Source organism: Rhinopithecus roxellana, chromosome 4, assembly GCF_007565055.1.
Source record: "Rhinopithecus roxellana isolate Shanxi Qingling chromosome 4, ASM756505v1, whole genome shotgun sequence".
NCBI classification, from domain to species: Eukaryota; Metazoa; Chordata; class Mammalia; order Primates; family Cercopithecidae; genus Rhinopithecus; species Rhinopithecus roxellana.
The window spans coordinates 151,146,808-151,217,601 of NC_044552.1; the positions used below are offsets into that span (position 1 = coordinate 151,146,808).

General features: G+C 48.3%; 1 protein-coding gene across 1 annotated transcript; it reads left to right on the plus strand.

Annotated features, from left to right (window-relative positions):
• Positions 1 to 18,293: 18,293 nt before the first annotated feature.
• Positions 18,294 to 46,915, plus strand: RNASET2 (ribonuclease T2). Its single transcript, XM_010356580.2, has 9 exons — positions 18,294 to 18,804; positions 22,400 to 22,460; positions 27,251 to 27,306; positions 29,454 to 29,511; positions 33,045 to 33,115; positions 37,473 to 37,586; positions 42,950 to 42,995; positions 45,703 to 45,777; positions 46,628 to 46,915. The coding sequence occupies exons 1-9, from the start codon at positions 18,719 to 18,721 to the stop codon at positions 46,829 to 46,831; spliced, it is 771 nt and encodes a 256-aa protein (XP_010354882.1). The 5' UTR covers positions 18,294 to 18,718; the 3' UTR covers positions 46,832 to 46,915.
• The last annotated feature ends 23,879 nt before the right edge of the window (positions 46,916 to 70,794 follow it).

The following is a 70,794-nucleotide window of genomic DNA, read 5'->3' on the forward strand; positions in this document are numbered from 1 at the left end:
TCATCGAGTTTGTCCTGCAAAACAGTGCCTGGGAGGTATACACGAATGGGCGTGCACATGCATATATATACCTACTCCACACCTGCATAAACATATACACATATATGTGTATGCTGACTTAAAAGAAAATATTTCTCAACATCATAGCACTGCAGTCATTTCACCAATCTATTCACTCAACAAATTCGTTTCCTACTCTAAGCCAGGCATTCATTTCAGGGAAATAAAGAAGAAAAGGAATTGCCAGACATCAAAGCATTAAAAGAAAGGCGGGCTGGGTGTGGAGGCTCACACCTGTAAACCCAGCACTTTGGGAGGTGGGTGGATCACAAGGTCAGGAGTGTGAGACCAACCTGGCCAATATCGTGAAACCCTGTCTTTACTAAAAATACAAAAATTAGCTGGACTTGGAATTAGCTGGGCATGGTGTCAGGCGCCTGTAATTCCAGCTACTCAGGGGGCTGAGGCAGGAGAATCGCATGAAAGCAGAAGGCAGAGATTGCAGTGAGCTGAGATCGCATCACTGCACTCCAACCTGAGTGAAAGAGTGAACCTCTGTCTCAAAAAAAAGAAAGAAAGAAAAAGAAACAAAGGAGATGCCCCCAGCTACAGAGCAGAATGAGGTGATGTCCTGTGACTCGAGGAGGCTGGAAAGCAGCTGGAGTGCTGATTCCCTGGAGGCCCATCTTGGGAAGATTTTTCTCAGAATCCAGCGGCTACTTCAGAAGGATCCCAGAGACACGATGCTGCGGGGACTCTGGTGGAGGGGAGGACATGTAGGGGGACTCTTGTGGTGGGGGGCCATGTGGGGGGACTCTATGGAGGAAGAAGGCACATGGGGTAGAGCTCTGTTTGACCATCTCAGCTGGGCCTTTCTTCTCGCCATTGCAGCCCAGTGCCCCATGTGGGCGGAAGGGCCCTCTCCAGGTATGTGCACTCTCCAGCCCCAGCTGTCCCAGGGCCCAGTCATTTGAATAAATTGAAACTACGTTGAGTCTTCCCAGCAGAGGCTCCAAACACCATGGAGCAATGGCAGCCATCCCAAGTGGGTCTTTTTAGAATTCCAGACCCTCACAGTGTGTGGGCATAACAACATCATCATTGGTTTATGCTACAAGGTATGGGGTGTCTCTCAAGCACCTAAAGTAACAGAAACCCAAGACATTGGTCTTGCAGCTGAAGAGGAGAGTGCAGAATCAAGGGCATTTCTTAGTTGGAATTGACAGTGTTTTGGGGACTGATTCAACGTGGGTATGAGTGAGGGGGTTGTCTGGCTGATTCGTCCATTTGGGCTTAAGGAAAACAGTGGCGCCTATTTCTGAGATGGTCTTTTACTAACACTGTGCATTGCCTGTGTCTTCCCGTGCATGATTTTGTCTGCTCCTATCTGCAGGTTGATGAGCCCCACAGGGCAGGCTGTACTATGCACTGTCATAGCCCAGGACAGCCACTTCAGATCAGGTGGCTTACTCCAGAGCCCAAGGCTAGTGAGGGGCAAAGCTGGGTCTAGAACTTCAACTTTCTCTTTTTCTACTCCATGATATGACTCACATTTAGGTTTGCACACAGCAGCATTACATCTATGGGTTCTTATATAATAATGATAAATAATGTCTTTTTTTATTTTTTTTTTGAGACAGAGTCTCGCTCTGTCACCCAGGCTGGAGTGCAGTGGCGTGATCTCGGCTCACTGCAAGCTCCGCCTCCCGGGTTCCCGCCATTCTCCTGCCTCAGCCTCCCAAGTAGCTGTGACTACAGGCGCCTGCCACCACGCCCAGCAATTTTTTGTATTTTTAGTAGATATGGGGTTTCACCGTGTTAGCCAAGATGGTCGCGATCTCCTGACCTCATAATCTGCCCATCTCCACCTCCCAAAGTGCTGGGATTACAGGCGTGAGCCACCCCGCTTGGCTGATAAATAATTTCTTATTATTTTGTTGACCTAAAAGAAGGAACTGAGGCACAAAATACACTTTTATTTTATTTTATTTATTTTGAGATGGAGTTTTTGCTCTGTTGCCCAGGCTGGAGTACAATGGCACAATCTTGGCTCACTGCAACCTTCACCTCCTGGGTTCAAGCAATTCTCCTGCCTCAGCCTCCCAAGCAGCTGGGATTACAGGCTCCCACCATCACGCCCAGCTAATTTTTGTACTTTTCAGTGGAGATGAGGTTTCACCATGTTGGTCTTGAACTGTTGATCCCAGGTGATCTACCCACCTCGGCCTCCCAAAGTGCTAGGATTACAGGTGTGAGCCACCATACCCAACCACAAAATATAATTTTAAGGAGTTTATGTAGCCATAAAGAAGAACAAGATCATGTCTTTTGCTGGAACATGGATGGAGCTAGAGGTGATTATCCTTAGCAAACTGACACAGGAAGAGAAAACCAAATACCACAGGTTCTCACTTGTAAGTGTGAGCTAAATGATAAGAAATCATGAACAACATAGGTTGGAAACAAGACATGGGGTCTACTTGAGCGGGGAGGGTGGGAGGAGGGAGAAGAGCAGAAAAGATAACTATTGGATACTGGGCTTAGTACCTGCGTGATGACAAAATCTGTACAACAAACCCCCGTGATGCAAGTTTACCTTCACATGTACCCACAAACCTAAAATAACAGTTAAAAAGAAAGAGTTTACTTGAGCAAAGTTGAGAGCACAGCTGCCTGGAAGACTCAGACCCAGGTCACGTTGGATATGAGCTCTATTAGGCCTTTGAGAGAAGAGGTTTTCCAAAGCAATAGGAGGGACAGGGAGCGGGCTGATACAGCTGTTTGTCAGGAATTCCCATTGGTTAGACAAATAAGATTGATTAGCGATTGACTATACATTGGTGAAGTGTGGGATATGCGGTATGGTGTCCAGTGAGTGGCCTTGCTTGGTTAGTTGATAGCTGCTTCTGGCTGCAGCTGGTCTAGAGTCCACATAGCAAGCAGCTTCAAGAGCTGATTACTTAGCTCAAGGAGGGGAAGTGGGATGTGACTGCTGCCTCACCCTCCCGCCTCTGTGGGTCTGATGATTTATAGCCGGCTCGCATTCCTCAGATAAACTTTCTTTTCTTTCTCAATGGCTATACAGGGATCCCTCAAGTTGCAAGAAATATGAATAGGTACTCAGGCCTTTTGATTCCCAGCACACAAGTTTCTATACTCTCGCCAAGAGTTAGTTGCCTGATCTTTTCTAAAAGGGCTCAATGAGTGCAAACGTCAAACTTGTCTTTGCAGCTAGATCAAAACGATCACCCTGCATTAGTCTGTTCTCACACTGCTCTAAAGAAATACCTGAGACTGGCTAATTTAAAAAGAAAAGAATTTCTTTTTTTATGCTGACTGCAAACTCCGCCTCCCGGGTCAAGTGATTCTCCTGCTTCAGCCTCTCCAGTAGCTGGAACTACAGGCGCCCATACCACACCCGGCTAATTTTTGTATTTTCAGTAGAGACGGGGTTTCACCATGTTGGCCAGACTGGTTTCAAACCTCTCACCTCGTGATCCACCCACCTTGGCCTTCCAAAGTGCTGGGATTACAGGCATGAGCCACCACGCCTGGCAAGAAAAGAGGTTTAATTGGCTCACTATTCTGTAGGCTGTACAGGAAGCCTAGCAGCTTCTGCTTCTCCAGAGGTTTCAGGAAACTTTCGATCATGGTGGAAGGCAAAGGGGAAACACAGGCATCTTACTTGGCGGGAGCAGGAGGAAGAGAGAAAGGGAAGGTGCTCCACACTTTCAAACAGGGGATCTCATGAGAACTCACTCACTTTACAGTACCAAGGCGGGATGCTGCTAAGGTGTTCATGAGAACTCTGCGCCATGATCCAGTCACCTCCCACCAGGCCCCATCTCCAATACTGGGGATTCCAATTCCCCATGAGATTTGGTTGGGGGACACAGATCCAAACTGAGTCCGGAAAAAAGGGTCTGGAGGCAGGGAGCCTAAGGCCAATTCACACTTAAGCTATTACAGGAAATATCTTCTCCGTAGGGGGCACACTGAGTAAATGACCTTGTAACTTTACTCCATCCTCTTCATTTACATAGGGCGTACCCAGAGTAACCAATGGAATACAACCTCTAGAGGGCATCTAAACTCCCAGAAATTCTGTAACGGGGCCCTAGAGCCCCTGTGTTCAGCCCCCACTCACACTGTGGATTGTACTGTCATTTTCTTTTTTCTTTTTTTTTTTTGAGATGGAGTCTTGCCCTGTTACCCAGGCAGACTCACCACAACCTCCACCTCCCAGGTTCAAGCAATTCTCTGCCTCAGCCTCCCGAGTAGCTGGGATTACAGGTGCCTGCCACCACACCCAGCTAATTTTCGTATTTTCAGTAGAGACGTGGTCTCACCATCTTGGCCAGGCTGGTCTTGAATTCCTGACCTTGTGATCCACCTGCCTCACCCTCCCGAAGTGCTGGGATTACAGGCATGAGCCACTGCGCCCAGCTGTGTACTTTTCATTTTCAATAAATCCCTTCATTCCTTCCTTCCTTTGTTTGTGCCTTTTGTCCAATTCTTTGTTCAAGACACTGAGAACCTGGACACTCTCCACCGGTAACATTTTGGGGAGCCAGCCATGAGAATTGGGGATTTATTTTTCTCCTTTCCCCTTTTACATACAGGGACATCTTTCTCTGTCTGTCTTTTCCTTTCCAACTCAGGACCCTTGGTGGGAAGCGTAGAAACACAGAAGTAACTGCAGGTTTCTGGCTGTGGCTAGTGAAACTAAGGGGTTTCCATATGGAGGCGCCTAGCCACCACCACCCTATTCGTTTAAGGGACCTGAGTGTTTTTCTTTCCCGCCCCCCCGCCCCGCCACTTTGTTTTTCAGTCTTTCAGTGACTATTTCCTAGTAACTTCTTGGAAATTGAGGGCAATTCGCTGGGGTCACTCCCTGATATTGCCTGAAGGCCAAAGAGTGAATGGGAATAATTGCCCTACCCAGAAGGGGGAATGACTCTTTTTTAAAATCTTCTCCGGGTGTGGTCCCTGATCCCTATGGTGGTGCGGCTCAGAGAAAACTCACAGTTGTTTCAGGTGACTTAAACCTTTTCTTATGCTAAGTTCTTTCCTTGTCTTATTCAACTGTCTAAGGATAAAAAAGCCCACCCAGCCTCCAGTTCCTATTTATCATTACAATTGAGAGCTATGCTTATAAAGCTCATAGTAGGCTCTGGAGGGAAAACATGCAAGTGGCCCCAGTGCCCACCTAAGGTCAGAGATGTCTGACATTCTAAGATTGGACCCCACAGGGGGACGCCCTGGGGATCCTCCGAATCTCAACCTCTCCAAAGGGGATGCTCTCGGCAGAGGTTCTGAGGTCTAGTACTAAGCCCCCCTTAGAACTTTCTCTTGGATTTGCAATACTGTTTAGCCCCCGTATAGTCTGGAATCTGGAGTTTCCTGTTGAATGGGAAAGTGGGATGGCGTTGCATGTATCCAGCCTTTGGTTCTGCTGTTCTCAGCAGGGGGCCTGGTGAACATGTGACGTGCTCCTTGGGTGCTGTTTGGCCCCAGTGTTCTTTGGAATCTGGAGAGGTTTGGTCTTTAAAAATCAAGCTCCATGGAGACTGTTTTACCTGAAATTTTGGTTCACAGCCTTCGTTGGATTATCTACTGGGACAAAGTAAATAGCAACAAGCTTGTATTGCTCTCATAGCTGAGGTTCCAAGCTGTTGGTTCTTCGTTTACATGTGGGTATACATGTCTAGATGTGTTTATTTGTGTGTACACCTATTGCTATACATTGTGTCTACCAATTGGCTTATAAGTAAAAGAGCGCTCATAAATTAAGTAAATAAGTTTAAGCAATTTCAAGTTCACCTGACTTAAGTATAACTTTGCTAAACAAGTTGACTGTAAAGTTATTGGTAGAATAAAAATAGAAATGTAGGAAGGGCACAGTGGCTCATGCCTGTAATCCCAGCACTTTGGGAGGCTGATCTGGGTGCATTACCTGGGGTCAGGATTTCAAGATTTAAAATGCTACTACTGCACACAATGTGTTTTTAAAAATGTTAAGCCAGTAAGTACTCAAGCACTAGAAAAACCCTCCTAAACATGCCCTGACATAACCCTTCACAGAGAAAGGTCCTGTAAAACCAACCCACACGCTACCCTTGGGGAGCAGCTTGTTCCTTTTTCCTTCTTGGTGCTGACTTCCTTGTGCACAAGCTAAAATAAACTCTCTTTGCTACCATGTCTGGTGATCTCTCTTGATTTCTATCCTGGGAGATTACAAGTGCCAGGCACCTGTAACACCAGGGTGCAATGCCAGCCACAGTTGGCTTCCTAAACTGGGTGTGTGGCAGGTGTCTGGGAGCGTTTGAAACCAGGGATCTAGATCAGTGGTTCCTGATTGGAAGCTCTTGGTCCTCAGGGGACATTGCAATGTCTAGAGGCATTCTGTGTTGTCACAACTTGGGTAGGGAGTGCTCCTATCTTCTGTTGGGTAGAAGCCAGCAATGCTGCTAAACATCCTACAGTGCACAGGGCGGTACGCCCCCCCCCCCCCCACCAAAGAATTACACAGCCCAAAGTGTCAGTAATGCTGAGATTGAATCTTGATCTTGAGGGTCAACTTTATTCAGTATGAAGTTATTTAAAACATAACCTCCAAAGCTTTGTATATTCATGAATTCTTCTGGTCAAGAATTCTTAGGAGACAGAGTGGGCTGGTCCCTGTTCCATGATGTTTGTGGCCTCAGCTGGAAAGAATTGAGTGTCTGAGGTGACTGGTACAGCCATAGTAGGCCCTAGGCTTCCTCACTCACTTGCCTGCCCTGGGGTCACCCAAGGGCAAGATGAGCTATGATTGTCCCTGGTACACGGGACAAGAGGTGCATGCAGCCTCTCTGTGTGGCTGGGCTTCTTTATACCTGACGACCTCAGAGCAGTCATCTCAGGGCTCTGAGGGTGAGTGTTCCTGTGCTCAGGGTGGGATTTTATGATGGGACCTTTATAGGAACCACCTAGGGTCCCTTCTGACATACACCGTTGGCTATAGCAGTCACAGCACTACCAGATTCAGAAAGATGGAACACAGACCCCATCTTTCTATGAAAAGAGGGTTCAGTAATTTGTGAACTTGTGTCAAAATTGCCACAGATATGGCCCTCCCTTTTCACGGCTCAGTTCAGCCATGGTGTGACCCAGTGCTTGGGCTCCGTGTGTCCTAGAGCATCGTCCCTCCCACCCCTGCAAACCTGGGGCAGAAATGCTCCTGGTGTTTATCCTACCCGAAGCCTCCATATCAAGGATGTATAGGTTTTTCTTTTAAATCTCAACCAGAAATGTCTCTGTCCCTAGATAGCGGGGCTACTTCCAGTAACCCAGGTGAGTTCTCTTGCTAAGGGAAGTTTCCTCTGTACTCCTCCCTCTGCCCCAGTGTGCGACCCTTACTCTTGACATGTGCTTTCTGCTTCTCCTGAGGGCTGGAGGGGTGCACACAAAGCTACCTGCTGCCATGATTTCCAGATGTCATGGTTACTTTATTTCTCAAAGTATAATTTTCAATAATTTGTAAAACACAATCCTCATACCAATGTATGAGTACGCAATGTAAGTGCATGTCAAAGACTTAATACTAATATGGAAAAAATCAGGTGATAAAGCTAGTTCAAAGACAAACTGTTTATTTTCTGAAGAAAGATGAGGAATGAGATTGCTAGATACAAAACTGATAAATGCACCTTCAGAGAACTAAAACTTAACTTCAGAAATTATCTTTTCTATGAGACAAAAATAATTTGCATTTGTACCCTAGCAAGATTCTAAAAGTTGTTGGAAACAGTGAGTTCTCTTCAAAGTTTCCTCTTGTCCTTTATTTTCAAAGCCTAACTATCTTTCCTCCTTGCCCTTAGTTATAGTAAACAACCTTCCAGCCATTCCCAATCTGTAACCCACATCCATTCCCGATCTGTAACAACCCACCTCTATTCCTTATTTGGCACCCTTAACTCTCAAATGGCTCTTCCTGCTGCTGCAGTCCCCACCCCTGCTCCATTTTGAAGTAGCTGATGGGCATCAGTTTAGATTGTGCTATCTGACTCCAGCCAATGCGGACCAGACACAGTAGCAGGAACTGACTGTGTTAAGGATAAAAACCCGTTCCCTTCTTTGTTCGGTGTGCTCTCACAGTGACAAGAAGGAGAAGCAGCACGCTTCTGTGGAAGGGTGACTCTATTACCCTACAGCTCTACAGTTCTGGAGTCTCATACAAACCTTGGTGGGCTGTGTTCCTTCTGGGGGCTCTAGAGAGAGTCTCTTTCCTCGTCTCTTCCAACTTCTAGAGGCCACAAGCATTCCCTGGCTCATGGGCCTCTTCCTCCACCTTCGGAGTCAGTGGCGGGGGCTGAGTCCTTTCCACACTACGTCTCTCCGACTCTCTTCTGCAGTTACAACTCCCTCTCAATGTCTTTAACAATCAGATCTGTAAAAGTTTTCTTTTGCCATGTAAGGAACATATTCATAGGTTCTGGGGAGTAGGACATGGGTGTCTTTGGGGGCCATTATTTTGACTATCACACATGGGCAAAAGAGCCATTCAAAATTCCTGATAGAGCGATGGATTCTAAAGGAAGAGTGAGAAAAGAGTCAGAGATTCCACGTGGCAGCTTACCTTTTAGAAGCTTTAGAGTTTGTGTCTAGTATCTAAAAAGGTGTTAAAATACCCTTCCCCTCCCCAACTACATATCTGTGTAGAGCTGAATTTTCTCTGTGAACTTTAACCAAACCCCATATTGTAACAGACTGCATGCAAAAACAAATATAAGAATCCAACTTTCTTTTATTGAACCAGACATTAAAAAGATTTGCAAAAATATAAAGCAATGCTATTTTTCTTTGGAAAATATTTTTAAAACAAATTTTTAATAAAAATATATTAACATAATGGGTCATTATAGTTACTTTTAATTAATAAATATTTTTAAACATTCTCAATTTTAATTTCTAATAAGGTAAATATCATTAGACATAATGTATAGACACTGGAGTTCTTTTGGGTCCTCCACAAGTTTTGAGAATACAGCAATCCTGGCTGGGTGAAATGGTTCGCACCTATAATCCTAGCACTTTGGTAGGCCGAGGCGGGTGGATCACCCTGATGTCAGGAGTTCGAGATAAGCCTGGCCAACATGGCAAACCCTGTCTTATTATAAATACAAAACATTCGCTTGGTGTGGTGGAGGGCACCTGTAATCCCAGCCACGTGGGAGCTGAGGCAAGAAAATTGCTTGAACATGGGAGGCAGAGGTTGCAGTGAGCCGAGATCCACACCACTACACACCAGCCTGGGTGACAGAGCAAGACTCCGTCTCATAAATAAATAATAAATAAATAAAAAGAAATAAAAAGAGTATAGCAATCCTGAGACCAAAAAGTTTAAGAACCACTGTTTTAGAGTATACACGAATCCTTGATGGGCCTGTTACACAATGTGCCTGGATGACAATGGAAGGACATGTTATCATCTCTTGGTGTTGTTTCCAAATTGTAAATAACATTTCTTTTTTCTTTTTTTTGAGATGGAGTCTTGCGCTGTCACCCAGGCAGGGGTGCAGTGGTGCGATCTCGGCTCACTGCAACCTCTGCCTCTCAGGTTCAAGTGATTCTCCTACCTTAGCCTTCTGAATTGCTGGGACTACAGGCGCACACCACCATGCCCAGCTAATTTTTGCATTTTTAGTCGAGACCAGGTTTCACCATGTTGGCCAGGCCAGTCTTGAGCTCGACCTCAAGTGATCTGCCTACCTCAGCCTCTCAAGGTGCTGGGATTATAGGCATGAGCCACCGCGCCTGGCCTATAGATAACATTTCTTAACAAATATTTTCTAGAATGTCTGTGTCATGGAAGAAATGTTGATAAAGACTTGGCATTGGACTGTGTCACTGTTTATGCATTAACTGACTGTGTCTCCCTCAGCACACGCTGAACTTCACAAAGCCTCAATCTTCTCCTTTGTGAAATGGGCATAAATACCTGTTTCATCCAGCCACAGGGTTGTCAGAAAACAAAACAAGATAACTAAAGTAAAATGTATTCTAATAAAAAAAAATTGCTACTTAAATGTAAGTTGATTTTTAAAGTATCTATAAGAGGGTATCCAGGGACAAACTGCTTTTGGCTGAGTGGATAAAGGGATACAAAAATAATGAATTAACAAATTATACTAAAACAATGAATGCCTACCCTAGTCACAGCACAGGGGTGTGTCAGAATTACAAGACACAGCTGTGTCCTGAGGAGTTTATAATTTGTTGAAGAGGTTGATAAATCAGTATACGAGAGTGTATTTTCAACGGCTTTAGCCTTCAACGAAAATAAAAGTTCAGATAAATAACTGAAGACCTTAGATGAAAGGGGCCAAGTTTCAAGAAAAAGATGAAATATGAGTTGCATTTTGACAAATGAAGAGGATGTGAAGGGCAGAAGGAGCAGAAACTAGCAGCAGAGATGCTAAGATGGAAGGTTAGCATACCAGTAGAGACAGACTGGGGAAAAGCCTAATTTCTAGTGTTCTGAGCCATGCGCCATGGCTGGCTTTGGTTCTGGTGCATTTTCTATTCCTGTTGCTTGTCTGGTGCAGAGCAACCTTCAGTCTCTTCCCCTGTACCTCCCTTTAATGTTCTTTCTCCCGATGCTTCTGTTTGATGTTGATATTAACAGACATGTACAGAAAGTTAACACTATGATGAGCCAATTAGCCATCCCACACACAGACTTATTAGGACAGTAATGAAAGCCAAAAGATGATGACATCTGGTTTACTTCAAGCTAGTGAAGACAAGTCATAAGCCATCATCTTAATCTGGTCCGGGTAAACAATTTTGTGGTTTAATTAGCTTTCCAAGCCAAAATCAGCTCCAAGGGTACAAGTAAATTACTTTAATGACTAACTATATTTTGAAGAAGGAACAAGATAGTATTTAGACTAAATAGACTCTACTTTTTAATCTGTGGCCAAATGCTTGAAAGAGATTAAAGGAAAATGCAAAGATAAATCAATACAAGGAAACAAAATAAAATAAGACACAAAATAAGAAAGTCCTTTCATTCCTAAATTCGATTTTTAAACATTAATATGGACTCGTGATGTATTTTCTTTAAAACAAACATAAATCAAGGCTGGGCACGGTGGCTCACGCCTATAATCCCAGCACTTTGGGAGGCCAAGGCAGGTGGATCCCCTGGGGTCAGGAGTTTGAGACCAGTGGAGACAGGGTTTCACCCTGTCTCCTGGGAGGCGGAAGTTGCAGTGAGCTGAGATCGTGCCACTGCACTCCAGACTGGGCAACAGAATGAGACTCCATCTCAAAAAAAAAAAAAAAGGCCAGGCGCGGTGGCTCAAGCCTGTAATCCCAGCACTTTGGGAGGCCGAGATGGGCGGATTACGAGGTCAGGAGATCGAGACCATCCTGGCGAACACAGTGAAACCCCGTCTCTAATAAAAAAAAAAACAAAAAAACCAGCCAGGCGAGGTGGCGGACACCTGTAGTCCCAGCTACTCGGGAGGCTGAGGCAGGAGAATGGCGTAAACCCGGGAGGCGGAGCTTGCAGTGAGCTGAGATCCGGCCACTGCACTCCAGCCTGGGCGGCAGAGCGAGACTCCCTCTCAAAAAAAAAACAAAAAACAAAAAGAGCTTCTGCACAGCAAAAGAAACTATCAACAGAGTGGACAATCTACAGAATGGGAGAAAATATTTGCAAACTATGCCTCTGACAAAGGTCTAATATCTAGAATCTACCATAAAATTAAATAATTTAACAAGCAAAAAACAAATAATCGCATTAAAAAGTGGGCAAAAGACATGAATAGACACTTCTCAAAAGAAGAGATACAAACAGCCAACAAACATGAAAAAATGCTCAATATCTGTGATTGTTAGGGAAATGCAAATCAAAACCACAACACCAACCACAATGGCTATGATTGAAAGTCAAAGACCCTAGCTATGGCAACATGGTGAGGCCTCCATATCTACAAAAAAAAAAAATTTTTTTTTTTTTTTGAGATGGAGTTTTGCTCTTGTTGCCCAGGCTGGAGTGCAATGGCAAAATTTTTTTTTTTGAGATGGAGTTTTGCTCTTGTTGCCCAGGCTGGAGTGCAATGGCGCAATCTCGGCTCACCACAACCTCCGCCTCCCGGGTTCAGGCGATTCTCCTGACTCAGCCTCCCAATCCAGCTCCCAATAATCCAGCTGGATTATTCTAAGCAAATTAATGCAAGAACAGAAAACCAAATACCATACCAAAAAGTGGGAGCTAGGCTGGGCATGGTGGCTCACGCCTGTAATCCCAGCACTTTGGGAGGCCAAGGCAGGTGGATCACCTGAGGTCAGGAGTTTGAGACCAGCCTGACCAATATGGTGAAACCCCATCTCTACTAAAAATACAAAAATTAGCTAGGCGTGGTGGTCCACGCCTGTAATCTCAGTTTACGCAGGAGGATAAGACAGGAGAACTGCTTGAATCGGGGAGGTGGAGGTTGCAGTGAGCTGAGTTTGGGCCACTGTACTCCAGCCTGGATGACAGAGCAAGACTCTATGTCAAAAAAAATAAATAAGTAAGCGGGAGCTAAACCCTGGGCACCTTGTTGACAAGGTGGCAACAGCAGACACTGGAGACTATTATAGAAGGGAGGCAGGGAGCAGAGCAAGAGTTGAAAAACTAACTATAGGGTACTACGCTCACTACCCAGGTGACAGGATGAACATACCCCAAACCTCAGCATCATGCAGTATACCCATGTAACAAACCTGCACAGGTGCCCCCAAATTTAAAATAAAAGTTGAAATTTTTAAAAAAATACTTATTAAATATCTATTAAATTAACTGTTTTGTTCCATTTTTGAGAGGGAGTCTTGCTCTGTCGCCCAGGCTGGAGTACAGTGACAATATCTCTGCTTACTGCAACCTCCACCTTCTGGGTTTAAGCGATTCTCCTGCCTCAGCCTCTCGAGTAGCTGGGATTACAGGCACCAAGCACCATGCCTGGCTAATTTTTTTTTATTTTTAGTAGAGATTGGGTTTAAGCATGTTGGTAAGGCTGGTCTTGACCTCCTGACCTCAGGTGATCTGCCTGCCTCGGCCTCCCAAAGTGCTGGGATTACAGGCGTGAGCCACGGAGCCCAGCCAAAATTAAATGTTAATGTAATTTTAAACTATTATGTGTAATGCAGAAGGGCTTATCTAAAGTAAAACATTTCAGTTACGTAGTGAAATCTCAGAAGTCTAAAATGCCTTATCTTTTTAAAATAAATAATTATAAAACAGCTCAAGTTAAGGAAGGAGACCACTACTACTCCTGCTGCCCTACTGCCCCCACCTTGCCTAGTTCACAAGACAAAAAAGAGAAAGCAGAAAGTTAGAAAGAAACAAAAGTAAGATAACTAGCCAGACAACCTAGGCACCACCACCCGGCCCTAGGAGTTAAACAAAGTAATAATAATAACATCAACACCTGACCTAAACTACTTGTGTTATCTGTAAATCCCAGACACTGTATGAAAAAAGCGTTGTAAAACTTTTTGTTCTGTTAGCTGATGCATGTAGTCCCCCATGTTTCCCACGCTTGCTCGATTTATCACAACCCTTTCATGTGGACCTCTTAAAGTTGTAAGCCTTTAAAAAGGTCAAGAATTTCTTTTTCGGAGAGCTCGGCTCTTTAGATGCCAGTCTGCCGATGCTCCTGGCCGAATAAAAAACCTCTTCCTTCTTTAATCCTGTATCTGAGGAGTTTTATCTGCGGCTCGTCCTGCTACAAAGCAAGCAGCCTAATAGCCACATGTGTATGAATATGTGTATGTGTGTGTAGGTGTGTGTGTGTGTAGGTGTGTGTATGTGTGTGTATGTGTGTGTGTATGTGAGTGTATGTGTGTGTATGTGTGTGTGTATGTGAGTGTGTGTGTATGTGCGTGTAGGTGTGTGTGTATGTGCGTGTATGTGTGGGTGTATGTGCGTATGTGTGTAGGTGTGGGTGTATGTGTGTATGTATGTGTGTATGTGTGTGTATGTGTGTATGTGTGTGTATGTGTGTATGTGTGTGTGTAGGTGTGTGTATGTGTGTGTAGGTGTGTCTGTAGGTGTGTGTAGGTGTGTGTAGGTGTGTGTATGTGCATGTATGTGTGGGTGTATGTGCGTATGTGTGTAGGTGTGGGTGTATGTGTGTATGTATGTGTGTATGTGTGTATGTATGTGTGTGTATGTATGTGTGTGTGTGTATGTGTGTGTGTGTATGTGTGTGTGTATGTGCGTGTAGGTGTGTGTGTATGTGCGTGTAGGTGTGGGTGTATGTGCGTATGTGTGTAGGTGTGGGTGTATGTATGTATGTGTGTATGTGTGTGTATGTGTGTATGTATGTGTGTGTGTATGTGTGTGTATGTGTGTATGTGTGTGTGTATGTGTGTGTATGTGTGTGTAGGTGTGTCTGTAGGTGTGTGTAGGTGTGTGTAGGTGTGTGTGTATGTGTGTGTATGTGTGTGTAGGTGTGTGTAGGTGTGTGTATGTGTGTGTGTAAGCTCATGGGTCTTTTTCTTTTCCTTTTTCAGAGTAAATATGCTTTGAAAATTTGACATCCATGATTAAATGTAATATGTTGCTTTGCTTCACATTTCATAATAGCATGCTATTTGATCTGATTTATTCTTATTGTCCGGTTCCAAAAAGTTTTTTCCCTGTGATTCCAATTAGTTAAGTCACACTTGAAGAACAAATTATATTGTGAGAAACACGTGATTGGTCTTTTCTGTTTCTTTCCTGTCCTCCTTTTGTCATAGCCACAGCTCAGAATAAAAGAGTTCCACAAAATGTGTACCACAGTGGCCAGGCTGGCATGGCAAAGCCAGATGTGCTGGGACACCCTGACCAACATGGTCAAACTCCGTCTCTACTAAAAATACAAAAATTAGCCGGGCGTGGTGGCACACGCCTGTATTCCCAACTACTCCGAAGGCTGGCGCAGGAGAACTGTTTGAGCCTGGGAGACGGAGGTTGCAGTGAGCTGTGATTGTGCCACTGACTGTGCTCCAGCCTGGCTGACAGAATGAGACTCTGTCTCAAAAAAAAAAAAAAGAAGAAGAAGAAGAGGAAGAGAAAAGGCAGGGAAACACCCAGCAGCTGGCCTCACTTTCTCAAGTAAATAAGTAATTTAGAATGCAAAGGAGTTTTTAAGGTGAGATTCAAGTGTGACAAAGCTCTTTAGAACTTGAGAATCCTAAAACTGTGCAGTTGTGCCATTGCTCTGCCATTGGAATGGCCCGCACCAGATATGGGCTGTTCCTACAGCCTCGGTTTCAGAGTGAAAAAGACCGGGGACCACAGTGACATCTGACCCACAGCCAGCATGGAATGTGAGCAAATGAATGATAAATGACCAACTTCCGTTGAAGTGAGACACTGAGATTTGGGGGTGGTGTATTATTGTAGCATAACCCAGCAAAAGCTGGCATGGAAACAGGAAACCTGGAGCTAAAGCCAAGAAGAGGTTGTGTGGTGAACGTGTCTTGGTCTCTTCAGAATTAACAAAGATTTAAGGATATCTGTTCATAGACATGGATGTTGCCATCCTGTCCCCCTCCCCTCTCCTGAGGACATGTTTCTACATAAGCCAGCAGCATCTTTTAAGTCTCATAGTTTTACCCATTTACACTACGTTGTGGGAGCCAATGTAATTCCCATTCTGGCCACTGCCCACTTGCTTGATGCTGGAGCCCTCTTTTGTTTCTGTAAAGCTGGGAGGCTTCCAGAGCCAAATCCAGCCCTTACAGCCGCTGCCTCTCCCCTATGTAGGGTTCTGTTTAGGATCCTGGTAGGTGGACAAGTAGTCAAGACAGATGACAGATACTCCAGGTTCACATCCAAGTTTTGGGGGGTTGAGAGCGTTTCCATTTGGATGTCCTTCTTCAAGAACAAGAAGGTAAAATTGTGGATACGGAATGAGATCTGGGGTCTTGGTGGGGCCCAGGCCAGCAAGGGGCTGAAGTTCCTCATTAGCTTCCGATGCAGGGGTGGGGGAGTAGGAGCGGGCAGTACAGGAGGAGGTGACAGGAACTCTCAGGGGTAGGGAGAGCTGTGTCGAAAATAAACAAGGAAGTGCAACAGGAAATGACTGGGTGGCTCCTTCAGGCTGGGTAGGACGCTGCTGAATTTATCTGAGCCCTGTGATCCGATTAAAAATTCCCTGAGAGTTCTGGAAAATGGCTTCCTGCAAGAGACCCCCTTCTTCCCCACATGACATAGATAAGAGTGATAAGAGTGACAGATGCGGACAAAGGCAGACACAGATCATCAATGATGAGCCGATCAATAGGAATAACACACTTGCTAAGCAAACTTGGTGAGGCTCCTCTCTTCCGCCCGAGGCTGAGCCTCATCTTAGCGTGAGTCAGTCCCCCCTTGAGAGAACAGGCTGGTCACGGGGTCAACCTTCTCTGATCTAATGTCCTATGAAGGCAGGTTCTCATCCCACTTCTCCATTCCCAGTTCGTTCTTTCTCTTTGTTTTCTTTCTTTCATTCTTTTTTTTTTTTTTTTTTTTTTTTGACGGAGTCTCACTCTGTCACCCAGGCTCGAGTACAGCCCAGGCTGGTGCGATCTCGGCTCACTGCAACCTCTGCCTCCCGGGTTCAAGTGATTCTCCTGCCTCAGCCTCGGCAGTAGCTGGGATTACAGTCACATGCCACCACGCCCAGCTAATTTTTGTATTTTTAGTAGAGACTAAAGGCCCCCAGGCCCCTGCAATAATGCTCCTCATAACGCTGCCTCTCCCCGAATACAGATTTGCTTTATATTTGGCAGTGGTCACAACAGCCCCGTTTGACAAGGGGATGTTTAAACAGACTAGACTGTGATTTAAGGGAAAATGAGGATTCTGGGAAGTACTTTTGTTTTAAGAAAATTATTTTTTAGTTTAAAAGAAAAGAGAAAAAGAACTGTGGCTTGCGCCTATATCCTTGAGAGGAAGGAATGAAAGGAGCCAGAAAGAAGTCGTTAAGGAGAAGGAGAACGAGAATAACACCATGACCTGTAGGAGGTCCCGGAGGAGCTAAGGAGGTGTCGGCCCGTCCCCCCATCTGTTCCACAGGTGGCATTTTGTTGAGGACCGACTGTCCCCCATCCACTGTGCTCAGTGGCAGGGACTCAAGGTGGGCAAAATAGACACGGGTCTCGCCTTGCAGCCTAGAGGGAAGGACAGATATGAACTGAATAATTATTTCAATATTTTGTTTCAAATAATGGTGATGTATGCAGGCAAAGTCCAGGCCTGTGGGAGAGCTGGCTACAGGCCCACCTGCTATTTAGACAGTTACCAGTGGCAGAGGACTCCGAGGAAGCTGCAGTTTACTTGACATGTAAATAGGAATGGCCTTAACTAGCCGTGGGTGTGCGGGCGGGGAAGGCAAAGAGGAGAAACACCTGCAGAGACACTTTCGGGTGCACAGTCCGTGGACGGGGCGGGGGTGCGGGGGAACCCGCGCCTTTGAAGGGCTGGGAAGGCCAGGGTGCCGGGGGAGGAGTCCGGGCCTCTGGGACTGGGCCTGGCTGCGCCAAGGTGGGGCTGCCATGAAGTCCCCTTCATCCGTGGGGGGTGGCCCGCCCCTCTAGGAGGGGATCCCTCACAAGAGGACTTCCCAGGTCGCGCCCCGAGGCGGCTCTTTGCGGACCCCACACAGATGCCTTCCGGGCTCCTGGGGCCCGCGGGGAGGGACAGGTGACGCACAGGGTTGGGTGAGGGCCAGGCCCTTCTAGGAATGTTGGTGCTCCCAGCACCTAGCACGGGGAGACCGGAGAGGTTTCCAGGGCAGTGGCCCGAGTAGGTCCCCTCCTAATTCTGGAGCCGTCCCTCGGGCTGCTCAGTGGTGCGCCGAGGAGGCCGGAGGCTGCGGGGAGCCGGGGCGGCCAAGCACCGTCTGCAGTCAGGAGGTCCCGGGCAGCTTGCAGGGCGCAGTTTTTGAGAGCGGATGCGGCGTGCGGGCTGCAGATGATGGCTGTCCCTGGAGCGCCGGGTGACCCTGGGGCCCGCACACCCACTTGCTGGCGGGGGTGGCGCAGACACGGGCTGTCCCCCCGAGGGCGGTCCTCCCTGGTGGTCCAGGCTAGCTCCGACCTGGGAGTGGGGGAGTGGCGCAGAGCTGCGTGGGAAGGCGCGGGGTGCCTGCGTGGCGAAGGAACACAGCTGCCTGACACGCCCGCAAGGCCCGCGGACCTGCTCTGACCTCTGCCTCTCCCGGCCAACCGCGGGGCGGGGCGGAGCGGGGCGGGGCGGGGCGTGAACGCCGGGCGGGGAAGTGGCGTTCTGGGGGGCGTGTCCGCCGGCGGGGGCGAGCCGTACTGGGGGCGTGGCTCTCTGCTCCCGTGCAGGCCAGGCTGGACGCGACTGACCGTGGTCGTGGGCGGACGGTGGCTGCGGCGCGGAGGAGCTGGGGTCGCGGTGGGCCCGGGACGTGCGCGCTTGGTGCGCGAACCTGAAGGGGAGCTCCAAGGGGCCTGGGTCGCCAGGGTTGCTGCTGCAATTTTCAGAGCCCGGCGAGGGGCCCGCGAGTCACTGGCTCAGGCCGTCCAGGGCCCCGGGCGCACCCGGTGGCCGCTGCTCAGCGGAGGGAGCGCGGCGGCGCGGGGTCTCGGAGACAGCTTTTCTCCCGGAAGCCTTCCTCGGGCCGCAGGTGGAAAGTGGGGGCCGGAGCGGCAGCAGGCCGCGTCCTCTCCGCAGGTCGGCACCATGCGACCTGCAGCACTACGCGGGGCCCTGCTGGGCTGCCTCTACCTGGCGTTGCTTTGCCTGGGCGGTGCGGACAAGCGCCTGCGGTGAGTTATCTTGCGAGGTAAAGTGGGGAGCGTGGGAGCCGGGCCCTAGAGCTTTCCACGCGGTGCAGGCTGCTACTCTCGGGGTCGGCGCTCGCTGAGCCCCAAGCAGCGACTGGGGAGGGCAGGGAGAGCCGAGCACGCTCCGGGGTGACCCCTGGCAAGGAGTGGGTTGGGGGGAGCCCTGGGCACGCTCCGGGGTAACTCCTGGGAAGAAGTGGGTTGCGGGGGGGAGCCCTGAGCACTCCCCGGGGTGACCCCTGGGAAGGAGTAGGGGGTAGGGTGAGGTTCTGGGTACACTCTGGCCTGGAGCAGGACTGGAAACTGGTCCCACAGACAACTCCCAGCCTAGAACGCGACAGAGCAGGTGGCAGGCTTGGTGGAGCACGGTTCCTGCACTCGAAGTTCTCCCAGAGGTCGAAGTCGTGGAGGGGACGCTTAATTTTAGCTTCCACTGCAGCGGGTGGTGAAACGACTGTTCTTCCTCTTTTTGAGTGTCCTGTTCTGAATCTCTTACCCTGGCTCACCCTCCCTGTTTGTGTGTGTGTGTGTGTGTGTGTGTGTGTGTGTGTGTGTGTGCGCGCGCGCGCGCGGGGGTTGCGGGGGGCAGCCGCCCAGATTAATTAGGGGTAAACGGGCGTTGCTGCAAAGAATTCCAACTTGAATTCTGTGGAAGATACCACAGAATTTTGTTTTTTTTTGTTTGTTTGTTTCGTTTTTTTTGAGACGGAGTCTTGCTCTGCCGCCCAGGCTGGAGTGCAGTGGCCGGCTCTCAGCTCACTGCAAGCTCCGCCTCCCGAGTTCACGCCATTCTCCTGTCTCAGCCTCCCGAGTAGCTGGGACTACAGGCGCCCGCCTCGTCGCCCGGCTAGTTTTTTGTATTTTTTAGTAGAGACGGGGTTTCACTGTATTAGCCAGGATGGTCTCGATCTCCTGACCTCATGATCCGCCCGTCTCGGCCTCCCAAAGTGCTGGGATTACAGGCTTGAGCCACCGCGCCCGGCCGAAGATACCAATATTTGAATACCATGTTTTTTTCTTCTATTTGGGTAACGATCGGGTTAATAAAAGGATTTCTTACATAGAAGGTGTTGAAAAGGTGGGTTTTACTTGTTATTTATGTATTATTATTATTATTATTTTTGAGAGAGAGTCTTGCTCTGTCACTCAGGCTGGAGTACAGTGGCCTGATCTCAGCTCACTGCAACCTCAACCTCCCGGGTTCAAGCGATTCTCCTGCCTCAGCCTCAAAGTAGGTGGGATTACAGGCGCACACCACCACGCCTGGCTAAGTTTTGTATTTTGTATTTAAGAACTTCTGACCTCAGGTGATCCGCCCGCCTCGGCCTCCCAAAGTGCTGGGATTACAGGCGTGAGTCCCTGCACCTGGCCAGGGTTTTACTTTTTAAATACCTTAGATTTTTTCTTTTTTAATCGTATACATTAAAAGGTAGCATTATATTTCAATGTTCCAGAAAATGAATTTTCTGAAAAAGAGCTACATTTATGTCCTTATTTATTGGCCATGAGGGTCAGAGCCTCTCATTGGGGAAGTCTGTGGCGTGCTGACCGGTGCTGGCTGAGTGGGAACTGCTAGTTCACACCCAGGTGTGGGACGTTTCAGCTCTTTGCACTGCAGTTTCCTCTTTTGTAAAGTAGAAATAGTAACAGTCTGCCTCACAGAGTTGGCTTCAGGAGAAATCAGTTAAGGTACAGAATGTACTTGCAATGATGTCTGACTGGAAGTAAACGTTAGCACAAAACAGGCTGTCATATGTGGATCCCCCATCCCACCCCATAATTCATGCAGCTGATATAATGGGACCACCTTAAGCAGGCAAGATTTGCGAGAATGTGGTTGATTCAGACCACCAGGGCTTCACAGATCAGCGGGTATTTTCCCAAGTTCTAACTGGGTTTGAGATCTTGGTGATTTTTCTTTCTTCTTAGACTTTCTTTAGCTTCTCCATTACTTTCTCCGTGAATAGGGGAGGGGGGCATGTGTGTGGGAGGGGTCTCCTGCACTCACACCACTCTTTGCCTGGTTGTAGATGGAGAGTTTGTTACGGATGTCTGAGTCTTGGTAGTTTTGTTGTAAGCATATTGATAGTCTCATCTTCCTGGGCATTGCTAAGCTTTCCAGCCTCAGTTTCCATCTGTGTAAAATAAGGTTTTTGCACCCAAGGGTAAAAGCTTTTCCCAAAAGCTTTTCCCAGCTTTGATTCTCACCCTGCAGCTCATCCTTTTTTTTTTTTTTTTTTTTTTGAGACAAGGTCTGGCTCTGTCGCCCAGGTTGGAGTGCAGTGATGTAATCTGGGTTCACTGCAACTTCCACCTCCTGGGCTCAAGCTATATCCTCTTGCCTTAGCGCCTTCCAAGTAGCTGGGACTACATGTTCATGCCACCACACCTGGCTAATTTTTGTAGACAGGGTTTCACCATGTTGCCCAGGCTGATCTTGAACTCCTGAGCTCAAGCAATCTGCCCGCCTCCGCCTCCCAAAGTGCTGGGATTATAGGTGTGAGCCACCGGGTTTGAACCCGTTTTTCCTTTTGTACTGAGAGCTTGCATAATTAGTTCCAATGTACAACTAAGTTTTCATACCATCTTAATTGTAAATTCTCTACAAATTCAACAGGACTCAATTATTTACAAAAGCTAATGTGTAACAACTTGATCTTTTTACTTGGAATCTTCTCTTCTAAAATTTGATTTATCCTGAAGTGTCTGCTTGACTTATATTCCTGTGTTGCTGCTGGCTTTTTCCATGTGCATTTTTTGCAAGCTGCACATTTTACTTCAGTCTCGTTGTTAAGTCTTGCAGATCTGGCTAGAGGCCTCCTGCCATGAATAAGCTGAAGCTCCACAGTGGCTTCTGTGAGGTCTTAGAGTCAGACGAGTTTCACAGTGTTCAGGTTTGTGATCTAGTGTGGCCCTGTGTTCTGGGTAACACATGTGATGCAGTGCTGCGTGCATACCATGTCTTGGATAACATTCAGGATGCAGTGCACATACCGTGCTCCAGTTAACAGTCCTGGTGGCATCTGAAGTAGCACCCTAAACTCAAAGGACACATCCTGCAGAGAAGCAAGTGAAGTCTAAAAACTGAGTCGGGGTAGTGACGATAAATAGCGTTATGCTAATTCAGGTTATGTTTTGTTGCCGAGTGAATTACAAAAAACTGCCAGGTTTCAAGCTTTTATGGGTTTCACGAATGCAAGGGAGGTATCGTGGGTCTGCATTTCTCTTGAGCATCCTTAGGAGAAAGGTGCTTCGTGGCTCAGTGGCTTCCCTTCAGTGAGGACCTCCCTGGCTGCCCTCCTAACTTGCCCTGCCTCTGCTTCCCTTCCTCTCCCCTCCTCCCCTTCTCCTATTCATGTTCACTGCCACTCAGCACTGGATACCACCACGTGTGCCTTCTTAGTGTAGGGGTTTACCACCTTCCTCACAGGAGTGTGCGCAGCAGCAGGGCAGGCAGTGTTCCCTGTCCCACAGGCACTCAATGCTGAATGAATGAATGAAGGGATGGATGGGGGGATGAATTTTTTCTGTAACTTTAAAAAAGTTCTTGAAAACTAAGTTTCTTGTGTTTTGACAGTGACAACCATGAGTGGAAAAAGCTAATTATGGTTCAGCACTGGCCTGAGACGGTATGTGAGGTGAGTGTTTCTGCCTTGACGGGCCCTGGGACCTGGGGAGCCCTGTGAAGAGGGGTTTGCGTGCACCTGCCCGTCCAGGGCACCCACGCTGCTGGTGCAGGAGGTGGGCACTGCTCTGGTGGGTGGGCGGTGTCTCCTGCAGAGACTGCCCCCAGGAGGGCTGTGTGTGAGCTTCCCAGGGCTGCTGTAACAAAGTGCCACAAGCTGGGTAGCGAAGAGCCTCAGGAATTTATTCTCACAGTTCTGAAAGGGGAAGTCTCAACCTAGGGTCAGAAGGGTTGGTTCCTCCTGGAGGGCTCTGAGAGAGTTTGTTCTGTTTCTCTGCTAGCTTCTAGTAAGGACCCGTGGTCCTCTGCATTCCTGGGTGGCCCATCACCCCAATCTCTACCTCTCCTTCACAGTGTGTTCTCTGCTTTGTGTCTCTCTGTCTCTTCTGATGAAGACACCAGTAATTGGATTTAGGGCCCATCCTAATCTGCTATCACCTCATCTTAACTTGATGACATCCGCAAAGACCCTGTGTCCATGTAGGGTCATGTTCACAGATGGGAGGAGGGGTTAGGACGGGGATATATCTTTTGGGAGGACACGTTTCAACCCACAGCAAGCCTCAGTTTGTCTCCTCCCTCTGTAGGTGGCAAGCCACCCAGGTGCCAAGGCAAGAGACCGAGGGCACAAGCTGTTCCAGTATAATAAAGAAAATATGTAAAACAAGAATAGCTATACTAGAAATAGATTATAGATATGATGATATATGAATATTATTAATCATCAGTTTGTAGCATTACTCTTTATTTCAATATTATAATAGTCCTTGCTCTACAATTATAACGTAGGAAAAACCAGGCCATACAGAGATAGGAGCTGAAGGGGCACGGTGAGAAGTGACCAGAAGACGTGTGTGAGCCCTCTGTCATGCCTGTACACGGCCACTAGATGGCTCCTTGGTCTAGCGATAATGCCAGTGCCTGGGAAGGCAACCGTTACTTAGCAGACCTTGGTCTAGCGGTAGTGTCAGTGCCTAGGGAAGGCACCCATTACTTAGCCGACTGGGAAAGGGAGTCTCCCTTTCCCCGGGGGAGTTAGAGAAGACTTTGCTTCACCACCTCTTGTGGAAGGCCAGACATCAGTCAGGCCCGTCCACAGCCATCCGGAGGCCTAACCATCTCCCCATGATGCTGTGCTGCAGTGGTCACGCTCCTGTTTCACTTTCATGTTCCACCCTGTACCCCTGGCTCTGCCTTCTAAATAGCAGTAGCAGAATTAGTGAAAGTACTAAAAGTCTTTGAAATGCATAGACGAAATAATGGTGTAAGGTCTCCTCTCTCTCTCTCAAACAGGGAAGGGCCCCCTGTCTGGTGGACGCGTGACTCACGTGACCTTATCAATCATTGGAGATGACTCACTCCTTACCCTGCCCCTTTTGCCTTGTATCCAATAAATAACAGCTTAGCCAGGCATTCGGGACCACTGCTGGTCTCCGGGTCTTGGTGATAGTGGTTCCCCGGGCCCAGCTGTCTTTTATCTCTTTGTCTTGTGTCTTTATTTCTACGGTCTCTCGTCTCTGCACACGAGGAGAAAAACCCACAGACCCTGTAGGGCTGGTCCCTACATCCCTCCGCGTATTGGACATTATTGAACATCTTATTAACATGTCCTGTGAGTGAAGAGGACTCAAGAGCATCCCTGCCTCCTTTGCTGTGCTTGGCACCCATGGTACCCGCGGCCCTCCAGGCTGGCCCCTCTTCATCTGGCTCTGTTTTGCTCCGTGCCCCACATCCCTTCAATGTCCTGTCAGTGTCCAGGCCCTTCTCATTGGAGCACCCAGAGCCAGGACGCTGCCTGGATCTGCCCCTCAGGGCCTGCCCTGCTCAGTGTATCGAGCCGACCCTGGTGTGCCTCGCACACTTCTACAGTGTTTCATCGTATTGCTGAGCTAGCTCCACATTCTGTCAGGAGCACGCAGGCTTTATGTTTTGCCTCTAGCACTGAGTGTTAATGATTTTCTCTTCTACTTCCTCACTGATTTTTCTGATGACAAATGAAAATGAAATTTTGCTTATCTGGCTCAAATTATGCTCTTGCTCATTTCTATACACGAGACTGCCCCGTTTTCAGTTTTGCAGACTTAACGTTGCGCCCCTGGTGCTGTTTCCTTGCCTTGGGGTAGGGGCAGTGGACAGGAGGAGCCGGAAGCTGCTTGGCACCAACTTTCAGTTGTTGGGAGTGTGGCTGGCGTTCTGAGATATGGTGAGGGATTGCTGGAGTCCTTGGTTCCTAAGGAAGGAAGGACCAGCAAGGTCCGTGGAGGAGGAGCTTGAACTTAAGCATTGTCTTTGACCCACACTGAAGGATCTGCCTCCAGGGCCTGAGAGTTGGCTGCTCTGCATTCAGGGAGGCATTTACATGACAAAATGTGGGTGTGTGCCTGCACACTAATGTAAATCTGCGTGGAGGCACATCTTTGCCTTGAGGCTTTAGAAAAAGATTTTTAAAAAATCTGTAGCAAAAGATCCTTGTTAGGGAGTATATTTCCTACCAGGCATCCATGGTGAAGGGTTCTGTTTCAGCCCAGGTGTCCTCCTAGGCAGTGAGGGCCGTCCCTGGTGCCCTCTCCAATGAGATGCTTGTGTCAAAAGTGCTTGATCTGTCTGGGGTTCCCAGTGTCCTGGGCTCTCCCACAGCTCCACGCAGGCAGGCCTGGGAACTGAGTGCTGTGCAGAGCCCTCAGAGCCCTGTGTGGTGCAGGCGTTGCTCTCTGCAGTGTCCCCAGGAAAGGAGCCAAGCTTCTGGCTTTGAACCGGGTTCCCTGAGGGATGGAGTTGGGTGGCAGAGGTGAAGTTACAGGTTTTGGCCTCTGACCTTCTTCCTCTAGCACTTAGCTGTAAGGACTTTCTGTTCTACTTCCTCAACTGATTTTTCTGTTGACAAGTGAAAATGCAATTTCGCTTATCCGGCTCAAATTATGCCCTTGATCATTTCTTTTTTTTTTTTTTTGAGAAGGAGTCTCGCTCTATTGCCCAGGCTGGAGTGCAGTGGTGTGATCTCGGCTCACTGCAACCGCCGCCTCCTGGGGTCAAGCCATTCTCCTGCCTCAGCCTCCTAAGTAGCTGGAACTATAGGAGCCCACCACCATGCCCAACTAATTTTTGTATTTTTAGTAGAGACAGTGTTTCATTATGTCAGCCAGGCTGGTCTTGAACTCCTGACCTCAAGTGATCCACCAGCCTTGGCCTTTTAAAGTGCTAGGATTATAGGCCTGCGCCATTGCGCCCAGCCCAGTCTTGCTCATTTCTAATACTAGAGATTGCTGTGTTTCCAGCCTTTTTGCCGCTCAGGCTTTCAGTCGCTGACACCTCTCAGCTGAACCAGACTCCCCCTCCTTTCCAGATCGACTGTGAGCTGAAGCTGCCTCCCAGGAAAGGCAAATTTGGGGAAAGCGCTGGGCGGGATGGACCCTGGTGCCCTGGCGGGTCCTCTGGGCTCAGACTTGTGCTTTCCTTTGCTGCCCCCACTGTGTTGGGCCAGGCATGCCCTGTGCTTCATCCGCTCCCATAGCCCACATATATTTCTGGATGACTGTTGTGGAAAAACTTCATTTTAGCTAAACAATTTGAAAATACTTAAAAAATGCTAAGCTGAGTTTTTTTTCTCTATTATTTTATCTTTATGATGGTGATTAAGGATGTACTCCTATTCTTAGCTTTTTATTTTTCTGGCTTCAAATTTTTTGATACTTATTATTTCACTCATCTATTTGGACTTGGTACCTGAACAAGCATTAGTTTAGCAGGGTACTCTCAGCCTTTTGTCCTTAAACATGTATTTTCGGGTATATGTTAAGTAAATTATCTCTGGGCAAATGAGAGTGTTCCCATCAGATTGGCTTAACAAAAACAGCTTTTTTTTTTTTTGAGATGGAGTCTTGCTCTGTCACCAGGCTGGACTGCAGTGGCATGATCTTGGCTCACTGCAAGCTCCGCCTTCCGGGTTCAAGTGATTCTCCTGCCTCAGCCTCCTGAGTAGCTGGGATTACAGGCGCGTGCCACCACGCCCAGCTAATTTTTGTATTTTTAGTAGAGACAGGGTTTCACAGGTCGGCCAGGATGGTCTTGATCTCCTGACCTCGTGATCTGCCCACCTCCACCTCCCAAAGTGCTGAGTTTAGAGGCATGAGCCACCGTGCCCAGCCTTTTTTTTTTTTTTTTTTTTTTTTTTGAGACACAGTTTTGTTCTTGTCACCTAGGCTGGAGTGCAATGGTGTGATCTCGGTTCACTGAGTTCAAGCAGTTCTCCTGCCTCAGCTTCCAGAGTAACAGGGACGACAAGCACCTGCCACCACACCCGGCCAATTTTGTGTTTTCAGTAGAGACGAGGTTTCACCATGTTGGCCAGGCTGGTCTAGAACTCCTGACCTCAGTTGAACCACCCGCCTTGGCCTCCCAAACAAAGTTTTGGGATTACAGGCGTGAGCCACTGTGCTCGGCTCATAAAAGCACCGGTTTCTGTTAAGTCAAATATTTGAGGAATGGCTTAACAAAAATGGCTGTTTCTATTAAGTCAGTTGTTTGAGGATTGGCTTAGAACATCCAGCCCGAGTGTAGCTTCCTCATGGATTTGTTGTTGTAAGCAATTTATTATGAACTAACACTGATTTTAGCTTGTGTTATTAGCACAGTACCTGTATCTCGTTGGCATATGTTGCAACTAGTTGCTAAATGTATTTTAATAGGGTTCTAAGTATATTTTAATAAAGAGTCAACCATTTTCTTGTTATATTTTCTCCCTAGGAAATTCAAAACGACTGTAGAGACCCTCCGGATTACTGGACAATACATGGACTATGGCAAGTATCTCACACAATTAAATCTTAGGCAGAAGAGGCTCGCTGACTGGGAACCCTAGCTTGAATGTATTTATTCTTGTTTATTTTTAGGAGTTTATCCAATAGACCAGATTCTTATAAAAATATCTTTAGTCTTTCTAGCAGAACACTGATTCTCTTGTTCTTTAATTCTGTCTTCATATAACAATAACACTTTTTTTTTTTTTTTTTTTTTTGAGATGGAGTCTTACTCTGTTGCCCAGGCTGGAGTGCAGTGGCACGATCTCGGCTCACTGCAACCTCCGCCTCCCAGGTTCAAGTGATTCTCTTGCTCCAGCCTCCCAAGTAGCTGGAATTACAGGTGTGCCCCACCACACCCAGCTGATTTTTGTATTTTTTAGTAGAGCCAGGATTTCACCATGTTTGTCAGGCTGGTCTCGAACTCCTGACCTCAGGTGATCCACCTGCCTTGGCCTCCCAAAGTGCTGGGATTACAGGTGTGAGCCACTGCGCCCGGCCAGTAACACTTTTTAAAATAGTGTTTACAGATTCTCGGTACATGTTAGGGTCACTACATTTTAATTTTCTCATTTTGTTCTTCTCTTGGGATTTATTATAAATAACTACATGAAAATACATAAATGTGTGTATCTCTCTTGTACACATTTCGGAGACACTCAAATTTATTTTTCTGGTTTTGTCTGCCTTTAGTTAATTCTTTTCTTTTTTTTTTTTTTTTTTTTTTTTTTTTTTTGAGACGGAGTCTCGCTCTGTCGCCCAGGCTGGAGTGCAATGGCCGGATCTCAGCTTACTGCAAGCTCCGCCTCCCGGGTTCACGCCATTCTCCTGCCTCAGCCTCCCTAGTAGCTGGGACTACAGGCGCCCGCCAGGTCGCCCGGCTAGTTTTTTGTATTTTTTTTAGTAGAGACGGGGTTTCAGCATGTTAGCCAGGATGGTCTTGATCTCCTGACCTCGTGATCCGCCCGTCTCGGCCTCCCAAAGTGCTGGGATTACAGGCTTGAGCCACCGCGCCCGGCCCAGTTAATTCTTTTCTATTTAACATGGACATACTTGTGACGTTGAACTGGGCGCACGAATCGCCCCATCTGAAAGACCAGTTTTGTCCTGCTGCCTCGATGCCGGGATTGAAAAAGGCCCTTTTAGCTTTATTGGTGCCTCTTGGTTCCTTAGGAAGAGGGATTGGTGGGAAACAAGTTAAGTTGGAATGTAGCTACTCGGGTTTCACTTTCTTCTCAGGCTGCTCAGATGACCTTGACCTCCTGTCTCTGGGGCTCCTGGCTTTCCTAGACTTTGCGTGGTGTCCTCTCCCTTGCTGTTGCCAAATGCTCTAATTGTGCCTCTGCTCATCGTGGCCGTTTCATTTCTGAGGCTGGAATGAAGCTTTGCAATGCCATCCAGTCCGGTGCATGCAATCAGGCGGGTTTCACATGCTGGTCCAGCTGTTGACCCTGAAGACACTCTCCTCCCTGGCCTCTTTGGGGCTCTGAGAGGTCGGGGTCTTAGGAAGTTGGTGACCTTGTAGAGTAAGCAGCACTCAAGAGTCAGAGTTGATATGTCCAGAATTAGATGTGTGAGGATGGAGTTCAAGTTCTAGACAGTGTAAGTGCGTTTGCTACTAAAAATGAAATGAAAATCCTGCTAGCTGATCTTCTGTCATACGCTAGGTACTTTCTGACATGTTACATTTGTCATCTCCTGGAGTCCTCCTCACCATTGAAAGGAACAGGCTCTCGCTGTTCTCATGCTGGATCTGTGGCATGGAGATTGGCCAGGGGTCAGCTTACTTAGGTCCTGGTGCTAGGGAGCAGCAGAGGTTGCTGTCAACCCAGTCAGGGCGACCCCAGAGCCCCCGCTCCTAGGTGCTACTAGGCCATCCATTGCGCTTCCTTTACTAAGCAGCGGCCTGTTTGCATTACTCCTGGATGCTCTTAACACAATTTCTTTTCTCTTCTAAAGAAATTCGAACTCTGACTACTCTTACCCGTGTCTTCTTTCTTAAGCGTCCTGCATGGGATAAGGAATTCCCAATTAGAATTTCTCTTTTTATGCTTTGCAGACATTAATGAAAGTGTTTTCTAAGGTCGTGTAGAAGCCACCCCAACCAAGACTCATATTTCTTACTTTCTCTTTTAAATTTGAATTTCCAGGCCTGATAAAAGTGAAGGATGTAATAGATCGTGGCCCTTCAATTTAGAAGAGATTAAGGTATTGATTTTTAATTATATTTCTACTGCAGAGTGTTGACCTAGATTCACTCTTTTCTTCACAAGTGTATCTTCAAAGTCATCTTTAAAATTATGGGGTTATGAATGTATTCACCAGGATTGAGCCCTTGGTGCTGTTTTAGTAAGTATTGCTATCTCAACCCCACAAATTACACCAACTGACCTTTCCCCTCCCCTTCCCTCCCCTCCCCTGCCTTGTGCCCAAGCCACTGCATGAGGGGCCTGAGCGAGGGACTCCAACCAGAGCAAGCCCTCACACTCCCCTGTGCCAACCTTGTGCAGATCCTGACACTCGCCCACCAGCCCCGCCTCGTCCCAGGTCCCAGGACTCCTGGGTCAGATGGCTCACGTGGGAATCCGGTTGGTGTGCTCTATTGCCAGGCATCTCCAGACAGCTGAGGCTCAGAGAGCACAGGCCTGGGGCTGTCCTATCTGGTGGACGGGTTTCTGAGCAGGGTGGACATGCTGGGCCTTTCCAGTACAAGAGCTTGATTAAAGAAAACTCACAGGGTGGGAATTTATTAGAGATAGTAGCAGAGGCGTTCCTTTGAGATACCTATACCTCATATGGCATAACAGAGTCTTCACTTGTACGCACGCCCTCACCTTTCCTTAGGGTGCCAACAGTTCCTGTGTGTAACTAGTGTATGTCAGGGTAGCTGGTCCTGGACCCAGGGAGGTGGTGGTAACTGGGGCCTTCTTTGAAATATGCAGTAGAATGGAAGAATTTGTGGAAGTTGTGGGTCCTTCCTAGGAATGGTACATTCCCCAAGGTCATTAGTTGCAAATCCATCACAAGTTCTTGTTTTTTGTTTTCTTTTTTGAGGCAGAGTTTCGCTCTGGTTGCCCAGGCTGGAGTGCAATGGTGCAGTCTTGGCTTACCACAACCTCCGCCTCCCAGATTCAAGTGATTCTCCTGCCTCAGCCTCCCGAGTAGCTGGGATTACAGACATGTGCCACCACACCCAGCTAATTTTGTATTTTTAGTAGAGACAGGGTTTCCCCATGTTGGTCAGGCTGGCCTCGAACTCCCAACCTCAGGTGATCTACCCACCTTGGTCTCCCAAAGTGCTGGGATTACAGGTGTGAGCCACCGTACCCAGCCCACAAGTTCTAATCTGTATGGAATTGTTTTCTTTTTCCTCCCCATGAAGACCCTCAGTGGGATAAGCCAAGAGGCTGGGCACTGCCATGAGACTTAGAAGGGACACCCCCGAGCCTGGTGCTGTCTCTAGCTCCTCACACAGACTCTCCTCCTCTCCTCCAGGACTCACTGCAGGGAATGGGCTCTGGGGAGGCATGATGAAGAGGCCACTTCAGGATATGTTGAGTTTGAAATGCTCTTGAGACCTCCAGGTGGTGACATAGAGGATCTTCAGGGTCAGAGGAAAGGTGGCTTTAGGCATAATTAGCATGAGGATGGTGAATCTAAATGACAGGTGTAGGGATGTACATGGATCTGTGGACATGGGTGGATGAGGGGCCAGGGCTGACAGGTGTGGGTGTGGGTGAGTGAGGGGGCAGCGCTGACAGGTGTGGACATGGGTGGTTGAGGGGGCAGGGCTGACAGGTGTGGGTGTGGGTGGGTGAGGGGGCAGGGCTGACAGGTGTGGGTGTGGGTGGGTGAGGGGGCAGGGCTGATAAGTGTGGACCTGGGTAGGTGAGGGGGCAGGGCTGACAGATGTGGGTGGGCTAAGGGGGCAGCGCTGACAGGTGTGGGCCTGATGGGCAGAGGGGGCAGTGCTGGTGGAGCCCCGTGATAACAACCAGGTGAAAAGGGGCATGTGTGCCTACAGCCGGGAAAGGCGGAAACCCAGGAGAGGAGAGGTTGGTGCAGAGGCACCATGGGACTGCATATCCCCGAGGCATCCAGGACAGGAAGGCTGAATTGCCTTTTGGGTGGGGGGCGGCGGGTCATGGGTCTGTGGTGGCCTGAGCCGCCACTCCTCAGAGTAGTCCTGGCTTCCTCGTTGTGTAGCGGTAGATCCAACTTTGCATTGTCCCAAATGGAAGTAGCCCAGTTTGCACAGTCAATCATATCATGGCCTAGGTCATCCCGAGGGCTGGTGGGGCTGAAGCCAGCATGGTGGGGCAGGAGAGGCTGGTTGGGGGGCTGCAGGGGGTCAGAGCTGCGCCCACATGGGCGGGGGCTGTGGGGTGGGGCCACATTACAAATGGGCTGAGGAAAGAACCCTCATATAGGGTGCTGGAAAACAGGAGAAAGGGAAGAAAAATGAAGTTATCTGAAGTTTGTTCAGCATCTTTTTACTGACTATTTTGGGTTTTTTTGGTGTAGAGGGTGTGTAGAAATTGAAAAGTAAACTCCAGTTCCGTTGAATTTAGCGTGACCGGTGCAGTGTGGAGCCCAGGCTGCCCAGCTCACACAAGCTCTTCTCTGGGAAAAGAAGAGCTTGTCCTTTGTTTGTTTGTTTTAATTGATGGTTTATTGTTTGTTTGTTTTTTAAGACGGAGTCTCACTCTGTCGCCAGGCTGGAGTGCGGTGGCTCGATCTCGGCTCACTGCAACCTCTGCCTCTCTGGTTCAGGTGATTCTCCTGCCTCAGCCTCCCGAGTAGCTGGGATTACAGACATGTGTCACCATGCCCGGCTAATTTTTGTGTTTTTGGTAGAGACGGGGTTTCACCAGGTTGGCCAGGAGGGTCTTGATCTCCTGACTTCCTGATCTGCCTGCATCAGCCTCCCAAAGTGCTGGGATTACAGTCGTGAGCCACCACGTCCGGCTGATTTTTTTTTAGAACAGTTTTAGGTTTACAGAAAAATTGGATGGAGATTACAGACAGTTCACTCCCTTCCCCTCAAATCTCCCAATCATTAACATCTTCTATAGTGTGTCACATTTGTTACAATTAATGAACTGATACTGATACTTCATTATTAAATAAAGTTTAGCGTTAACATTAGGGTTTACTCCTGTGTTGTGCAGTTGTGTGGCTTTGGATAAATGCAGGAGAGCAAGTCCCACCCAGTGCGGTGCAGAGCAGCCCCTGGCCTCAGACCGCCTGAGCCATACCTCCCCTTCTTTCCTCCCCTTGAACCCCTAGCAACCGCAAATCTCCTTTCTGTCTCTTAAGACTCCCTTTTCCAAATGGTCACATCATCGGAATCGTATAGTATGGAGCCTCTGCAGGTTGGCCTCTTTCACTAGCAATATATGTTTACAGTTCCTCCAGTGGCTTTTCATGGCTTGATAGTTCATTGGTTTTTGTTGCTGCAAATATTCCATTGTTTGGATGTACACTGTATCCCTTCACCTCTAAGAGCTTGTATTTTCGTGTGCAGTTTTATGATTACTCAAATTGCACTTGTAGATATATCTTAACAAACACTTTGTACAAAATAAGTGTAGGGTTATTTTACTCACCCAAGTATTGTTAATTAGCAGAGCTCAATTCTTTGAATGTGTCAGTTTATCAAATTTATCTTCCGAGTTTGGAGTTTATTATTAAGATCCTGCATAGACTTCTTTTATTTATTTTTTTATTTTAATGCATAGGATCTTTTGCCAGAAATGAAGGCATACTGGCCTGATGTCATTCACTCGTTTCCCAATCGCAGCCGCTTCTGGTAAGTCCCAGCCTCTGATTGCTGTCTTGATTGCTGTCTGAGCGTGTGTGGGGAGCGTAATGAATCGCTCTAAGTGGAAACTGTGTGGGAAGCAAGATAACAGAATCTGTCTTATGGGGCTGAGCAGTTTGAACAACCTTTTATGAGATATGATTCTGTTATGGCATTTTTGGTGCCTTTCTCCAATATATAAAAAAATGAAAGCAAGTGGAATTTACCTTATAAGCCTGTTTTCTAACCTATGTGATATTTATTACTTTGCTTGAAAACTTTTCTCAGCCAGTCACAATGGCTCATGCCTGTAATCCTGGCACTTTGGGAGGCTGAGATGGGTGGATTGCTTGAGTCCAGGAGTTCGAGACCAGCCTGGTAACATGACAAAATGCCGTCTCTACCAAAAATTTAAAAAGTCAGCCAGATGTGGTATTGTGTGTTTGTGGTCCCAGGAGCTCAAGGTTGCAATGAGCTGTAATCAGCTGGGGTGATAACCAGCCTGGGTGACGGCGGGGTGAGACCCTGTCTCAAAAAAAAAAAAAAAAAAAAAAAAAAGAAAGAAAGATACAAATTTTCTCTTCTGAGGCTCAACAAAGTCAAATGCTTGCATATCTAAGAATTGGTCTATATCAGACAGGAGAGAATATTGCTTAAGGAAATTGTGCTCCTGTCTTGAAATACATTAAGTAAAAAGAGAACAGCCACAGTGGTTCACACCTGTAATCCCAGCACTCTGGAAGGCCAAGGCAGGTGGATCACTTGAGGTCAGGAGTTCAAGACCAGCCTGGCCAACATGGCAAAACTCCATCTCTACTAAAAATACAAAATTTAGCTGGGCACAGTGGCGTACACTTGTAATCCCAGCTACTTGGGAGTCTGAGGCAAGAGAATCCATTGAACTCAGTAGGTGGAGGTTGCAGTGAGCCGAGATCACGCCACTGTACTCCAGCCCAGGTGACAGGGCAAGATTCCATCTCAAAAAAAAAAAGATGTCTTCTAAGATGATGATCTCATGCCTATGACTTAGGGAGGAGAGAAAGTGAGACTTAGCATGTGAGGCTGAGACCCCAGTCAGGGTGAGGTGCCTTTAAGTTCAGCCGAAGCTGAGCCTAGGACCTAAATGTCATGTTCAATTCGAGGTAGCTTTTAAAATCATGGCTTTTTTAATAACATGAAGTGAATTCCTTTTATTAACGTTATGTTAACTGAAGGTAATTATTTTCTCTATCCCACTTCAATGTTGCAATTTATAATTCAGATTACAACCCATCAAATTTTAGGTAGAAAGGTTAACTTAGTAATATTTTTGTGTGTAATTTTCAGGAAAGTTATAAGTTAAGTTTAGAAGAAAGCTTTTTAAAACAAAATGAAATGGAAGTGATGTCCATCTTCCTGGTTCATCGGTGTGGCAGTGAAGTGGCCTTAGGATTCACGGACCCTCACTCTGTGCATTGAATCACCCTTGAGTACAGAGAACCACTCTTTTTTTTTTTTTTTTTTTTTTTTTGAGGCAGAGGCTCACTCTGTCGCCGGGGCTGGAGTGCAGTGGCCGGATCTCAGCTCACTGCAAGCTCCGCCTCCCGGGTTTACGCCATTCTCCTGCCTCAGCCTCCCGAGTAGCTGGGACTACAGGCGCCCGCCACTTCGCCCGGCTAGTTTTTTTGTATTTTTAGTAGAGACGGGGTTTCACCGTGTTAGCCAGGATGGTCTCGATCTCCTGACCTCGTGATCCGCCCGTCTCGGCCTCCCAAAGTGCTGGGATTACAGGCTTGAGCCACCGCGCCCGGCCCAGAGAACCACTCTTAATGAAAATTCGGATGGTGAATGGTTCAGGTCTCAGTCACCTGTTCTGCACAGCCTGTGTTCTAGAAAATTATTTCAAAATAATGGCCATGATAAGTTGAAATGGAAGAAGATAGGAAAAAATATTGTATGTCACTTCACGTGTACTTCAGATAATGAGTGTATGGTAACTGAGTTATATGAAAGAGAATTTTTCCAGTTGTTACAGTGTTCCATGATAGAGTCTGTCAGACTAGCCAAATGGCTGAAAATAAATCAGCAAACATGCAAAGGCCTTCAGTGAGCTGGATCTTGAGCATTTAGTCAAAACAGTGTGGGCAAAGTATGCCTTTATTTTTGTGCTCTGATAAAGGCAAGATGACTTACTTTAAATTTTCAAGTTGATAGTTGAATTACACACTTAAGAAAACTGTTTGGTTCTAAATGAAAAGGATAAATCTCACACACAAATTAATATTTATATTGTTGAGTGCTCCTAAATACAAAATATCAGGGAGGAGCTCCTGTCTCGGCTGTGTCACCCAGTCCTGTGCCTATCACTCAGGTCACCTGACTAACTCCATGGGGGTTGGCCTCTGGCTTCTCCACCTCTGCTCCTTGGGCAGGGGAAGGTGTCACAGCACTGCTGTGGAATGTATCTTTGGGCATAACCAGCCCCGAGGACTGGCTGCCTCTTGTGGCCGAGCAGGCCAGGTGACAGTGGGTGGGTGAGCCCGGGACATCCGCTCCTGGCTGCGTCTACGCTTGGTGGGTGAGTCAGGGTGTCTCTCACCATAGAGGGCAACGGGCTGAGTCACTTCGCATTGGTGACTGACCGTTTTGGTGCTTAAAAATAACAAAGGTCCAGTTCCAAATGACGTGTGAGTGAATGTCATTGAGCTCCGTGAATATCAGTCTATTTCCAGCATCTGTTGAGTTAAGCTTGCTCCAAGAATAATGATGGCTGACATTTGCAGTTTATTGTGAGCAAGGAACTGTTTTCATTCGTGTGGAAGGGCTTGGCACACCTCATCTCACCTGCAGAATTACCCCTGTTTTATAGCAACGAAGTCACCTGGAATTCAGGTTACATTTCAATTAGTTTAAAATAATCTCTTTTTTTTCTACCCCATAGGATATAGGAAGTTATTAGGTCATTCGCTCTGGAAAGTCTTCTAGATGAAGATAGTTACTCATCCACTTTTATCCTTCCTGTTTTCAACTTTTCATCATTTTCTGCAACTTAAATCGATAGGAATTATTTAAAACTAGTATTTTGGGTGAATTTTGCCAATGAATGCACATTTAGATTGCATTTTTAAGACTGCATATAAGTGCTTTATAAGTGATTGCATGAATGTTATTTATTAAAACATCATGAATTCATCACTAATAAAGCTGAGGAAATCTGATTCCCATTTTGTCTTTTCATGCGAATGATGATAAACATCTGAATGACACGCCGGTCATTCTGAAGGTGGCTGTCAGTCTCGTCAGCAGTTGATTGGACGGCAGCCCAGTGCAGTGGGAAGGGTGCTGACCTTGGGCTTGAGAGTGGCCTTCAGCAAGTCCCCTGGCCCTGCTGGGCTTCCGTTCCCTGTCTCTAAACTAGCAGTGATATTTTCGCCTTGCAGAGTTTTGAGAACCAAATGAAGAACGTGAAAGATTTTTGTAAGCCTTTAATCTGCAGTAAAATATCAGGAATCATTATCAGTGACCACATGTTTCTGGAATACAAATTGCTATCCATGTGCAGCCCTTTGGTTATGGGCTGTTCAGTTGTTCGTATTGTCCTCTATGTACAATGGATGCTTGAACTATAATTTGTAGAAGCTGACATGGAAAATGGGCCTGAGGTGTTTCCTGGTAATTAGCTGTCCTGCCTTTCCGTGGCTGGTTGCTTAGAAATGACAGTTTGTGCCACTCTGCGAAATTCCCTGGCTGCGAAGCACCCACTCACTGCAGGAGACCACACGTTGCTTTGTGAATCAGTGGGGGGTTAGGGCAGCATCGTGTTCTTTTTTCTCAGCTTTGATTTGTTGTTAATTGAGCAAGCTGTAATTGTAGACGTGAACTGAAACTGATTATTTCATCGTGGGGGATTGAAATAATTGCCTATGTTGCATATAAGGAATTTTACCCTTCCTACTTGGTAAAAGAAATGACATGCCTACTGCACGGGAATAGTCTGTGCTAAGACAAAACATGCTTGAGCATTTTTATTCGGAATCAGTTTCATTACCTTTTTTTTTTTTTTTTTTGAGACGGAATTTCTCTCTTGCCCAGGCTATAGTGCAATGGCATGATCTCGGCTCACTGCAACCTCTGCCTCCCAGGTTCAAGTGAATCTCCTCAGCCTCCTGAGTAGCTGGGATTTCAGGCACTGCCACCCCACTCGGCTCATTTTTTTGTATTTTTAGTAGAGATGGGTTTCACCATGTTGGTCAGGCTGGTGTCAAACTCCTGATCTCAGGTGATCCACCCCCTTCAGCCTCCCAAAGTGTTGGATTTACAGGTCTGAGCCATTGCGCCCAGCCTGTTTCATTACTTTTAAGTGGAGATTTTTTTCTAATCCTCACAGGAAGCATGAGTGGGAAAAGCATGGGACCTGTGCCGCCCAGGTGGACGCACTCAACTCCCAGAAGAAGTACTTTGGCAGAAGCCTGGAACTCTACAGGGAGCTGGACCTCAACAGGTGGGTGTGCCCTTCCCCCTGCTGCACTTCCCAGTGGGGATCCCTGCTGTCTCCCAAGCCTGACGGCTGGATCCAGGGGAGTGAGTGTAGACCACGCTGCCCTCCAGCAGCTTCTGCATGTGCACTGTTTGGCCAGTGGGCTCATTCCTGAGGAATGTTCTGTGCCTACCAAGCCTTTCCGGATCATTTTACATCACGATCACACAGAGTGGGTGCAGAGTATTGGGATGCCTGTCTGGGCACCATCTCATCATCAGAGTCGGCCGTAGGGAAAATGAGAACTCCAACCAGCGTGTGCCTTTCTCAGCCATGGTTCCTGATAAAGGATAGTGCATTAACAGGTCGTTTCCTTTTTCTTAGAAAGACGGAACCTCAGGAAGTCTGTGGGTCTTTGTCACAGAGCTCCTGGAACAAGCAGGCAGGAAAGAGATGTTGGCCAGGGTTATTTAAGCCCCAGAAATGACCCAAACCTGCCTGAATCGTCCCTGCCTGCCCTCACCTCAGTTCTTGAAAAGGAGAATATGTTGTCACCACTTGAACCAGTGAACTTGTAAAACAAAGTGCCTCCCGAGGGCCACGCCCAGCCCACTCACTGTCCAAATCTGGTTGCTAGAGAACCACGGTGTGCCCTTACCTCTCCGTCTGGACATTTCAGGGTGTCAGTGTCTTAGCTGCTCTCACTGACCTTCATCATAAGAGGTCATAATAAACCAGTGAAGTCATTGTAAAAAACATGACAGGCGATTGCACAGCCTCTGTGTTGCTGCTTTTGCAATTTACGCAGCTTGTTTTAGAGCAATTCTCCTTCAAATCAGAATAATACCAGGAGCCTTTGCTAATCAGCTGTATTTAAGGTTTCTGAATTAAATCTGCTTAAAAGATGAATAAACCTCCATTGCTTATCTAGACATGTGCTTTGCCTCCTCAATGCACAAAATTGTCTCACACAGATGGTCTCCTGTGTCATCTGATGAAACGCGGTCTAACAGCTGCGACTTGGGTGGGATAGAGCTCAGGCGCTGATAGAAGAGGGGCTTGGCATGGTTAGCGGGGACCAAGATTACAGCAAAGAATGCCCTGTGAATAAGCTTTTTAAAAAATCACCTCCCAGAGCTCACGGCTTTAGGTGGGCCTTTTCATCCTGGTTCTGACACTAACTAGTTGTACAATTTGTGTATCTGACCTCTAGATCTTCTTTCCATGCTGTAAAATAAATGGGTAGGTTGCCAACAACCCTGAAGTCTCTTCTAGCTCTTAAAATCTGCACTACCAAGTACATACACTAAGAAACATACACAGACCTATACACTTTGATTTGTATATAGTTTGTGTATATAATTTGCTCTATATAATTTAATGTTAGGTTTTTAATAGAGGAAGCATTGCTTTCTTGCAGTAAGAGCAATATTTTAGGAAACATTTTCTCACCCAAAAAATGTAGCTAATTAGCTGTTCAAAAGTCATTGTGGGCCGAGTGTGGTGGCTCATGCATATAATCCCAGCACTTTGGGAGGCTGAGGTGAGTAGATCACCTGAGGTCAGGAGTTCAAAACCAGCTTGGCCAACATGGTGAAATCCCATCTCTACTGAAAATACAAAAATTAGCCGGGTGTGGTGGTGCATGCCTATAATCCCAGCTACTCGGGAGGCTGAAGCAGGAGAATGGCTTGAACCCAGGAGGCATAGGTTGCAGTGAGCTGAGATCATGCTATTGCACTACAGCCTGTGCAAACAAGAGTAAAACTGTCTCAAAACAAAACAAAAAAAACGTCATTATGACGATTAACCAAGAGAGTGTCTTAGGTAGCTCCTGGAGCACAGGAGACTTACAATTAAAAAGAAAGTCTGTCATTGCTGAAAGATTGGAGGGGTAGGAACCACTTTGGAGATAATAAGAAAGATGCCTTCTGTTTCAAAATATGGGTCTTAGGGTCCTAACCCTGCCACAGAGTGCTGTTGTTTTCCAGGCTGACTCCATAAAACAGTTCATTTAATCAAACAGAGAAAGGAGGATAAATGGATACTGCTGAAAATTTTAAAATCAATTTTCTAAATAATTCATCTCTGTATCCAACACATAGCTTATTAAGTGGCTCCTACTTACACTTGTTGAAACTCAGTAGCTTTCCTGCTATGGTTTGGATGTGGTTGGTTTATCCCCACCAAATCTCATGTTGAAATTTGATCACCGGTGTGGAGGTGGGAGGTGTCTGAGTTGTGGGGAAGGATCCCTCATGAATAGATGAATGCCCTCTTGCAGGGGTGAGCGAGTTCCCACTCAGTTCCCCAGAGAGCTGGTTGTTAACAAGAGCCTGGCACCGCCCCCACCCCCTGGCTTCCTCTCTGGCCATGTGATCTCTGTACACACCAGCTCCTCTTTGCTTTCTGCCATGAGTGGAAGCTTCCTGAGGCCCTTGTCAGAAGCAGAATCTGGTTCCATGCTTCTTGGACAGCCTGCAGTCCGGTGAGCCAAATAAACCTCTTTTTTAAATAAATTACCAAGCCTCAGGTGTTCCTGTATAGCAACACTGGACAGACTAAGACATACACACACACACATGCGAGACATGTGCAAAACTCTTAAGTCCTGGAGTCCCTGTGGGGGTTCAGCAGGGCCCAGTGCTGCCCCGCTGTTGCGAGTCCCTGTGGGGGTTCAGCAGGGCCCAGTGCTGCCCCGCTGTTGCGAGTCCCTGTGGGGGTTCAGCAGGGCCCAGTGCTGCCCCGCTGTTGCGAGTCCCTGTGGGGGTTCGGCAGGGCCCAGTGTTGCCCCGCTGTTGCGAGTCCCTGTGGGGGTTCGGCAGGCCCCAGCGCCACTGTTGTGAGTCCCTGTGGGGGTTCAGCAGGGCCCAGTGCTGCTGTTGCGAGTCCCTGTGGGGGTTCGGCAGGGCCCAGTGCTGCTGTTGCGAGTCCCTGTGGGGGTTCGGCAGGGCCCAGTGCTGCCCCGCTGTTGCGAGTCCCTGTGGGGTTCGGCAGGGCCCAGTGCTGCCCCGCTGTTGCGAGTCCCTGTGGGGGTTCGGCAGGGCCCAGTGCTGCTGTTGCGAGTCCCTGTGGGGGTTCGGCAGGGCCCAGTGCTGCCCCGCTGTTGCGAGTCCCTGTGGGGGTTCGGCAGGGCCCAGTGCTGCCCCGCTGTTGCGAGTCCCTGTGGGGGTTCGGCAGGGCCCAGCGCCACTGTTGTGAGTCCCTGTGGGGGTTCAGCAGGGCCCAGTGCTGCTGTTGCTGTAGATGGGGATGGTGGGTCCTGTATTCATTCACTGATTCATTCAGTAAATGTTCACTGAGGGCCCGCAAGGGCAAAGCACTACGGAGAGTATGTTTGCTAGAACCTGTAAAGAACAATTATAGGAAATGTATATTCTTAGTTTCTGCAAGGGAAATCTTTATAATTCTTAGTGCCTTAATTTTAATCTAAAAATAAAATTAAGAAGTCAAAATTTAAGACCCCTCATTTTTCCTCGTAAACTGGTATCACAAATTATCTTTTTCTCATAGGTTGGCTTTTCAAATGATCATAAACTGTAACAGGCCGGGCACGGTGGCTCACGCCTATAATCCCAACACTTTGGGAGGCCAAGGCGGGTGGATCAGGTCAGGAGTTCACGACCAGCCTGGCCAACATGGTGAAACCCCATCTCTACTAGAAATACAAAAATTAGCTGGGCATGGTGGTGCACGTAATCCTAGCTACTCAGGAGGCTGAGGCAGGAGAATCTCTTGAAACCAGGAGGCAGAGGTTGCAGTGAGCCAAGATCACACCACTGCAGTCCAGCCTGGGCCACAGAGCAAGACTCTGTGTCAAAAAAAATAAAATACAATACAAAACTGTAACATTTTTTTCTTCACTTCATAATATGAAGGCAGCAAACCTGAAAAACCACAAATCATCTTGAAGCAAAGTTCTCAGGGTTCCCATAGACTCAGATGAGCTGATGGCATGTCCTAGAGTACCCACAGATAAAGACCTGGGATGAGTGCCAAGCTCATCTCAACTCAGCAGAAAGCATGATGCTGGGCTAGGTGCTGCATTTCCCCACATCTTTCTCTCTTTGCCTTATTCCGTTGATCACCCAAGTCAGGAGCATGGTACCCAATAGACACGTAACACAAGCCACAGATGGCATTTAAAATGTTCTAGTAGCATCATTAAAAGGAGCGAAAAGAAACAGGTTAATTTCAAAAATATTTTATTAAACTCAATACATCAAAAATAGGATCATTGAAACTTAGGATAAATATTAAAAAATTCATGAGCTAGTTTACATTTTTTTTTTTTTTTTTTTTGCTGCAAAGTCTGAAACCTGTTATTCATACAACACCAACAGCTAGCGTATGCAAGGTCCTGTGGGTTCAGGCCATGTCTGGGGCTGAAAGGACCCTGGCCCAGCATCTCAGTCCTTGTTCCAGGAACTCTGTGGCCAAGACAGTCTGACAATCAGTTAGTGCCCACAGAGGCTCTCAAAGTCCTTGTGTCCACTCTGTGATCATGATCTAGAATTTTCTACAAAGGCTTGAATATAAGGAACTAGGATATTCTTCTGGAATGATTCAGAATTTTTACAATGTACCTTTATAATTTAATACGTGAATTCTGTATATGGTAGTTTGGTAGGATTCTGTGTAGCAGTGCTTTAGGAGGCGATTGAAAGCTATAGGGAGTTAACATATGGTTGTGTATTGCTTAGTGATAGGGTATAAAATTGTCATTATGTGAATATCTTGGAGTGCACTTACTTAGCTGATACAGCCCATGACACACCTATGCTTTGTGGTATAGCCTGTTGCTGTGAGGCTACAAACCTGTACAGCGTGTGACTGTACCGAGTACTGTAGGCACCTATATGTAACACAGTGGTAAGGATTTGTGTATCTAAACATATCTCAACACAGAAAAAGCACAGTAGAAATATGATCATATGGGACCACCCTCATACCTGCAGGCCTTCACTGACTGAATGTCAAAATGTGGTGCATGACTGTGTTCAAAGATTTGACCAAATGCAGTTTACCAGGATAAGCCTGGAATCCAATTTCATTTGCTATCTTTTAAAGCAGGTGTGGCAAATGGGTGGTGCTCTGTGCGCCAACTCCACTTGGTGGTGGCCCCTGTGCTCCCATGCTCAGAAGGAGTCAGGAATTGGAAAGGGTGTCTGGAGCAGTTAGTGTGTGTGCTGAGGAGTGGGAAGGCAGGGACTGGGAACCATGTATTTGCTGTCCATGTTGACACATTTGTTACATAAAGTCATAGAAAAAAAGCACTTTCCTTTAAGAGTGTCTTAATTTTTGCCATGAAATGTGATATCTGAAAAGAACAAGGAAGGAAAATGGACCTTCATTATACAGCTAACTTTTTTAAATTTAAATTTTAGTGTGCTCCTAAAATTGGGGATAAAACCATCCATCAATTACTACCAAGTAAGTCTTGCTTTTGCTTCTTTTCTCCGGTGTATCTCCTGGGGACCTCCAGCGGGGCTATTTCAGCCTCTGAGTCAGTGGACTGTAAAGTGACCCAATGCAAACCCCCTTCCTACTTAACCGTTATCATTTAAACAGATGTTATTTGCATTTTATTTTCCTGTGCATGTTGCGTATGAACTGAAGGCTTCTTAGACCAGTGATTTGGAAGTATAGATTCACGGCTCCTTTTGTGAGAAGCGTGTGCTCCAGGGTCTGGCAGAGCAGGTGGAATCTGCAGTTTGAAGAGTCACATTCACTTTTGTAACATAGTCTTATGTTTGTGGTTTGTTTTCATGATAAAATTGTGATTTGTTTTATGATTAAAAAAAAAAAACTATAGACATTTAAGCATGACAAGATGTTATTAGCTGGTAAGCATATACAAAAAGTTGTTTTTGGCCAGGTGTGGTGTAAATCCCAGGACCTTGGGAGGCTGAGGCTGGAGGATTGCCTGCGGCTAGAAGTTCGAGACCAGCCTGGGCAACAGAATGAGACCTCTACAAAGAAGTAAAAGCAACTGAGCATGATAGTGTGTGTCTGTGGTCTCAGCTCTCAGGAGGCTGAGGTCAGAGGACTGCTTGAGCCCAGGAATTTGAGGCTGCAGTGAGCCATGGTCGCCCCACTGCACTCCAGTCTGGGTGACAGCCAGATCACGTCTCTTAAAAGGAAAGAAAAAGTAGTTGTTTTCAACTCTTGGTTGCCTGTTTTTGTAAACAAAATGGTAATCCTTTATTACCTGGGGATGCCTGTGCTCCCATGATGTAGCTGCCGTAGAGACCGATGTGTCACCCACAAAGCCTGGGATATTTACGATGTGGACCTTTGCGGAAAATGTTTGCAGACTCTTGCCTTAGAGAAATGTATCAAATTCTTTGAGATAGTTTTTGTATTTATCACATGTTGTAGATTTAGAAAAAGGTTGAAAGTCACTGATTTTAGCAGTTCTGGGGTGATGGCTGTATGTTGAACAATTATTTTGGTGCCTTGACAGTTTGAGAAATAAATTGGCAACGATGTCTTTGCCCTCAGTGGTGTCTGCTTACCTGTGCAGCCATTTTTCCAGGGTGTGGGGAGCAGTGGACTTGAGGAAGGAGTCTGCCAGCCCTTTCCAGACTCCCCCACAACCCCAACCCTGGGAAGCTGTAAGATGATTGCTTGCAGGGCCCTCACAGTCCTCACCTGGACTCATGTGCGAATAGATGAGGGGAATGTGCCTGCCATGTTTGCCCAGAACTTGGTGTCCAGGGAACTGATTCCAGTGGTGGTAAAAGCCACAGCGACCACATGTTTGCTGAGCTGCTTCCAGGTGCTAATGGCATTTGATTGGGCATCAGAAGCAGCACGTTGGATACTCAGAGTTCTGTCCTTTGAAAAGAGTTTGATTTATCGTCAGGAGAGACTTTCTGCTTTTGCATCCAGCATCCAGCCACTTGCCCACTCAAATGTTTTATGGGAAAATCAGGGCTGTGGGAGAACCCAGGAGATATGCTGACCCAGACATTTCCTGGGAAATATGTTGCTGTGATGGAGGCCTGCAGCCTGCCCAGGCCCTGGGGGAGTGGCTCAGTGGAGCAGAACTGGGGGCTGGAAGATATGAGACCAGTTGCCACTTGAGGGGGATCAGGGGGAGAGCAGGAAGTTTGGGAAGAGGCCGGGTGGGAGCCACAGACATGAGGACCTCATCCTCCAGCAGCACTGAGCTCTGAGTAGGCTGGGGTGTTTGCTTGTTGCTGTGGTTGCCTGGTGCTGGGGAGGGACTAGGGACAGAGACCCTCCAAGTAGGCCACATGGTGGGGGAATCTTGGCCTATGGCCATGCAGCTGGAGAAGAAGGGATAGTGTGAAGGAGCCCAAGGAGCTGGGGCAGGAATGGCAGCCAGTAACCAGGCGGTCAGTGGAGCAGGTGCTCAGGAGGTCACAGGAGAGCTTCCTGGAAGGAGTGGACAGTGTCTGGGCAGACAGGCAGGCAAGGGGCAAAGGCATCTACTGGAGCTGGTGACCCCAGCTCGGTGTCCCCCAAAGCCAGAGCACGAGGCTTAGAGGATGCAGGTGTCCTCCTAGGAGGTTTGACTCAGAAGGCATGAGGCAGAAGCAGTGGGGGAGGATTCCCTCAGTAGAGCGGGGAGGCGGCCCCTCATCCGAGAGGAGGTTGGAGCACATGGGGGTCTAGGTTTGCAGTTTTGGGACCGGTACCTGAGGGCTCCCAGGGCCTGCCTTCTGTGAAGGAGAATGTGTCCGCCGTGGGAAGGGGGTCGGGAGAGAGGGAGACTTCAGAGTGGGTAGGGCTGAGAAAGCTTTGTGGGCCGTGAAAGGTGGAGTAGGAGTCAGTGGATGAGGGTGGCTGTGGCAGGTGGGATTTCAGGTGAGACAGCTTGGGAGGGAGTGTGGGGCCTGGAAAGACACTGGGAGGAGGAGAGCTCCGCTCTCCAGAAAAACAGGAGTCGAGAGAAAACAGCTGCAGTGAGCAGCTTGTGGTCTGGGGATGAAAACAGCATCCTCTGCTTTGCTGGTGGGGATGGGGGCTTCATTCTCACACCTGTGCTGGGTTCTGTCCCTGCCAGCCAGGGGAGAGCAGGACCCTGCCACTGTTGCGCTTGGGATAGCCCAGAACTGTCAGATCTTTTCTGTTGAAGTTTAATTTCTAATACACTTGTATTTAATATCAGGTTGCAGATTTTAAAGATGCCCTCGCCAGAGTATATGGAGTGATACCCAAAATCCAGTGCCTTCCACCAAGCCAGGTTAGACAGTTATGTTTTGTCTTCCTTTTTTTCTTAAGAAGACAGGTTCTAGTTTCCTGATGGCTTTGTCTTCACCATACAGTTCCCATGGGCAGACTTGTATTTGTGCATTTGTGTCTGTATATGTGGGCATGTGCTGTGTGTGTGCATGTGTACATGCATGTGTACATGTGTTGTGTGCACCTGTGTGTGTGTGTGTACATGCCTGTGGGCATGTGCTGTGTGTGTGCATGGTCCTGTGCATCTGTGTGCATGTGCTGTGTGTGTATGTGTGCACGTATGGGCATGTTCTGCATGTGTGCACAGGCCTGTGCATCTGTGTATGTGGGTGTGCATGTATGTCTGTGGGAGCGTGTGCTGTGTGTGAGCAGGCATGGTTCCTTGACAGCATGCAAGGACAGGGTTGTCTTCTTGCTTATCTTTACCAAGAATATACCTGTTCTTTTAGCAATAGGGTACTGTTGCCCCTTTGGCCTACAAAAGCCATTTTTTTCTCTTAATATCTTAATAGGTATGTTGAGTGCTGTTGTATCTGTATCTTTGTTAATTTTCTCTAAGATAAAAGCAGAGGCTTTTCACCAGGGCTGCCAGGCTGACCTCTGGTGGTGACAAGGAGATCCAAGCCCCAAGCCCAGCTCCACTGCCCACAGGCGAGTCGCCTAGAGCGACCCGTTCCAATTTAGTGCATGTCAGCCTTCTGCTAATTGAAGGGGTCTGTTCTTGGAAACTCGAACCTGTGGTGTGGAGCCTCTGCTTTTGTTGTCTTCAAGTTCTGAAAGTTCATGATCATAAGACCTTGATGATAATCCAAGATCTGAATTCTAAAGTGTCTTTCATCGTTTATTTTTAGGATGAAGAAGTACAGACAGTTGGTCAGATAGAACTGTGCCTCACTAAGCAAGACCAGCAGCTGCAAAACTGCACCGAGCCGGGGGAGCAGCCGTCCCCCAAGCAGGAAGCCTGGCTGGCAGATGGGGACGCCGAGAGCCGGGGTCTGAGGGTCTGTGAAGATGGCCCAGTCTTCTATCCCCCACCTAAAAAGATCAAGCATTGATGCCCACGTTTTGGAAATATTCTGTTTTAAAAAGCAAGAGAAATTCACAAATTGCAGCTTTCTAAAAAACAACTCCAAAGTGAAGTTTCGTGTTTGCTTTTTCACAGCAAGCCTTTCTGTTTGCTTCGCTGTTTCCCTTCCATGCCTGTGAATTGGATGTTGTGGTCCGTGTAGAGTGAGCGTGTGCAGCGTACATGGGGAGAGAGGAACTCTCCCATGCCTGAGTGGCTGTTTTGTCCTTTGGATAAAGTTCACAGGTTGGTTTTTCTTCTCTATTAAGCTCTTCAGTGCCCTGGTAAATCAGGCAGGCATACTTGGAATTTGGACAGATGGCGCCGATTCAGGGGACTCTCTTGCTTGAGTTTACCCCTCAGAGCCTGTTGCCTTCTTGGCACAGGGACACTGTCCAGACGGAGAGCTCTGCGCGTGGCAGGAGCCCATGCTGATGCCTGGTGGGCCTGGGCGGTGTCTCTAGCTCCGAGTGGGTCTGTTCCATGTGGCCAGAGCCCCAGGACATCGTTCCTTAGCCAGCTGCTCCCTTGTTGGAAGCCTGGTGTGGTCACGGGTGTGTCCTGGAACAGTGACTTTGCCACTCCTGCCCTAGGAGATCTGCGTGTATTCACAGAGAAGCCAGCCGCTGTCTCCATCAGAGCAGTCTCTTCAGGGTTATCCGAAGGGCAGTTTCTGTCAGGCCTCACTTTCTTCTTATCAGAGGGTCCCTGCACTGATACGTATTTAGAAATGTACATGGAGCCTCCAGCGAAATGTGCCTCCATTGTGTGTTCCAGAACCGGAGGTCCCCTTTCCTTCTAGATATGTGATGACATGGCTCTCACGTCAGGCAGACTGCTGCACCCACGGTCTCGGCCTGCCGTGCAGGGATTTCGCTCGTGGAGTGAGGTGTCTGGGGGCTGTGCAGTGGGGAGCTTTCCATGTGTTGTTAAGACAACCTGTTGGCATTGTCTTCTCCCACGTCTCCTGGCCTCTTCTCTCTTTAAATCCTTTTCTCTCTTTGTCTTTTTTTTTTTTTTTTTTTTTTGAGACAGAGTCTCGCTGTGCCGCCCAGGCTGGAGTGCAGTGGCCAGATCTCAGCTCACTGCAAGCTCCGCCTCCCGGGTTCACGCCATTCTCCTGCCTCAGCCTTCCTAGTAGCTGGGACTACAGGCGCCCGCCACCTCGCCCGGCTAGTTTTTTGTATTTTTAGTAGAGACGGGGTTTCACCGTGTTAGCCAGGATGGTCTCGATCTCCTGACCTTGTGATCCGCCCGCCTCGGCCTCCCAAAGTGCTGGGATTACAGGCTTGAGCCACCGCGCCCGGCCTTCTCTCTTTGTCTTAATCACGTTAACATCCTATTTATGTTTTATTCTATACACATTTACAATAGAACTTACACTGTGCCCGGCATTGTGTTCAACACGTGAAATATTTAATCCCCAGAATAACCATATTGTCAACATAATTTACCAAAAAAGCCAGCTGTATCAATGCTTGTGAATATTTGGCTTTACTCGCCCATTAAAAGAAGAGATTTTCAAACTGGTTCAAACCAAAACCTCACTTCATGGTGTCTACAAGACAATCTGAAATGCAGAATGTTCAGAGAGAGACAAAGGTTTACCAGGCAGATGGGATAGTGAGAAAGCAGGTGTTGGCAGTCCTGATCCCAGACTAAGTGACCTCTGTGTCCCCCGCAGGCATTAAAGGAGACGCAGGACGGCCCTCTGCCCCTCCGGAAATGAGCTCTGCAGTAAGAGCTGGTTCCCTGAGACCGGCAGCACCCAGCCAGGCCTGACAGCTTCTTCAGACAGACAGAGCGAGATGATCAGGGATTTCATGGAAGCAGTCCCTTTATTTTGCCTCCTCTGTAATAGAGGGAGGAGCTCAGCCCTCTTCTGCATGCTGTGGGGAAGGCTAGTGGAGCCCAAGGGTTCAGGGTCCCCAGGTTGTCATTGTCCCTCGGCCCCTCTCTGAGCTCATTTCTGTCTCCAGTGTTTTTCTGTGGCGTGGCAGGGCAGGATTTGTTTCTGTCGGGAACTGGTGATTTGTGTTTGGATGCCTGTGAAAGGGACAAGGTCTGATTTGTTTTGCACCGGGAAGGGCGTTATTCCTGCATTTGCTCTGTGTCCTTGGGCAGTGGGTGTGCTTCAGGGTGTGGACCCTTAAGCCTCAGAGTCCTTTAAATGATGTCAATTCTTTTTTTGAGTCATTTTGCAAACACAGCTCAAGGCTCAGGTTTTATCTTCATTATTCCCAGATGAGCTGGTGGATTTGAACAGACTTCTATTCAAATTCCATTTATTTTATAGCCTTGGGGGGTCAAGGAAAGCAGCTCCTCAGAGGCTGTCTGCAATCGGCTGCCTTTGCAGTTTTTAAACAAGTCATTCTTTTTTTTAAGTGGTGTGTATTTATTATATTAGTCTGAGCATTTGAGAGCGGACTGGGACGCCAACAGGGGTGCATCCTGGTGGAAGGCATGGGCTGTGGAGTAAAACATCGTATGCCGAGTGCTGGTTTCCTGCCATTGTCACATCAGCTAAATGGAAGAAAGCACTGATGAGGGGCTGGAGGGTTCAAAACACCAGCACAAGCAAATGCTTGGATCTCTTAATATTCCTTTTTCGGCCTAGAGCTTAGTAGCAGGTAGAACATAAGCGTTTGATAACCTGCATCAGATCACTTAAGTATAAGGCACTCATGAGCCGCAGGAGACGGGAGAAGGGGAAGACTCAGCGTTTAAGGTTCAGTGATGGAGATCAGATCCAAGCACATGTTTTTACATCATTAAACAAGTAGGTCATGTGCATTTTCCAGATTCAACTTGGGAAGATGCAACTCTGACCACATGGTTCTCGCTGTTAACACCGGGCAGAGATGACTGAGAAAGGCCTCCCATGTGAGCAGGGTCTGAGGCTCGTATGTATGGAAGGAGGAGCAGGCAGGGCTCTAGGATCAGAGCTGGGAGTACGAGTGTCTCCCAGAGGGGCAGAGGAGCAGGCACATCTCAGGACGGAGAGCAGCCAGTAGGGGCAGCCGGCCTGGGTCTCAGCCAGAGGAAGCTTGTGCCTGGAGCAGCACCGTGGAAAAGAGGAGCCGTGAACTAGGCTGCAGGGATGAGTAGAACTTACAGTGGAAAAAGACACCACAGATAAAAGTCAGAGAAGAAAACCAGGTTCCCATGAAACTCCTCCAGACCAGCCCCTTCTCAGCAGGGCTGTTGCTGTACCCGAGAGCATTTCTCTTGCCCTGTGAGGGGATAATGCTTTGTCACCTAGAAAGCAATGCCTCTCTCCAAGCTAGTAGTGGAAGGTCATTATGTGCTTGAATTACTAACACCAGCAATTGTATCATATTCAGAACTAGGTATCTTTTCTTTCTTTTTTCCTTTTTTTTTTTTGAGATGGAGTCTCGCTCTGTCACCCAGGCTGGAGTGCAGTGGCGCGATCTTAGCTCACTGCAACCTCTGCCTCCTGGGTTCAAGCAATTCTCCTGCCTCAGCTTCCCAAGTAGCTGGGACTACAGGCGCACGCCACCCTGCTCGGCTATTTTTTGTATTTTTAGTAGAGTTGGGGTTTCACTGGGTTGACCAGGCTGGTCTGGAACTCCTGACCTCAAGTCATCTGCCTGCCTCAGCCTCCCAGAGTGCTAGGATTACAGGTGTGAGCCAGTGCGCCTGGCCTGGGTGTCTTATCTTTACACTGAAACTTTCGCCTCCATCTCAGTGAAAAACATCACCATCCACTTATTCCAGATAGAAACCTCAAAGTGAACTGGCAACTTAAAAAAATTTTTTTTTTGCCTAAATTGCCTAAATTGTGAAAGTATTCTGAATTATATTCAGTTTCTCCTTCTCATTATTGACTTAGTTCAGAGCCTCAGTTTCCCATCAGAGCCTCAGTTTCCCATCTGGGCCACATATTGACTGCCACCCCACCTGTCATTCTGGACGCTAGCACCGTGTTTGTGTCACTCTCCATAATCAGCCATGGCTCTCTGCTCCCAGATCACACCTCCAGCCCCAGTATGGCGGCTCAGGGACCTTCCCTCGACCCCACTTTGTTTGCCCGGATAGGTAAATATAATAAGAGCTGTGGATCAGAATTTTGAGTAAAACAGTTTGGTTTTTAAAAAGAATGAAAACACCTCTTTTAATCCTTTTTTCAGTTTCAAATGACATTAGGGTTAAATTTTCAATGTTTACATTTTAGCTAAATTATATAAGAAGATCTCCAAGTGGCCTTGGATTTTAGTAACAATTTACCTTTTTGCTGGTCTGTTTTGCTTGAGTAGTCATTGTGGGTGGGGAAGTATTACAGTAGATTATGTTTTGGCTTCACCCCTATGTGGCAGACAAAGCAATTTTTACACCAGATAGAAATGTCTTATTTCTCTGAGCTCAGGAGTTCAACTTGTTTTATTTGAAAGCCTAATCTTTATATCTTTATAAACATTTATCTAGTTCTTTTAGTTTTATATTAGCCAGTCCTTCAATTAATTATTAATTATCCTAAGCAATTGTTAGGCAAGCCCAAATTTACATTAAAAGAGTTGACCCTTAAGTCTAGTTTCTTGGTTACCATTGAGCTCGTGTTATTTGTAAAGCTATTAATTTGAATGACTTTTAGGACCTTTTATAAAAATATTGGCTGGAATGCAATAAGCAGTGAATTTTATCTGAACATCAGTAGAAAAGTCAGCAGATTCAAAGTAGGCAGAAAAAAATTGAAAGAGAAAGAGAACTTAGAAGGCACTACATGTTAACTCTATAGTTTCAGGGGTGTTTTTAGAGAGTTTCAATAAAGACCATTTCAGTCTCTGAATTTTCCTTGATGTAATTGGGCAATCAGTTAAAAAAATATGCACAAGAATGAGCCATAATATCTCAGAAAACTTAGCATGCCTTTATGTTTGAGAATCCCATTCCATTGCTTATTAATCTCTGAAGAAAACAAGATCCTATAAATCTTGTCAGAAGTTTGGACTGATGTTTTAGACAGTGGCAACCACCCTGATGGCTTTTAACCATTTGGACTGTTTATTTTTTGCTCTCAGACTATACTCAAGAGTGTTCATTTTAACCCAGGGATGATGATCAAACAAATTATTCAACTAGGTGCATAGAACAAAAGTAAGTTCACCAGAAAATACATGCCTCATAGATAGAATATACATTCTGTGGAAACCAGGGTACTCAAATCAGAAAGATTCTTGTTTTTATACCAGAAATGACTTGCCAGAAAAGACAAAAAGTCTTTTATCATCTCCAGGAAGGATGTAAGATCCTTTATTAAGACAGCCTTGTAACCAAACAAAATCCTGAATAATTTAAAAAATTCTCTACCAAAAAGAGGGAGGCTTGTCCTGAGAGAAAGTGCGCCAAGGCAGAGAAAGTGACCCCTGGAAGCAGAGCATTCAACAGGCTCAAGTGAGTAGTCCACACCAGGTCCAATAATCACTGGTGCTTTCTGATGGTCTTTTTCAAGGTCCCACTTCTGACACCATTTATGTCATCCTAAATAACACATAGACATGGGCGCTCTAAAGAAAAATGATGGCCAGGCGCAGTGGCTCACGCCTGTAATCTCTGCACTTTGGCAGGCTGAGGCAGGTGGATCACGAGGTCAGGAGATCGAGACCATCCTGGCTAACACAGTGAAACCCCGTCTCTACTAAAAATACAAAAAATTAGCCGGGCGTGGTGGTGGGCGCCTGTAGTCCCAGCTACTCGGGAGGCTGAGGCAGGAGAATGGCGTGAGCCTGGGAGGCGGAGCTTGTAGTGAGTTGAGATCACACCACTGAACTCCAGCCTGGGGGACAGAGCGAGACTCAGTCTCAAAAAAAAAAAAAAAAGAAAAATGATAATTATTTGAAGATGGACATTGCAATGGGAATACATGTGCCATAGTAAACTATGGGCATATTTGGGGAACTAAAAGAAGACAACGGCTTTTAAAGGAAAAATGCAGGAGAATGACATAATTCTTTTGTGATAATTATCCTTGGCTACAAAGATCAATAATAAAGATGATGCTATTCTGAGACTGGAAAGGCAGTTGCTAGGCAGATGTCCTCACAGAAGCACTTTTTGTGTAAGTTTGTGATGGCTCTGTGCAAGGTTGTGTTTTAGTAGCCTTTTGTGACAGTTTTGTTACCAGGTATGCAAGCATGAGAACCCCTTCTTCATATCCTTCCCCAGATCAATTTGTCAGGGTTATTTTTGTTTTTGTTATTTTACGCAAGTGACTTCATTTTGATTCTGAAAACTTTCACAAGGTACAGTTTGATCGGGGGTCCAGGTTAATTGTTTCCCAGGTCACTGGGCTCTGTCCTGCTTTATATTATGGCTTTTCTCTTAGCTTGTCTTCCACGTGAAACAAAATAGTAGGAGTCATGCCGGGACTCCAATCCATCTGGGGGAAAGTTCCCATTTATTTTCTTTGTAATGCAAAGCAACTTTCCCCAAAACCAAGTCTCTGAAATAATTATTCTCTTTCATTTTTTTCTATATAGGATTTATGAGGACAAGTGGTCCCTTTCTTATAGGCATTATTAAGAGCTGGAGATTCTAATAGAATAAGTCATTTTCCATCTTATGCACAATTGTAATATAAAGTGCAAAAGTGCACATGCTGGGCATTTTACATATACGTTCCTATTTAATTGTCACAACAGCTCTGCAAAGTATAGTCCTTGCCATTTTAATGAAGTATGAAAAATAGACAAGTTAAACAATTTGTCTAGTGACACAGTGATGGTAAGTGGCATTTTTAGAAAAGCATTTGAACTGTTAAAATCACTAGTTGAGCACACTTCCAATCATAACACAGATTTTGATTTATCTTTGTGGAAGGAGTCAATGATGCTGAATGAACAGGCTGTGCATTTAAGCCATGCAGCCTTTTTGCCAGCCTCTGTCAGTGTGTTGCGCAAATAGTTGGTGCTGTGTGATTGCTTGCTGAATTGAATTGAAGACGTCATTTCATTCCAGGCCATTGTAAACAGCTGCTAGTTGCTGGCATCCTCCAATTTTCTTTGTGAGTTTGAGACTGAAGCTTGAGATGTGAACTTGAATGCCTTTTTATGATCCTCTCCTTTGGGTCCTAGCTCATGCAAATAAAAAGAGAGTTTGAGGAGAGCCCCAGTGCAGCAGGGCTTCTACAGCAGAGCTGCACTCACAGAGGCAGGGCTGACCTGGGTGAACTGAAGATGGAGGTCAGCAGGGCTCACCCTTGCTGTAGCTTGGTGAACACAAGTAGGGCCCCATGAGCCATGTATCAGTGAGGTAAGGGACTTCAAGATCACCATACCACCTTTTCAAACAACATAGGACCTGTAGACCCTCAGAAAAGCAGAGACAGGCACAAGCCTTGAGGGACGGAGTGGCTCTCTAAACCTAGACTTTAGGCAAAGCACCCCGAATGTGCAAGGTGTAACATACAGAAATGTACATTTGCACATGCAAGACTGTGATGTCTCTGGGCTGTGTCCTGTGCCCATCTTGAATGGGGAGTGTAGCTGCCAGCACACATCGAACAGTGATGCTGAAAATGCAAGAAGATACGGATTCTTCTTTTTTTTTTTTTTTTTTTTGAGACGGAGTCTCGCTCTGTCGCCTGGGCTGGAGTGCAGTGGCCGGACCTCAGCTCACTGCAAGCTCCGCCTCCCGGGTTCCCACCATTCTCCTGCCTCAGCCTCCCGAGTAGCTGGGACTACTGGCGCCCGCCACCTCGCCCAGCTAGTTTTTTGTATTTTTTAGTAGAGACGGAGTTTCACCATGTTAGCCAGGATGGTCTTGATCTCCTGACCTCGTGATCCGCCCATCTCGGCCTCCCAAAGTGCTGGTATTACAGGCTTGAGCCACCGCGCCCGGCCAAGGCCGGATTTTCTACTTCCTGTCCTTGTGCTGTTCTCTGGGGACTCTTCACTGGTGAAGAATGCAATCACCGAGTAATTTTTTTATTAGGGCAAATTGGGCTTACAATGACATGTTTTTCTCCATAGTTCTTCCAAGAGAGCAGACAGGTGGCAACCAGGACTTGTAATGGGTGTTTGCTAAGCACATCCCGCATGGAACCAGCATATCACCCTGCATTACTGAGTCCTGATAAATGAAACTGGAACAAAGTAGACTTCTCCTTCTGTGCTGAACACCTGAAGTGTTTGTGTTCTGAGGATAAGAGCCCTGAAGACGATGTGAGACTTTCTTTTAAGCAAAATAGCTTCCTGATTGTGTCCTATTTGTCTCAAGTTCAATTTTTAAAATCTGAGTTATACCAGATATAGACAGGATCTTTGATAAAGGGAAACTAAACCCAACAACAAATTGAACTGGGTTTGGAAAAGCATGTATGGAATTCAGCCATTCCTCCGAATCTCATTTCTCTTCACCACAGATCGTTGGAGGCTGCACGTTGCTCATCACTGTTGTTGAGAATTAGTTTTTTCATCAATAGTCCATATTTCTAAATTGGAAAATATGGATGGGCCGGTTACGGTGGCTCACGCCTGTAATCCTAACACTTTGGGAGTCTGAGGCGGGCAGATCACTTGAGGCCAGAGGTTCAAAACCAGCCTGGCCAACATGGTGACACCCCGTCTCTACTAAAAATACAAAAAAATTAGCAAGGCATGGTGGTGCGTGCCTGTAATCCCAGCTACTTGGGAGGCTGAGGCAGGAGAATCACTTGAACCTGGGAGGTAGAGATTGCAGTGAGCCGAGATCACACCAGTGCACTCCAGTCTGGGTGACAGAGACTGGAGGAGAGAGAGAGAGAGAGAGAGAGAGAGAGAGAGAGAGAGAGAGAGAGAGAGGGAGAGGAAGAAGGAGGAGGAGGAGGAGGAGGAGGAGGAGGAGGAGGGAAGGAAGGAAGGAAGGAAGGAAGGAAGGAAGGAAGGAAGGAAGGAAGGAAGGAAGGAAGGAAGGAAGGAAAGAGAAAAAGAAAATATGGATGATGACTTTCTAAGGTGATCACCAGGAGGTGGATGGCAACTTGTTTTTACTCAGGCACTATGACTTGTTCAATATAAAATTAGGAGCCCTTCCCTCTTCTTCTCTGAATGCTGTTGCTGGTGATGCTGTCACTTCTCTCCGCCCCTGGTGTACAGTGTGGTGATCAGAATCAGATGTGCAGAGGAGCGGAAACAATGGGTTATCAACACGCGGACGGCAGGAGCGGGGTGTGTTATGAAGCTCACCTTGCTCTTTCAGGATCACTTTTGTCTTTTCCTGTCTGATGGGATACCTGTTCCTTTATCAGTGAGTTCTCTAGTTAGCAATCTTCCTAAGAAAGGGTTGGTCAATCTCTTAAGAATGTGGTATGTCTTCTACTTATTTTAATGTCGACAGACTGATTGCTAATTTTTACACTGAGGTCAGGCGAGTTGCTTCTTTTGTGTTATCTTTTCTGCTGCTGTGAGTCAGTAGACAATTTCTGATACATGGTAATGCAGGAAGTGGTGACATGGATGTTGGGAACACATAATTGCATTTACATTTGGCCATATCTGTGAAGTTCAGGGAGTTTAACACATTTGCATTAAAATAATGAAATTATAACATAAAAATATAGCCCAGAAAAATTGAAAAATTGTTCTACTTTCCTTCCAGATTTTCTGTTCAACATAGTGGCTAATTTCATGCATCAACTTGGCTGGGTTCAGGGTGCCCAGATATTTGGTTGGCATTATTCTGGATGTTTCTGTGAGGATTCTCTTGGATGAGATGAGCACTCAAGTAAGTGGAGTTGAGTGGAGCAGATAGCCCTCCCTAATGTGGATGGGCTCATCCTGTCAACGGAGGCCTGAATACAACAAGACTCACCTCCCCCGAACAAGAGAGAATTCTCCAGCACACAGCCTTTGGGCTTAACTACAGATTTTGGACTTGCCAGCCTTAGTAATCACATGAACCAATTCCTTAAAATAGATTGATCTCCCTCCACACACACATCCTATTGGTTCTGTTTCTCTGGAGAACCCTGACTAATCCATCCACTGTGAGTCAACATCGTCTGTTCGGTGCACGCAGGCGCCCACACACCTGACCTCCCTGGGCTCTCTCTGAGCTGTTCCTGGTGTTCTCCTTTTGGGGGGAAGATGAAGAAATAACATATGGTTTCATGCAGGGCTTCCTGGATGGCTTCCATTCCCAAGAAAGAACAAGTATGCACAGACACAAATTTCACTACCAACGTGGACAGAATCGGTGGAAACAGTCAAAATTCGGAACCAAAGGGTGTTGTCACAAGTAGGCCTCGCTCCCAGCCCCATCCCTTAGTCAAGTGAAGCCTTTCCCTAGATGTTTGGACACCTGATTCCATATTTCTTTTTCTTTTAAAAAGATTTAAGTTTCCAGGAAATTTGCAAGAATGGTGCAAAGAATTGCTTTCCCCCTGAAACATTTGAGAACAAGTTGTTGACATGACGCACATCACCCCTAGATACTTAGGGCACGTTTTCTATAAAGGATGTTCTCTTACACCTCACAACATAACCACCTGGATCAAGAAATGGGCCCTGACACATCACTGTCACCCCATCCATAGGCCTCATTTCACTGTCACCAATGGTCTCAACAATTTCCTTTCAAGCAAAAGCATCCACCCAGGACCCACAGGTGTTTGGTTGTTGGGTCCCATGGTCTCCTGCAGTCTGGAACGCTCCCTGGGATTTCTTGACTTTTGTGAAGATTGCAGGCGATTATTCTGTAAACCAATCCTCAGCATAGCTTTGCCTGGCATTTCCTCGGGGCCCGCTTCTGGGATGAGCAGTGGAGCTTCTCCTTGTGGCGTCCTCTTAGATGGCGTGTGATCCTCACAAGACTCACTGGGGCTGGGTCCCTCAGCTTCTCCATTGTTAGGTTTGCATTTCTTCTTTGTAATTAATAGGACTCAGAAGTTATGTAAATATTCCATTGCTGATTTATGAATTTAAGTCGATATGGAGTTAAGGATTCCTGTTTCATTCTGTGAGTTAAAACCCATTAATTTCATTATGGCTTAAAAAGGTCTCATTTGGCCAGGGAGAGACCCTCAACCTGGTGTCTGGGTCATCTTCTCACCTCCAGCCCATTGTTTGAGCCTTTCCTTACTCTTGGGCAGTACAGTGCTTTCTAGCTCATATGCTTTCCAAAGCTGGAGCCAGCCATACCTCCCAGGAGAGAAGTACTGCTCTCCACACACATGGATGTCTGCATTCATATCTGCATTGATCCACATATACTGCAAGCCATGGGTTCACACCAATGCTTTTAATTCTAACTAATACTGCAGAGATCATTCTAGTTTTTTTTCTGTCCATATTTGTAACTTTCTCTAATAATGATAAACCTAGCTCCCATTGTCTTTACTTATTTTATCAATCTATGTGTATGTTACCAAGCTGTGCTGCTGTCTGCCCTGCGGATGGGGGTGACACCTCCCCCTCAGTGCTGACATGCCCTGCTGGGCCTCTGCCATCCTCCATTGTCAGTTCCTCACCACTGGGGCCTAACACCCTAGAACGAAGAAGGGAGGAAGGGAAGAAAGAGGGAAGGAAATTACCACACTTCAAAGCATTATATGTTTTCATTTTTACAATCTGTAAACTCCATTCACGTGCACATTTATGTATTAAAATTCTCACCAAAGAAGTTAAATGTAAGCACAAGACCAAAGAGAGGAGGATGTGTGTTGTGCTCTAACAGATAATGCACAGACCATTGCATCCCTGTCATCTGCTTTGTGAGTCCCTGCGGAGGATGGGGAAGAGCCTGATTCTCAGTGCAGAGTTAAGACAGGAGGCTGCCCTGGGTATTATCAGCCTAAGGCTGGCCTCCAAGGCTGCAGCATTCATCCTGAGAGGCTTTGTTCCTGGTGTGCTGGGGGACTGACAGGTCTCCTCCTCTGTTGACCTACAGTGGTATTTCTAGTTCCGTTTATCCCATATTTTTGTAATGCTGTGATAACATCTTTTCACAACAATTTGTTTTCTTTTCTCTCCTGCTTCCCATGCTGGCTGTGGCAGGGAGAACAGGGGCACTTCTGTGGAACGTGTCTGCCCTGGCAGGAGGGAAGGTGTCTGCTGGGAGCCTCCAGAAGCCGCACTGCAAGCAGCTGAGCTGAGCTGAGCAGAGCAGAGCTTGTCAACCAGAGGAGGGAGGAAACAGTTCAAGGGAAAGGCTAAGTGAGCAGGCAACGTTCCCTCTGCAACCATCAGGCATGAGAGAATGTCCTTGAGCGCAGGAGAGAGAAATCACATTGCTGCACTAACGTTTGTGCTTCAAAGAACTCATGCGATGCTGTGCAAAGCTATAGCTATTTGCCCGGTTCCTGATAAAGTTCTGTGCCCGTGGATGAGGACGGAATCTTGTATTCAGCGTCCTACTTCCCTGGTGTCGTCTCACGGAGCAATCTCCGCTCAGAGTTTTTATGGTGGATGTGATATTGCAGAGTGTTTGCTTTTCTCCCCTAAGGCTTACCATAGAAGGCCCCTTGAATAGGAGACAGAGGAAGCAGAATTGTGGCATGATGGGTGTTTAGTACATGGCACTTCTGCTGTGTGCGTGCCATCCTATGTTGGTTTCACCCCAAATAAGATCCCAGTGAGGAGACACTGATTCCTTTGTGAGTCACTGGAGAATCTGCCACATGCCTGAGGTTCCACAGGTCCATGGCCAGGCAGACACTCAGACCTAGGCCTCCGGCCCCAGCCAGCTCTCCCCAACTGTCGCATCTTCCATAAACTGCTTTTTGAACCAAGGACAGACACAAAAGGCAGGCACCAACGCTGCCCAGTCCCCATGCTCTTGCCCTCATTATCTTACGAGGGTTTCTCTTGTGCTCTGCATGGGAGATATGCTGGGCCAAAATGAAACAGAGGAAATCCAGACGAGCACAATGCAGCTAAGTTTTGTACTTCATAGAAAAACCACATGAATCAATAATATTCAAGGGCTATTTTAAAATTAATAATATTCAGTCCATTGCTGATGGGCAGTTGAGGACGCTGCTTACCTAGTGTCTGACAGCTGAGAAAGCCATTGAGAGTGGGGAGAAAGGAACTGGTGTCTTGCCCTGGAGTGTGGGGTTAGGGGACAGAGTGGGGGTCCTCAGTGTAGAGGAACATTCAGAAAATTCCTGAATAAAAGTGGCTTTTATTCTACATGTTTTATCTTAAGAAAGATATCCACCTTGATTCGAAGGTTGACTATGAGGAACGATTGGCAAAATGCAAGATGAATTAAATCAAGATATACTCAGAAAGCCAGTGTGTTAGGATTCACTAGCCAGTAATAAAGACATTCAGGCAGATTTTCCTCCAATCCAGGTGGTAAGAGAGCAAGAGAAGCACGAACAGGGCCCCATTTCATGAATTCACCACTATGTGGAAGTCAGCCCTGTGTCTGCTGAAGCCTGCTGCTCAGGGAGCTAAGCTGGAAGGAGGAATTGGTGGGGAGAGCGGGGCCGGGAAGGGAGGTGAGCTGGCATTGAGGAGTTGGTGGGGAGAGTGGGTTGGGCCTTCAGGGTGGGTGGACGGTGGCAGCAATGACATCAGCAGGTAATGACCGGGGCATGCAGCAGCGGTGGGTGGAGATGGTGGGGTGGCAGTGCAACTTGTGAACAGGAGTAGGCAGGGTAGGAAAGGGGTTCAAGGCCTCAAGGAATATGCTAAGGTGCAGGAAGTGGAGAAGGAAGAAGCATTGGCCAAACCTGCAGCAATCGCTTAGGGGCAAGGAACTGGTGGTCAGAGGAGAGAGGGTGGGGAAAGAAGCCGGAGGACTCAGGCCTGAAAGCATGTGAGGCATGAAAAGGCAAACACAGCCCCATGCCGGGGGGAACAAAGGCCCGCTGCAGAAATTTGGCATTTGTCCCTCCCACTGCTGAGTGGGAGGACAGAGTGTGACTGCAGGCTGTGGGGCTGCAGGGCCACGGGTGTTCTGCTGGGGATGATGGGAAGGCAGTGGGAAAGGCCCAAAGAGACCCTGGGAGTCCTAGCTGGTTCCTGGATGGAAATTCCCTATATGTCCTAAAGGGAAAAGTACAGGAGCCCCGGATGAATGCTCCACACATGGAGTTGTGCTCCGGAGGGGTGTGTGTTCCCACACACGGAGTTGTCCTCTGGAAGGCAGTGTGCTCCCACACATGGAGTTGTGTTCTGGACGAGTGTGTGCTCCATACACAGAGTTGTGCTATGCTTCCACCGTGCGGGCAGCATGCGTGTGGGTGTGTGGTGGTATAATTCATGGCGTGGGAGATCTCCCAGGAGTGTGGTCCTCCTGCTGTTCCTGGCAACTTTTGCATTTCCCATTGAGTCTCACCTTTATTTCATTCATTGGCTCACTTGTTTATTCAGCAACTATTTGCAGAGTTCCTGCTCTGGGGGAGGAGCAGTGAGCCAGGGGTTGGGAATACCCAATGGGAGGAATGTGGTCCCTGCTGCTTCCTGCCTTTCAGAGAGGACACACGCCTCCCATGGCTCTCGAAGGGGATGTACACAGTGCCGTGAGCACAGGGGCTGTGTGGAGCACAGGGAGACCCAGCACCACCCAGCTCCCCCATCCCTCTTCAGGTAGGCCTGGCACCACCCAGTTCCCCCATCCTTCTTCAGGTAAACCCGGCACCACCCAGCCCCCCATCCCTCTTCAGATAGACCCGGAACCACCCAGCCCCTCCATCCCTCTTCAGGGAGACCCAGTACCACCCAACCTCATCCCTCTTCAGGGAGACCCGGTTCAGCTTCCGCATCCCTCTTCAGGGAGACCTAGTATCACCCAGCTTCCGCATCCCTCTTCAGGGAGACCTAGTATCACCCAGCTTCCGCATCCCTTTTCAGGGAGACCTAGTACCACCCAGCTTCTGGATCCCTCTTCAGGGAGTCCTAGTACCACCCAGCCCCCCATCCCTCTTCAGGGAGACTCGGTACCACCCAGCCCCCATCCCTCTTCAGGGAGACCTAGTATCACCCAGCCCCCCTATCCCTCTTCAGATAGACCCGGTACCACCCATCTTCCCCATCCCTCTTCAGGTAGATCTGGTACCACTCAGCTTCCTCATTCCTCTTCTCTCTGCTTCTCCATTCTATTTCATTTCTTGACCAGAGAATCTCCCCCTCCCACTGTCTCTGTGTGGTTTCCAGAATGGAAAAAACATAAATATCTCTATACAACCCCCCACCCCTGCTGCCCCAAATAACCTCAGGAGGTCAAGACCCCTGGATCTCCTTGCACCTCTGCTGTGGATTCCACGCAAGGCTTCACACACGTTTTTATGTGCGTGTCCAGCAGCAGAAGCCATGTGAGTGTGCAGGAGACATGGAGCCCGTTCGCGCCTCCATGGAAACCCAGCTCACTTGGGCTATGCCGGAGGCAGTGCCCCTCTCTGCTGGCTGCAGTCAAGGCTGTGAGCAAAAGGAGGGAGGCTGAAGGCCGGTAAAGTAGAATTGTATTTATAGCGATACAAAGCCACATGCCACTCTTTCTACTCAGTGGTGGGAATGACAGCATAAGGGTTTAATGCCTACATCCAGTTAGGATCAGGCTGGAATTTGGGTGTTTGGCTCCCCATGTTTTAACTCACATTCCTTTAATTGGGTCATAGTCCTGCCCTTGCTGTCATTTTTGCCAGCTGCATGGTTCCCTCTGAGCTGCAGAATCAGGTAGACCAGAAGACCCAGGCGATGCTGGTGTTTACCTTCTTAGTTGGGAATTAGTTGGCAGTGGCTGCATGACTCTGATACTCATTTCAAATATAACCTGCAAGGAGCAAGGAAGAGACTGCAAGCAACACACCTTTTTCACCCTCAAATTACATTCCAGCTGAGACCGCTTCCTGGGATTTTCTCAGCATCCTTCCTGCCCCTCAGTAGGACATGCTGAGCTGTTCTGAGCCAATTTCACCTGTGTTAGGAGCCGTGGAGGGAAGTCAGGTGGAGCAGTGGCTTGACTAGCTCATTTGCCTCAGGTGACTCTTGCTGCCTTTCTCCTCTTCCCACGTGGCTGGTGGCCAGTGAGCCCCTGCTGTCAGCACTTCTGAGCTAAGATCTCTCTGACTCCACAGGAACTGGCAGTGGGAATCCAAAAGTCACCATGGTGACGAGTCACTTAAGAGTGTGCTGTTTCCTGATCCTGCAGCAGCCATGGGGGTAGGCTGGACAGGTGGGCTTCTACCCACGTTAAAGGTCACCCAAAGCTGCCCACTGGCCAGTGTTCCTCCAGTGTGGGCCTCGGGCTCGCAGCATTGGCGTCCCCTGGAAGCTGTTTAGAAATGCACATGTGGGCCCTGTGCAGTCCCACTGCTCAGAGTCTGCATGTTCTTAAGGCCCAGGAGGCTGCTGCACGCAGTGAAGTGTGAGGAGCCGGGTTGGGGTGGCCCATCCCATGCACAGAGCCGGGAAGTGCCATGGCCTGCACTACTCCACCAAGACCTTCTGATAGAAAGTCCAGGCTTTCCCTGCTCTACGCCGACTCCCACCACAGCCTTATCGAGATCTAATATGAGGAACTAACTCCATTCACAGCTGAGGGGCTGAACCAAAGCAGTGGGGGCAGCAGTGGGGGGTGGGTGAGACCCTGTCTGGAAAATGGGACAGCATTAGGGAGAAGTGAGTCTATGCAAGGAAGGCTTAGAAATGCACCCACACATGTCAGGGTCTCAAAGTCTCCCCAGTGGTCACTCCCTGAGAAGCCCCGGCCAGGTGAGAGGTGCCAGGGCACAGGTCAGGAAGCAGCTGAACCCCTGCCTGCTAGTCAAGCTCCAGTTCTCATCCACTGTGCCTTGGTCACACTCTTCTATCTGGATTCTACTGGTGTTCACATTCGTTTTGGACATGGTGGAGTTCCAGTTCGGATCTGGCTGCCAGTCATTGTGGTGGGAAGAGAGCTGCTGAACAGCAGGTGAGACCCCTTTGCTGAGGGACGCTGCCGCACTGTTGTGGCAAGGCCTGAACAGGAGGAGCAGACGACGGTCAGAGTGCTAATGCCCCTTGGAGGGCAAGCTGGGGTGGGCCAAGAAAGGGGCCAGGGCAGAGCTTGAGGAATCTGCTGAAGGAACGGCCTGTTCAAGCTGACTCAGGTCAGCCCAGAACTACCTTCACCACCCAGGTCCTTTGAGATACAGAGGAGGCAAACGAGAGAGCAGCTTTCCAGCCTGCAAGAGGTCTCCCGGACCAGGCTTGTCTAATTTCAGATCTAGGCTCCCGTTCACAGTCCTGCATGTCTCCATGCTGGTTAGGATGATGCTAGCCCTGTGATAAACACATCCCATCATTTCAGTAGCTTCATGCACTGTAAGTTTATTTCTTACTCATGTCCTTGTCCAGCAGTACCCCACATAATGAATCAGGACCCGAGGCTCGTCAGTGCTCCATGGGGTGACTCAGGGTGCAAGGCTCCTTGGGTCCAGTGGCTGTCATCTCCCTTTCACCTTATTGCTGGGCTTCATCTTTTTTTGTGCCATGAACCCCTTCCAGTGGCCTGATAAATGGTCTCAGAATAAGATTTTTTTTAACACATAAAAGAAAGAACATAGGATAGCAAGGAATAGGATATGAAAATGTGTTTTGTACTGCCAGCAAAACACCAGTCCTGCTGAAGCTACTGTGCTTTTTTGCCTACACTCATAACTCACGGAAATACTAAATATGAGGTAGAGGTTAGTAAAAATAAAGATGTAATTGTTTTCCTATTGGAGGTCACAGACCCCTGAATCTAACCCTGGGTTTAGAGGTCTAGCTAAGAGTCAAGGAGAAGAGTGTGGAGAAGGTACAGCCGCTTCCTAGTGCCTGTGCTGGGAAGGACACTCGTTCCTCCATGCCCCACTGACCAGCACCACTGACAGAGCCACATCTATGGGTGGGCCCTGAGAAAAGAAAAACTTCAGCTGAATTAAATTTAAAGGCATGTAATTGAGCAATGAACAATTTGCGAATCAGGCAGCCTTTTAAACCAGAGTAGACTCAGAGATTCCAGCGCAGCCCCATGATGGAAGAACGTACCCTGTGTTCACCCAGCGTTCTCCCCTCTAGGCGATCCCGCGGCGTTTTCCCCAGTGTGTATTTACCCTGCGTTCTCCACCCTGTGTGATCGCCCAGCGTTCTCCTGCGTGTGCGTTCACCTGGCGTTCTCCTTTGTGGGTTCACATGGTTTTCTCCTCACTGTGCTTTCCCTAGGCGTTCTCTCCCCTGTGCGTTTCCACGGCGGTCTCTTCACTCTGTGAGTTCCCTTGGCATTCTTCCTCCTGTGTGCTTTCACCAGGGGTTCTCCTTTCTTTGTGCGTTCACATGGCATGCTCTACCCGCGGCGTTCTCCCCTCTGTGCCTTCACCAGGCGTTCTCCCGTCTGGATGTGCGCGCGGCCTTCTCCCCTGTGTGGTAACGTGGCGTTCTCTCCCCCGTGCGTTCACACCGCATTCTGTGTGCGTTCTCCCAGCGTCTCCCGCCCCCTCACCGTGCGCGTTCACGTGGCGTTCTCCTTTCTTTCTGCATTGGCATGGCATTCTCCCCGCTGTGCGGTCCTGCAGCGTTCGTCCCTCTGGCGCTCACTTGGCGTTCTCTCCCTTGTGCGTTCACCCGGCGTTCTCCCCACTCTGTGTTTGCGCGGCGTTATCTCCCGTGTGTGTTAGGGCGGCGTTCTCCCTCTCGTGCGTACACCAGGCGTTCTCCTCCCTGAGGGTTGCGCAGCGTTCTCCCTCCTCTGTTTTCACCCGGCGTTCTCCAACCTGTAGGTTCGCCCGGCATTCTCCCCCGAGTGTGTTCACCGGAATTCTCCCTCTGTGCGTTCACATTGCGTTCGCCACCCTGTGCGTTCGCGCGGCGTTCTCCCCCGTGTGTTCACCGGCCGTTCTTCTTTGTGCGTTCACCAGGCGTTCTTCCACCTGTGCGTTCGTGCGGCGTTCTCCCCCGAGTGTATTCACGCGGCATTTTCTCCCGTGTGTGCTCACCCGGCGTTCATCTCCTTGTGTGCGTTCACTCTGCATTCTTCCCCCTGTGCGTTTTTGCAGCGTTCTCCACCCCAGTGCGTTCACATGCATACTCCCCTCTGTATGTGTTCACCCGGCGTCCTCCCCCGCGTGTGTTCATCCAGGGTTCTCCCCTCTGTGTGTTGACACGGCGTTCCCCCTGCCCCCTCCCCCGTGCCTTCACGCAGCCCTGTGCGTTTACGCAGCATTCTCCACCCTTTGGGTTCACCAGGCGTTCTCCCCTCATGCCAAGCTCCCGTCTCCGCCATGGGCTCCTGGGCGGCCCAAGCCTCCTGGATGAGCGCCGCCCCCTGTTCCTATGGACCTGCTGACGAGTGCAGGTGCGGCTAGGGACTGGCGGGCAGCTCCGCCTGCAGCCCCAGTGCGGGATTCACTGGGTGAGGCCAGCTGGGTTCCTGAGTCTGGTGGGCACTTGGGGAACTTTTATGTCTAGCTAAGGGATCGTAAAGGCACCAATCAGCACTCTGTGTCTAGCTCAGGGTTTGTAAATACACCAATTGGTACTCTGTATCTAGCTAACCTAGTGGTGACTTGGAGAACTTTTCTGTCTAGCACTCTGTGTTTAGCTCAACGATTGTAAACACACCAATCAGCACTCTGTGTCTAGCTCAAGGTTTGTAAATACACCAATTGATACTCTGTATCTAGCTAACTCTGTGTCTCGCTAACCTACTGGGGACTTGGAGAACTTTTCTGTCTAGCACTGTGTCTAGCTCAAGGATTGTAAACACACCAATCAGCACTCTATCAAAACGGACCAGTCAGCTCTCTGTAAAATAGACCAATCAGGCCGGGCGCGGTGGCTCAAGCCTGTAATCCCAGCACTTTGGGAGGCCAAGACGGGCAGATCACGAGGTCAGGAGATCCAGACCATCCTGGCTAACACGGTGAAACCCCATCTCTACTAAAAAATACAAAAAACTAGCCGGGTGAGGTGGCGGGCGCCTGTAGTCCCAGCTACTTGGGAGGCTGAGGCAGGAGAATGGCGTAAACCCGGGAGGCGGAGCTTGCAGTGAGCTGAGATCCGGCCACTGCACTCCAGCCTGGGAGACAGAGCGGAAAAAAATAGACCAATCAGCGCTCTGTAAGATGGACCAATCAGCTCTCTGTAAAATGGACCAATCAGCAGGATGGGGGGGTGGAGTCAGATAAGGAAATAAAAGCAGGCTGCTGGTGCCAGCAGCGGCAATCAGTTTGGGTCCCTTTACACAGCGAGGAGGCTGTGTTCTTTTGCTCTTTGGGTCCGTGCTGCGTTTGAGCGCTGTAACACCACGAAGGTTTGAGGTTTCACTCGTGACAGTGTAGACCTTGCACCCACACAGAAGCAAGAGGCTGCAGACGTATCTGAACATTTGAAGGAACAAACTTCGGACACGCGTCTTTTAAGAGCTGTAACACTGACCGTAAGGGTCCCTGGTTTCGTTCTTGAGGTTAGTGAGGCCAAGAACCTACCAATTCTGAACACAGGTTTACATGGCAGTTTTCCCCTTGTGCGTTTGCCTGGCATTGTCTTCCTGTGTGTTCACACTTTTCTGCTGTGTGTTGGTGCGGGTTCACTGGTGTTTCCCCCGCCACCCGTGCGTTCACTCAGGCATTCTCCTGTCTGCATTCCCGTGGCTTTCTCCCCGCTGTGTGCGTTCACCCGGCGTTTCTCCCTAAGGTGTGTGTTTCCCCGGGCATTCTCCCTTTGGGTTCACAAACTTTTCCCGTTTGTATGTTCACTGGGCGTTCTCTTCCCTGTGATCTCCCGACGTTCTTCCCCAAGCCTCCACCCTCGTGTGACGTTCTTCCCACCTGTATACCTGTGTGTTTGCTCGGCGTTATTTCCCGTGTGTTTTAGTGTGGCGTTTTCCGCCTGCGTGTTCACCTGGAGTTATTCCTCCCGTGCATTCACCAGGCGTTCTCCCACTTTGTGTTCAGGCGGAGTTCTCTCCTCTGTTCTCCTGGCGCTCTTTCTCGGAGTGTTCCCGTTGCATTCTCCCCTGTGCGTTCCTACTGCATTCTATTTACTCTGCCTTTCCCTGGCTTTCTCCCCGTCGTGTGTGCGTTCACGCGGTGTTTTCCCTTTGTGCCTTCACATGACATTCTCCCCATTGTGCGTTCCTGTGGCGTTTCTCTTCGTGCATTCACTGGAGGTTCTCTGTGTGTGAACGCTGTGTGTTCTCCCCCGTCTGTGCGTTCACCTGGCGATCTCCCCAGTGTGTGCGTTCACCTGGCATTCTCCCCTGTGGGCGTTCACTACTTTGTGTGTTCACCCTGTGTTCTCCCCTCTGCATTCACTTGGCGTTTTTAGTGCATTCACCCTGCGTGTTCTCCCTGCTGTGCGCGTTCCCCCGGTTCTCCCCACTGCATGTTCCACCGCTATTCTCCCCGCTGTGCCTTCATCTGGCGTTCTCCCTGCTCTATGCGTTCTCTCGACTGTGTGGGTTCACTTTGCTGTGCCACCTAGCTTTCTCCCCTTGGGAGCATTCACTTACGTGTATGTGCTCACCTGGAGTTTTCTGACCTGTGTGAATTCACCCAGCGTTCTCCCCTGTGTGTGCGTTCACCCGGCGTTCTCCCCACTGTATGACCGCCGTTCTCCCGCGCTGTGCGCGTTCACGTCTCTGCGTCCACCGTGCGTTCTCCCCAACTCTGCGTTCAGCCGGCGTTCTCCCCACAGTGGCCGTCCACCCGGTGTTCTCCCTGCTCTGTACGTTCACCCGTGTGTGTACGTTCACCGGGCGTTCTCGCTCTGGGCGTTCACTCCTGTGTGCGTTCACCCGGCGTTCTCCCCACCTGTGTGCGTTCACCCGGCGTTCTCCCCACCTGTGTGCGTTCACCCGGCGTTCTCCCCACCTGTGTGCGTTCACCCGGCGTTCTCCCCACCTGTGTGCGTTCACGCGGCGTTCTCCCCACCTGTGTGCGTTCACGCGGCGTTCTCCCCACCTGTGTGCGTTCACGCGGCGTTCTCCCCACCTGTGTGCGTTCACGCGGCGTTCTCCCCACCTGTGTGCGTTCACGCGGCGTTCTCCCCACCTGTGTGCGTTCACGCGGCGTTCTCCCCACCTGTGTGCGTTCACGCGGCGTTCTCCCCACCTGTGTGCGTTCACGCGGCGTTCTCCCCACCTGTGTGCGTTCACGCGGCGTTCTCCCCACCTGTGTGCGTTCACGCGGCGTTCTCCCCACCTGTGTGCGTTCACGCGGCGTTCTCCCCACCTGTGTGCGTTCACGCGGCGTTCTCCCCACCTGTGTGCGTTCACGCGGCGTTCTCCCCACCTGTGTGCGTTCACGCGGCGTTCTCCCCACCTGTGTGCGTTCACGCGGCGTTCTCCCCACCTGTGTGCGTTCACCCGGCGTTCTCCCCACCTGTGTGCGTTCACCCGGCGTTCTCCCCACCTGTGTGCGTTCACCCGGCGTTCTCCCCACCTGTGTGCGTTCACCCGGCGTTCTCCCCACCTGTGTGCGTTCACCCGGCGTTCTCCCCACCTGTGTGCGTTCACCCGGCGTTCTCCCCACCTGTGTGCGTTCACCCGGCGTTCTCCCCACCTGTGTGCGTTCACCGGCGTTCTCCCACCTGTGTTCACCCGGCGTTCTCCCCACCTGTGTGCGTTCACCCGGCGTTCTCCCCACCTGTGTGCGTTCACCCGGCGTTCTCCCCACCTGTGTGCGTTCACAGCCGTGTGCGGGTTTCCCAGGCGTTCACCCCTCTGCGTTCACCCAGCATTCTGCTCTCTGTGTTCGCCACGCGTTCTCTCTGCCTTCACCCAGGGTTCTCCCCTGTGTGTGTTCCCCCGGCGTTCTCCCCTGTCTGTGCGTTCACACACCGTTCTCCCCACTTTGTGCCTTCACCCCACTGTGTGCGTTCACCTGGCATTCACCACTCCCTGTGTGCGTTCTCCCAGTCTTCTCTGGGTGCGTTAACCCCACTGTGTGTGGTCACCTGGCATTCTCCCCGCTGTGTGTGTTCACTTGGCGTTCTCCCGTCTGTGCATTCACCCAGTATTCTCTTTGTATGCGTTCCTCAGGCGTTCTCCCCTCTGCGCGTTTACCTGGTGTTCTCCCCACAGTGTGTGTGTTTTTCCGGTGCTCTCTACTTTGTGAGTTCACCCGGCGTTTTCCCCATTGTGAGCGTTCACCCGGCGTTCTCGCCTCTGTTTCTTCACGTTCCTGTGTGTGTTCCTTTACGCTTCTGTGTGCGTTCCCCCGGCGTTCTCCCCTCTCTGTGCGTTCCCCCGGCGTTTTCCTCACGGCACCCACCACCCCTCGCGCCCTGTGCGTTCACCGGGCGTTCACCACACTGTATGCGTTCAGCTGGCGTTCTCCCCTCTGCTATGCGTTCCTCAGGCCTTCTCCCCTCTGTATTCGTTCCTCAGGCGTTCTCCCCTCTGTTCACCCAGCGTTCTTACCCCTGTGTGGGTTCCCTCAGCATTCTCCCTTCTGCGTGCGCATTCCTCCCGTGTTCTCCCCTCTGCGTGTTCGCCTGGCGTTCTCCCTTCTGCGTGTTCGTATTTCTCTGCTCATTAAGACACCAATCATTGGCCTAGGGCCCACCCATGTACAGTATTCCTTTATTTTGCTACATCTGAAAGATCCTATTTCCAAATATCCTATTTCCAAATAAGGTAACATGTACAGGTTCTGCGCGGTCCTGAGTTTGGGTGTGAGAGCACTTTTAATGCCAGTGTTTCTTTCCTGTCTGTGTTTGGGGGTGTCTTGAGTGCTCACACATTTTATCTACCAGTGAGCCTCACATGCCCAAGGCTTTAAAAAGACAGAGGCGTATTACCCTAATGATGCCTCAACTCGGCTTGGAGGGAAAAAATGGGCAACTGAAGCAGAGGCCATCGTTTTGGAAGTAAGTCAGCGATGAGGGATGCAAAAGGAAGAATAGTGTCGATGTTGTGTTTTCTTATACAGCACATAGGCCTTCAGCAGATACTTCTTAATTTTATTTCTTTTGCAGTTGCAAGATTTAGTAGAGTGAAAACAGAGCTCCCATATAAAAGGAGGGGACCCAAAAAGGGTAGCCG

Excerpts from the sequence above, each read along its gene's own strand:
- RNASET2 (XM_010356580.2), top strand. The coding sequence starts at position 18,719 with ATGCGACCTGCAGCACTACGCGGGGCCCTGCTGGGCTGCCTCTACCTG. Across the intron at positions 37,587-42,949 it reads AGGGAGCTGGACCTCAACAG|TGTGCTCCTAAAATTGGGGA; the intron begins GTGGGTGTGCCC and ends TTTAAATTTTAG. Across the intron at positions 45,778-46,627 it reads AGTGCCTTCCACCAAGCCAG|GATGAAGAAGTACAGACAGT; the intron begins GTTAGACAGTTA and ends GTTTATTTTTAG.